Source organism: Diabrotica virgifera, chromosome 7 (genome assembly GCF_917563875.1).
Source record: "Diabrotica virgifera virgifera chromosome 7, PGI_DIABVI_V3a".
Classification (NCBI taxonomy): domain Eukaryota; kingdom Metazoa; phylum Arthropoda; class Insecta; order Coleoptera; family Chrysomelidae; genus Diabrotica; species Diabrotica virgifera.
In genome coordinates, this window is record NC_065449.1 from 13,707,948 (window position 1) to 13,780,036 (window position 72,089).

At 34.0% G+C, this 72,089-nt stretch overlaps 2 protein-coding genes across 2 annotated transcripts; one reads left to right on the forward strand and one right to left on the reverse strand.

Annotated features, from left to right (window-relative positions):
• Positions 1-17,715: 17,715 nt before the first annotated feature.
• LOC126888036 (uncharacterized) lies at positions 17,716-19,650 on the reverse strand. Its single transcript, XM_050656047.1, has one exon. The coding sequence runs from the start codon at positions 19,648-19,650 to the stop codon at positions 17,716-17,718; it is 1,935 nt and encodes a 644-aa protein (XP_050512004.1).
• A 1,719-nt stretch (positions 19,651-21,369) lies between these two features.
• LOC126888041 (52 kDa repressor of the inhibitor of the protein kinase-like) lies at positions 21,370-28,508 on the forward strand. Its single transcript, XM_050656051.1, has 3 exons — positions 21,370-21,378; positions 27,310-28,175; positions 28,275-28,508. The coding sequence occupies exons 1-3, from the start codon at positions 21,370-21,372 to the stop codon at positions 28,450-28,452; spliced, it is 1,053 nt and encodes a 350-aa protein (XP_050512008.1). The 3' UTR covers positions 28,453-28,508.
• Positions 28,509-72,089: the final 43,581 nt, after the last annotated feature.

Sequence of the window (72,089 nt, forward strand, 5' to 3'; positions counted from 1 at the left end):
TCAGTTCTTGATAAGCCTTTTGGACTTATTTCATTCTGAAACATTGTTTTTTAGTTGTTAATAACCCGTCTTCCCATAAGAAACCTTCCTCATTAACAATTAAAAAAATATGTTTTGGAATAAAACATGGCTAAAATTCTTGTCGAGACCTGATAGAAAAAGGTGTGAACTTGAATTTATGTACACCTGGTTCCAAAAAAAACTGATACGACTCTTGACGCGTATTTTGTAGAAAATTGAGCAGTGTATTTTGAAGGATAAATACCTAATGTTTACATACTGTCAATGTCACTGCCAAATCTTAAAATTTGTCAGATAGCTTATTCTGTTCCACGGTTATTAGACTTTATTATTAATCTTTATTATTAATACTTTCTCCGCAACTGAGGGTATCTTATCAACTGTATTGTTTTTAAACAATAGATGATAAAATAAAAATATTGACAGTTCAAAAATATGAACATTATTGCATTGTGTGTGGCCTAAGTTTGGGCTGAAAACTGAAATGTATTACATTTTTACAAAATTTTGGAATGTTTAATCACGTAGACCAATTTTAACAGTTGTTTTCAATACAGATTTGAATCATCTACAAATAGTTTCTAATGTCTTTTGATGTCAAATAGTTAGGGAAGCTGGAATTCAACAGTTTAGAATTTTACATTGAGTTAATGCAAAATTGTGTCGCATGTCAAAATTCTCAATGTATTTTAATTGTATTCATTTTTTTTTCGAATCCTGAGAAAGTTAATAAATATTTTTGAAAATTTTAAACTCAGAATGAAAGACTACATTATTACCAAGGGCTGAAAGTCCCTGAAAACTTCTATAATATTTATTTTAATAAGTTACAGGGATGAAATTAAAAAAAAAGTGTGATATTTAATTTCAAATATTTCATTCAATAGAAACTGCTTGTTTATTCTAAGGGGCTTTTCGCCCTCGGTAATAATGTAATCTTTCATCCTGCGTTTAAATTTTTCTAAAATACTTATTAGTTTTTTCATGAATCAGTTGTTTGTTGTTTGTTTATTTTATTATTTGTCTGTCATAATAAATATAATGTCAGATCAATCAAATACACTGCTCAACATGATGAAATCTTACTAAGAGTCGTATCAGTTTTTTTAGGAACCGGCTGTACATGATGATTACAAAAATAATATTTTTTACTTGTGTTTTTGAGCCTTGAAAATTGTCATCTTTCGTTCTTTTTTCAGTTTTAAATTATAACTCGAAAACGATCAACTTTAGAGAAAAATTACAAAAGACCTTTTTTGTTTAGTTTGTTTTGTTATCCAAAAAATCTGAAATAATATCTGCCTGGATCGAGAATTTTTTTTAATTCATAAAAAAATGTAATTTTTTAATTATTAATTAATTATAGTTAGAACAAGATTAGATCGGGCAACCCTTCTTTTTTGTAATTGTTAACATGCTAAATTACATATCCAATAATTTTTATCCATTAAACAAATCGGTGCAAGTCGACCTTATATCGGATCCTCTACTAAGTATATAGTTTTATTTGTGTTTCATTCAATTTTCTCTAGTCACTAATAGATAATTAAAATGGTAAGAATAATAAGAAAAATTAAAAAATTACGAAAAGAAGCTCAAGTAGGAATTAAACTAAATAAAATAGAATATAAAAACGCTGGACGGAAGGGCCGCCCGAGAACTTTATCGTACCGATCTATTATCGTTATCGTACTAGATACTGGCATTCTATAAAAATAACAAAGTTACTCGTTATTTTGATATTTTAGAAACACCTTGTATACTTGAAAATATTTTATGGTTCTACGCATCATTAATTCCTGCATTTGAGAGAATGTTCGGGGACACACTATAGATTATTGCATACCTAAATCAATAGAATATTAGTCATACTTTCATTTCAAATTAGTTCATTTTTCTGAGAAATTAATAGTTTACAATATTTGCATTTTACTGCATGGATTTTAATGAAATTTTGGGAGTAGCCCAAAGCCCAATCTCCTAATTCAAAGTCTATCCTATATACTATATACTATGGCGCTTTTATCATGGGGGTGGTTCCCACCACTTCTCGGGGATAGAACATTTTTATTTTCGAACTGCATGGAGCAAAAGGAAGAATTTTAAGAAAAGTTAAAAATGCGCTCTATAATTTGATCTTATTTTTTTCACCCGTCCAACTGTTTGAAAATAGAAATAACACTATATTAAGAGGTATTGCAAAAGAAAAACAATACATTTAAATTCTGGTGGATGATGGGTTAAATGTATGTACTTCTCATTTTTCCTTAAAGTACATTAGTCATATATTCTTTTGCACCATATCTCGCTTAATTTGAATGTAACCGACATTTTAACGGTGCTCGTTTTAAATGCCTTTTCAAACACTTCAAAAGCATGAGTACTTTGGGCATGCACCAAAAAAACAAACTCTTTTTACCTACCATATCTCTTTTTGTATTATAAATAGAAAATTTACGAAAGAACGAATCTCTTAATTATTTATAATCTAAAAAAATTTATAGTATACTGTTTTTAGTTTGATGCATAGTTTTTAAGGTATTCACAAAAAACCATCCGAAAACGTGTCATTTTTAAATGAAAATGGCCAATTTTCAACTACGCATAACTCAAAAAGTATTGAGTTCTCAAAAAAAAGTATAGATCAGTTTTTGCTTAAAAATAGGTTCTCTAGCCACCTCCATGCTTATTTTGACCAACAAATTTTCCACCCCCTTGAAGGGGTGGGAATTGCCCCAAGATAAAAGCGCCATATTATGTAGGGTAGATTTTGTTTCTTGAGCTATTCCCTACTTACTGTGAAAATATCAAGTACATCGATGTAGTAGGATGGAATTCGGAGCCAAATACCCTCATTGACTGCCCTATAATAATGCTCTGCTATGATCGCGTGAGAGGGGACACACACAAGATTCTAGCAAAATTTCTATTTTCTGTAACTTTTCGAGTTTTTGAGCTACAGCAACGAGTTTTATGACATTGGAAAGGTAATTTTGCATTCCTTCAAAATATGTAAAAATATACTAGTATCTAAAAAATTAAGATTTTTTTTCATTTCCGGTTCAACCGGAAGCCATATTGTGGGTAAAATTTATTGAACTAATAGATAATAAAGTACTCTATACGTCTGCCAAATTTCAAATTATAGTTTCTATTACAGAGGAAGTTACGGGCACTCAAATATTTTTTTATAAAAAATTTATAACTCCCCTCCTATGAGGAGATAAGAATTCTGACTAATGTTATTGAATTAACCGATAAGATATCAAAAATATATCAAAAAATAAACAAATTCCTTGGAGCCATTTTTGAGAAAATCTAGTTCAAAGTTATGTCAAATTTTGACCCCTTAAATATAGGCAACCCATAACTTTTTCTGAAAAACGATAATATTCTTGTTATAGACCCATCTTTAGGCTATATAAATGTTTTTTCAAATTAAATTTATCTTAAACAAGTTTTTAGATTGGTAGGGAAATGTATCGGGTGGGAGGTCGGCCATGCTGGTCGCCATTTTGGATTTGGAAATGTCAAATTCCGTATTTCTATTCACCTATCGATAAGCAAACTTTATGTTAAATTTCATTCGTTTCGGTCAAAATTTGCAAAAATGGGCCCCAAATAACCCCCCTATTTCGGCCCCCCTTTGAGAGGTTTTTTTCAAAAGCTTAGTTTCTCGACAAAATTCTCTTAATAGGTCTGGATCCCGCGTATGAAAAAAAAGTTGATTAATAGCAAGCTGAAAATTTGTTAATAGCTTAAGGGTGTCTAGTCAGACAAACTTTGATATATGCGAACACTGGAACAGGGGAAGTTTTAATTGTGGAACAGGTTAAAAATTTGGAACGGTCAGACCACGAAAACGGCACATGTATTTTGTCCGACAGAACAGACTTAAACTCTCCGAACAGAGATTAAACTCTCATGCAAAAATCAGACTGCTATTTATCACCAAATGGGCGTTTTAATGAGTGGAACATGTAGAATATGTCAAATGACAGGAATTATGACAGGTGATAAATAGCAGTCTGATTTTTGCATGAAAATTTAATCTCTGTTCGGAGAGTTTAAGTCTATTCTGTCGGACAAAATAAATGTGCCGTTTTCGTGGTCTAACCGTTCCAAATTTTTAACCTGTTCCACAATTAAAACTGCCCCTGTTACAGTGTTCCCATATAACAAAGTTTATCCGACTAGACACCGTTAAGCTATTAACAAATTTTCAGCTTGCTATTAATCAACTTTTTTTTCATACGCGGGATCCAGACCTATAAACTTACTCATACCACATTTCATCGAAATCGGTCCGGTAGTTTTTGCTGGGCGGTGGCGACATACGTACGTACAGACATACGTACATACTTCCGACATGTTTTTTTTATTTGCTTTTTACACTCAGGGGGACTCAAAACGTCAAAAAAAGTGAAATCTGAAAAAAAAAATTTTTGCACGATCCTATAACTTTATCTATTATACTATACTACGTATATAGTACGATAAAGTAAAAATAGTATCATCAATATTATTATTTTCCTTCACTATATTTGTTCATCTGTTTTTACCTAAATACTTTGTAGCTTTTGATCAATTTTCTCCATGGTTTTCTGTTGCCAATATTTACCTTATTTACCTTAGTCTGCCTCTTCTGTTTTCTTTTATTGGTATAGCTTCCCACTTTTTTCACTTGCCTGTTAGTAACCAGTAAGTAGTGACCAGTGCCAATTTCTTCTCGTCCTTACGTACCTTATCTAGTTCTTTCTGTTTTTTTGCTCTATAGTATAGTCAATCATTGATTGCTCGTTTCTTGATATAACTTCTCTTGTGATCTTATGTTGGAAATGTGTATTCATGATCATTATGTCATTGTCTAAACAGAATTGAAGTACAGTAGAACCCCGATTATCCGTGTGCGGATTATCCGTGTGCGGATTATCCGGGCTGCGGATTATCCGTGCTATGATTTTCTATTATTTAAAGGTTTTTATTTTTGAGGTTTTATCAAAATAGCGTCACTGTAAATTACTCGACGGAAACTCATAATGAAAGATTTATTTTTTCTGTTGTCTTTTTATTATCATCATTCTCTTTGTCTTATCCCTATGCGAGGTCGGCTTCCCTAATTGCATTCCTCCACACAATTTTATCTTTGGGTCATATCAATGTTAATCCCCTTTACCAACATGTCCTGCCTTATCGTCTCCCCCTAGGTCTTCTTTGGTCTTCCTCTCCTACTCCTTTCAGGAATCTGCACTTCAGCTATTCTTCGTATTGGGTGATTCACGTCTCGACGTTGAACATGACCAAACCATCTTAACCTATGCTCTCTCATTTTGGCATCAATTGGTGCCACACCTAGACTTCCCCTAATATACTGATTTCTAATTTTATCCTTCTTTGTCACTCCACTCATCCATCTAAGCATTCTCATTTCCGCCACATGTATTCGTTGTTCCTCTTTCTTCTTCACTGCCCAACATTCAGTTCCGTACATCATAGCCGGTCTTATGGCTGTTTTATAGAATTTTCTCTTCAGCTTCATTGGAATTTTTCTGTCACACAACACACCACTCGCTTCTTTCCACTTCATCCATCCAGCCCTAATTCTACTGCATGCATCTCCATCTATTTCTCCATAACTCTGTAATACCGATCCCAGGTACTTAAAACTATTGCTTTTTACAATCAGTTCACCATCCAAAGATACCATTTTATTTGTAGTAACTCCATCTTTAAATGAACATTCCAAATATTCTGTTTTTGTCCTACTATGTTTTAAACCTTTTTCCTTTAGAGCTTGCCTCCACTGTTCCAGTTTTTGTTCTAAGTCTCTTTCACTATTTCCTACTAACACGACATCATCAGCATACATTAAGCACCATGGAATGTTACCTTGTAGTTTCGCTGTTATCTGGTCCAAAACTAATGAGAATAAATACGGACTAAGCACAGAGTCTTGGTGCAATCCTACATGAAATTTATCAGTCTCTCCCACACCTGTCTTAACACTAGTCGTTACTCCCTCATACATATCCCTTACAATCTTTACATATTCACCAGGGACTCCTTTCTTATTGAGTGCCCACCACAGAATCTCTCGAGGAACTCTATCATATGCTTTCTCAAGATCAATGAATACCATATGAGCGTTTGTTTCTTTACTCCTGTATTTTTCCATCAACTATCTTATAATGAAAATTGCATCTGTTGTTGATCTGCCCTGCATAAAGCCAAATTGATTCACGTCTCTTCACGTATCCGTCTATCAATTACTCTTTCCCGTATTTTCATGGTGTGTCTAAGTAGTTTTATAGCCCTGTAATTTGTACATTGTTGTATATCTCCCTTGTTTTTGTAAACAGGTACCAGTATACTGCTTCTCCATTCGTCTCGCATTTGTCCAACTTCCATAATTCTATTAAATACACCTGCTAGCCACCTTGTTCCTGTCTCTCCAAATGCTCTCCATACTTCCCCAGGAATATCATCTGGTCCTACTGCTTTTCCATTCTTTATTTTTTGAAGTGCTTGAGCCACTCCCATCGTTTGCTATTTTGGTGACCATGGCTGCTACTGTCTCCGTTGACTCTACAGGCTGTCTCTCAAAGTCTTTAAATCCTTCATTTAATTAGCTGTTTCTGTTGTCTTTGTGTGGTAGGGCTATATGTATGGATATACGTATATTATGTATTACAATAAGAAATAAATGTTTGGATTATCCGTGCTTTTCAATTATCCGTGCCAACGTCCGGTCCCGATGAGCACGGATAATCGGGATTCTACTGTAATAGTTTTTCATTATTGTTGATTTTATCCTTTCCTTATGACTTACGAAAAAAAGGCGAAAGGGAATGAAAGGGTTTTGATGTATAATTTTAAAATCTAATAAAGAGCAAAAACAACGAAGATAGGGAAATAGAACAATGAAAACAGCAGATCAACACAAGAGAAAAAGATTGATGACTACGTAAGGAGAAGAACGCACAAAATATGCAAGTAGATAGGCAAAGCGGTTTCTGGCGCAACCCCTAAATCGCAACCCTTAAATATTAATAAATGCCAAACGGCTTAACGTAGGATGACGTGTGACGTATCGTTGGAAAGGGGATGAAAAAGGGGGTTGAACTCAGTATGTGGCGTGCGCATCGGAATATGCCAAAAGGGCATTACGTCATATCTTCTTTTCTATTGGTCCGATTGTGACGTAAGAGGGCTCGTCGGAACGGGGAGGGGGTAACGAACACATAAAAAAGATGGCGGCAGTGCCAAAAGGGCATTACGTCATATCTTCGTTTCTATTGGTCCGATTTTGACGTAAGAGGGCTCGTCGGAACGGGGAGGGGGTAACGAACAAAAAAACAAAGATGGCGGCAGTGCCAAAACGACATTACAGCATATCTTCGTTGCTATTGGTCCGATTTTGACGTATGGGGTGTCAAATGAAAGCGGTGGCGACACAGAAGCCAACTGTCAATTCTTCTTCTTCTTTTCGTTTGTCAATTCTTCTTCTTCTTTTTTCGTCCGTTAAATCTTATGTCAACGATTGCGTGGAAAAGCCAACTGTCAATTCTTCTTCTGTCAACGTTCAATATTAACTGTCAGTTCTTCTTCTTTTCCGTATAGTGCCTAACAGAACGTGAGATTTGACGTATGACGTGACATTTATGTGTGACGTGGCAAAGCGCTGACATTCGACGCAGAACGTGACATTTGACGTAGATATGTGACATTGTTCAGTTTTCCGTCCGACATTTGACGCAGAACGTGGCATTTATGAGACATTGTGACACTGAGCATGTTCAGTACTGATATGAATCCCACCGAGTACATACATAGGGTTATGGAATTTCAAACTAAACTTAATCAGTTAAATAAAGATATTAAATCATATGAGGATATAAAACAAATTAAAAGACATTTCGATAGTTTGCATATTGAGGACAAAACGTGGAAGCCTGAAGAGTTGAATTTACAGCAGCAGCAGCAAGGTCTTTACGCTTTTAGAAAACTACCACAAGCTACATATCCATTGAGACGTATTCAGCCTACACCATGGGTGCCAGCAACAACACCAGCGAGTATGTGAAAAGTGAAATAGACAATGTCTTTGCAATGTCTTGTGTAATATTAGCATCTATATTTATCTTAATTTTAAAAATTATGTTTGAAATTGTAAAGAGAAAATTTGAATCTTCATGTAATATAAGACTTGATCAGTAAATAAGGTGTTTAAATAAAAAAGCAAAAATCTCTCTCTAAAAATATTTATTTATACATAGAAAAATTACAATGGTAATATTGTATAAGAAAACCAGTGACGTAGACGATCCACATTTCTTTCTGTACACGAAAATAGTCCAACGGCGTGACAGGGGTTTGTAGCAGGACCAACGTTTCCAGTAGCAAGAGGCGTGCCATCAAACTTGCAAACATCAATAATAAGGGGAAAAACTCCAAAAATGTGACATTTCTTGCTTAAAAATTCTGCTTTTTGTTCTCCTCGAACGTATATGTAATCGGCTGCATACAACAACTTGGTTTCTAGTATTTCATTTATTTTGGACAATTCTACTGCTCCATCAGAATATCGAATGCCAAGCAGTTTTTTCTCCACGTATGATGCTGTCTTCTTATCATCATTACTTAGCGCATTGAATGGTTTCGGAGGTAAAAAGATGTAATGACTTCGTTTAAAACCTATTTCGATGGTAAGTTCTTTGGGAACAAACCACCCGTCCACAGCGAATCCCTGAATATCTACGAATGCTACTCTCATGATGACTGCTCTTGTACTACTGACACTTTATGCGTCTAATTTAGACTTTTTACAATTTCGGTAAGTGGGTAGTACTCCATTACGCAGTCGTGAATTATAATGCAGTAGGCCTTGGTATTTTCGGGAAAACCATTATGTGCTTCAATATCTAGTTTTACGTCAACAGTGGATGCTTTCATGCTTTCTTCTTGTTTTGAACAGTCGATGACGAACAATGCACGATTCTTGAAAGCTGAGAAATCGAGTAGAGGTCGCTTTTGGTGGGAATGTACGTAGCTGGGATAAAATTCGGTATAGTTGAAATAGGCCTCGTTGTAGTCAGTTTTGCTGAAATCCAACTGCATTCTCTCGTTTGGCCAATATTCTCCATTTAAGGATAATCTAATACTTTGGATGCTAACATTGTCAAATAAGGTAGGATCAGCTGTAATCGTGTTACGTTTGCCTGTTTGAAAGAAAACAATGACATAACGTGGTCTTTCAACTGATGTGCTAGTTTTGACGGCCCAAACTTCACGCCTAGCACCTTTGGTAATGGTAGGCAATTCGTGCAATTCCCACTTTCTAAATGGAATAACTATAGGTTGATCTTGTTGAATGGACTTCATTAGTTCTAGTTTAATTTCGTCATTTGGAAATATGTGCTTCACTCTGAGTTCAATGTTGGTGATGTTAATCTTTGCTTTTGTAGTTTCATCAGTAATAATTAAACAATCGTTGTCGTTTCGAGCTCGAACTAGTCTTATTGTTTGACGACCACACGTAATCATTGGATAATCGTTGAAAATGTTAAAAATATGCTTAAGAGGTATCTGTATGTTGAATGAATTATCTGCATCGTGTAGAATGGGATCATTAGGGTAATTCCAACCCGCCATAACCATATAATGGGAATCTTCTTGATTGTAACACGTCATGGCACGTACAGCACTTACGATACCAGGATCCCGCACTGTTTCCATCTCCCGTGCGCTTTCGCTGTACGTACACGAATCGAAAAGAAAAGCACCCACATTGTTGGCTAGTTTGACTACGCCAGATCCTTCTTTATCGACGAGTGATCCTTTAATGCACAACAAGGTTTCGCTCATTGCAAAAAACGAGTCAACTTGATTAATGCTAAATTCTACAATATCATTACAGTTGAATGATTTGATGAATGGTGCATAAGTTCGGTATTCGGCCTTTCGAATCGACTCATCAAACATTGGCTTACGATAAATATCGAATATTGGAGGCATTACGCTGCTGTCGTTTGAACGAGCTCGTTTTCCATACATTGTTGTCATTTTTTAGTTTAAAACCAAGTGATTGTAAAAACAATTTTTTTGCGAACGTAAGAGGTTTCCGCTTCGACACAACTAATGGTGTTCTTTTAATACGATATTGTCGCTTGGACGGTTGCACAACTAATGGTGTTCTTTTAATACGATGTTGTCGCTTGGACGGCTGCACAACTAATGGTGTCCTTTGAGCAGTAGATGACCTTATTACTAGTCCCATTTCCCTCTTGATCTAAGTTCCAGCACCAATGTGCTCTCTTCTCCTCTAAAGTTTACAGGTCGTCCTTCTTGATCGAGAGCCAAGACAGTGATATTGGTAAGTTCACGCTGCGGCACAACGGGTAAATACAACAAATTGTGAGGAGTTTCGTCAATTGCGTACCCAGGATTTGATTGTATGACAAATTCGTAGATCGTATGAGCAGGTCTGTTACCGTCGAAGGCTCCAGTACTAATGTTACATTCAAAGCGTATGCTAGATACTTTAATAATCCTAACAGGTAGATTCGAAGTATGTATCCGTCCAGGATTGAGTATTGCCGGAGAAAATCCCAATACTGTACCAAGGCTATCAGGTTGCTTAAACGAAATCCTATATTTGCTAAATATTTGACACTGCAACGTGTTGTGGTTAGGTTTTAGACTAAATATCGATTCTGGTTTAAGCTCATTGTCAGCACCCAGTTTCTTTTGTATGTATTCTTCAATATCGGCAATTTCATAACATCCATCGGGAAAAGCAAAGTTTTGCCATTTGTTTTTGTCATTGCAGTAATAAAACTTGTTATTTTCAATGTTCGGTATACTGTTGTAGGAATGGAAGGCACGAAGAGCTATTTCGTAATCTTTTTTCGGATCCAACACGATTGGTGTGGGTGGTTGAAATGAAAATGTATAAGTGGTGCTAACTACTCTCAACAACTGCGACATGATGACTGATTCAAGTCGATAGATTAATAGGTTTATATATATAGTTGAATAAACACCAATTTTTTTTCACATATTTTTTATTTGTTCTAAAGCAAGTTTACATAAATGACAAGATGCTTGAGAATCGGGTGGTCCATCCCAGTGAGTCCTCCAATCTGGTCTGTTGTAATGTACGAAGCACGGAAGTAGTATCTGCAAGTTAAATTCTCCTCGATATTCCCCAGGTAATTTATGCCATATACTTAACAATTCTGAAGGTCTAACAGTCCGTATAATATACTCTAGCGGTATGTGTTTTAGTTCTTCTTCACTATATTCCGTAAAACATTTTTCGCGAAACATATGGGACATAAGCAATCTACTACTGTCCATTATATAAAAATTTTAAGCATAAATGCCCACAAACGATTTGATTGTAAGTTTGATACTGGTGATTATTGTAGAAAATTCTGGCACGTGCACCCAGATATTTCACAAGTTCTTTGGTCGGCTTCAAATTACCAAATGAATCGAAATATTCCACGTCGTTGTTTATCTTTCTATATGCTACCCAATGTGTTCCGTTATGCGCGGACACATCCAAGTTAACTATTGCACATTCTCGTTGTCGAGGACCGTCTCTAGGCAGAGCGTCATTCATGAAAACTCCTCGAAAATGTGGTATGTTAAGTATTTTCGCGTAATGTGCAATGTCCAAGTCGTACAGCGGACGATTGGGCAGCTTTATTGGAAGTTTTTTTTCAAATACAAGCCGAATCCGCCTCTGGGTTTCTTACGTAGGTACAGACCCGAACCGATATGTTCCATTGCCTTATTATGACGTATATCCTCCTCCAATTTCTTTTGGGCATTTTTTGCGTCGACCACAGTTTTTGCCACCCCCGCAGCACCTCCTGCTAAAGCCCCCAGTGCCGAAAGACCAGCAAAGAGAGGTATGAGGGGTAGGAAACCTCCAGATTTTAGTGGTAGTACGCGAGGAACATCAATTTCTTTTCGGCCGCCAAGTCTTTTGATTATGGATTTTGCAATTCGTACAGCAGTCAAAGCAGTATCGTGTAACGATGCTCCTCTCTTCATGGACTTTGCAATTTTTGAGACAACATCGCGATTGAAAGAGTAACGCCCCTTTCTTCCACGACGTAACTGACATCCCATTCCCAATTTTCTTTTCGTCTTCATTCCACCGGTTACAAGTAAGGCAGCAGTTTTTTCACCAAAGCTAGCGTCTTTCGACTTGAATCGCTCCCAGGCTCTATTTTCCAATTCTTTATCGGCCTTGTGACGTTCTTCGAGAGATGAATGCTGCGAGTAAGCGATATCGTGTTGTTTACAAGCTGCGTCTAATGGATTAATACCTGGATCTCCACGTGCAAGACGTTTTTGTAGTTTTGTTCCAGCTATAAAGAACGTATTTTTTTTTTTTACTTATAAAACACAACAAAATTGTCGCAAAGTTACTTACGTCCACAGTACTGATAACCGCCAGGAATATGTAGCTCAAATGGCAGTTTATTAATTAAAGAGTTCACGAGACCTCCTCCTTCGACGACCAACATTGGACTGATGCCATGCAAGTGATGACATCTATAATATATTGCCGTACTTATGTACTACACTTGCCACACGATGAAGATCGTTCAACAAGAGCAGACGTTGCCAATTGATAATCTGGACATTGTCCAGAAAGTGACAGTCAGTAAACATGGTAAATTGCTACCAAACTCATTTAGAGCCATTATTTGCGGTCCAAGTGGGTGCGGAAAAACGAATGTCATGCTATCACTATTATTTAATCCGAATGGCGCCAAATTCAAAAATGTCTATGTTTATTCGAAATCCCTTTTTCAACCGAAATACCAACTACTGCAAGATGTAATAGCCCAAGTCAAAGGTGTTGGGTACTTTCCATTCAAAGACAATGAAGAAATTATCAGTCCAGATGAAGCACAACCAAACTCAATTTTTTTATTTGACGATGTTGCATGTGATGGTCAACAGAAGATTCGCGAGTATTATTCCATGTGCAGACATAAAAATATCGATGCCGCTTATTTATGTCAAACATATTCAAAAATACCGAAGCAGCTAATAAGAGACAATTGTAACATGATTGTATTATTCAAGCAGGACGAGATAAATTTGAAGCATATATTTGATGAACACGTATCGCCAGACATGTCGTTTGATGAATTTAAAAAAATGTGTTCAGAATGTTGGACGACAGACCGCTATGGTACTTTGGTCATTATGAAAGATTTTCCCCTTAACAATGGCCGATACCGCAAAGGATTTGATAAATATATAAAATTGTAAGTTGATGTATTGTTTAGTTGTCAACAAAATGTCTTATGATGCGGTCGCCATTGCCATGCGCAAGAAGAAAGTTGCCGAATTGGCTAGATCAATTCGCAAAAAATATTTGGCATTGAAATTAGGCAAGACAGAACAAGATGAGTCACTAAATAAACTTTTTAAACCAATCTCGAAACCACTCAAGAATATTGCGCAATCATCAAAAACGTTGCATCATGCTATCGATAACAAGTTTAGACAAGTTAAAAAAGAAGAAGAAGAGGTGAAAAAGGAACAAGTAGGACTAAAAAAAGAGCCAGATAGAGAGGAAAATCCTACACCACCATTATCATTTATAAGTGATGGAGATGTGTTTGAAAACAACGATAAAGAAGATGAAGAATACGAAGATAACATAGAAACAAACCAATCGCAAGATGAAGTATCCGAACAAGTATTTCAAGATTACCTAGACCAATATCATTCTCTAATTCAACCTTACGTGATAAATCACGGGATATCTTCAGATCAAATAGATAAGGTATACGGTCCAACCTATGATAGCAAAACGGCAAAATGGGCACTTGGTTCCACTGATATTAATTTCACTCGGGATGGTAGGATTGTAACGAAAGGAAAATATGTTAAAGGGACACGTGGACTATATGAGTTAATATTTTACAAAGACCCTGATCATTTTAAAGAAGAAGACGTTAAAGACTATATTTCATTGTTGGATATAACCGGCGCTCATAAAAGACGGGATGGTACACTAAAGGGAACCCACGGCTACAAGTGGAAGGAAATTATTAAACCTAATCTTCCATCATTAATACCTCAACGTCGTCATACAGAAACTAGTAGAGGAGATGTCGGTTCTGGATTACCTACGCATTTGACATACAATGATTTGCCTAGGGAATATATTTACTGGGACGACCCAAATGAATTGGTGGATCGTCTTCAACTCTTGGTGGCTTCGAAAGACGCCGGCAACACATCTCTCGACAACGAAATTGTAGCCATCATCAATGAACTAAAAGAAGCTAATATAATAGAGTAACTGGGAATGACAATATCATTTCCATTATGAGTGTCGACAAATTCGGTCATCATTCTCGTGGTGGTGGTGGTAGCGCTCAAAAGGTGACGCGAGTTACATTTCCACATACTTCTGACGGAAATATTAATGCCGAAAATGTGAAAATTTGCAATGTCAAGGATCCATCAGAAAATGGTGATGCTGCAACGAAAAAATACGTCGATGCACAAATAAATGAGTTGCGTAACATACAGTCACCATTAATTCAAACACATGGTGAGTTGTTGCAGCAAAAAACTGGGGAGATAGAAGGTTTAGCCATCGGACTAAATGAAGTAAGAGAAGAGCTTCATAAAACTACAGTTCCACTTCTCGAGCAGAAGTTGCAGAAAATAATGAAAAATGATTTGAATACACTAAAAAAGGACACGGAGAATAATGTAAATAAGTTGTTGCAGCAAAAAACTAATGATATAAAGAATTTAACCATGGAACTAAACGAAGTAAGAAAAGAGCTTCATAAAACCACAGTTCCACTTCTCGAGCAAAAGTTGCAAAAAATATTCAAAGATGATTTGAATACACTAAAAAAGGATACGGATAAGAATATAAAATCGGCTGCAGAAACCATTGCACATCATGCGATATACGATATGAAGATGGAAAAGAAGATAAAAGAAATGAACGCGGCATTACAGGATGTAGTAGACAACCTTCATTCGATGAATATAGATACCCGCCTAACAGCAATTGAAAGTCGTTTATAAAAATGTCTAAAGAAAAGGAACAGGTGGTGTATGAGTTGCATAAACCATCACGAAAAAACTATCCTCGTCGACGAACAATAATCAAAGGAATCGATGACTTGTGGCAGATGGATTTGGCTGAAATGCGTCCTTATGCGCACCAAAATAAAAATTACAAACTAATACTAGTTGTAATTGATTGTTTTTCAAAATTTGTTTGGACACGTCCTCTAAAGAACAAAACAGGTGAGGAAATTACTCGCGCATTTTCGGATATTCTCGCCCGTACTCAAAGAGTTCCGAAAAACCTACAATCTGATCAGGGAACCGAATTTTACAACAGAAAATTTCAAAATTTAATGAAAAAACACGAAATTAATCATTACAGCACATACACGGTTAAGAAGGCTGCCATTTGTGAAAGAGTTATTAGAACGTTGAAAGCAAAGTTGTACAAGTATTTTAGTTTACATGGATCATACAAATGGCTAGATGCACTACCTACAGTCACTGAGGAATACAACAATACAAAGCACAGTAAAACAGGATACAAGCCATCTCATGTCAACAAATCCAATGAAAAAGCCATTTTAAACAAAAATTATAGTCATTTAAAGATTGCCGGTCCACGGAGATTTAAAGTTGGCGACATTGTACGTATATCAAAGGCAAAACATTTCTTTGAAAAGGCCTACACGCCCAATTGGACTACAGAATTATTTAGAATTGTACAAGTTAAGATAACGAATCCTATAACGTATTTGCTCGAAGACATGCAAGGTACACCGATTAGCGGCGGGTTTTACGAAGAAGAATTACAGAAAACAAAAAATCCCGACATTTACTTGGTTGAAAAAGTACTTAGACGAAAAGGCAATAAAATGTATGTTAAATGGTTAGGATTGGATAGCAAACACAACAGCTGGATTACTAGTTCAGATGTAGTTTAAGGATCTATATTTCGATACGCCGCGTAGACATACATTTTTTAGAAAATGCTGACAATTACACGCAAAGAGTGGGGGATTGAAAAAGTATAAATTCTCTCAGCAACCATCCGTCACATTCAGTTTGAGTTTCTCCAACCGACTTGTGTATTCAGTTGCAACAGCAGTACTATGACTTCTCAAGATAGCGGATACGAAAGTGAAGAGACAATTATCTACGACGCTGAATTAGATCGAGTACTGGAAAAATATGAAGAAGCTGCCAAAGATGAACCATATTATTTATTGGAAACTACCTATCCAATAGGATGTTTTCACATAAAAATTGGCCTATCTCCAGCTCGACAGTTTTCTCCATCCATTATTCTGTACCAACATGGTAAATTTACAAGAATCAGTTTAAACACATTCGAGTGGACTACCCTAATTGAGATGTTTATACAAATTATGGAAGAATTTTTCATACCACCTTTGCCGACCTATGCCGATGAGTATGATCCAATCGAATTTGAGTGTGGTGATTTCTGCAAACTAAGACAATTGGTAATGGAAAATGTAAAGTTCCTGACTATCGAGAAACACGGAATCGAATATTATTTATGTGAAGATGATGTAAGCCAGATCCTGAGAGCAAACATTGATTTAGTGTCTCAACGAGTGTCGTTATTGGACAATTTACAGTTTTTTTCGTATTATAGAAATGTTGTATACTTTATTCAGCAAAATTGTCATAAGAGTAACAGTTTATATAGTCGACTTCACGCTTTAACTGCGTTTTGTGAAATTTCTCCAGATACTTTGTTAAGTCAAGCTTTGAATGAATATGTATGGTATTATAGCAATAAAGTTGTAAATGATTTGGATAGTTGTGAATAAATAATATTAATAAATATGTTGTCTTTTATTTTTACCTAATATAAATAAAACAAACAAAAATTAAGATTAAACAATTTTATTAATAAAAATTACATTATACAATGGATAATATTTTTTATATACAATTTACAAAAACTTTGCGATAAGTGATCTTTTCTTTTTTTTTTTAAGTAACCATATACTGCGCAAAAAGAAGAAAATTATTTATGCATTGAGCATCTACATTGAAAGGACCAAGTTGTATCAAACAAGACGTGATCAAACGAATTTTGACACCAATTATCTGTTAAATCATACAAATATTTTATTTCATATTCATGATATTCATTCCAATTAAGAACCTGTTCATAACCATAACATTTATTTTTTGATTTAAGTACGTTTCGGAAAAGTTTGAAACAGCTAAAACAAAAGTTTAAAGCAATAGCATCTGCTACAAATGCAGAAAAACAAACACAATACATATTAAGTTCTTTCTCTTTATAATAATTTGACTCACAAAGATGATTTCTTTCTGCTTCGTTTTCACGTTTTGTTTGTTCAAAATCTATTTGATCACATATTTGTATTTTATGCAAATAATCAGTTTCATATAATTTTCGAAAGCGATAAATACTATAATTATTACAAATTTCTACAGTAAGGCTCCACGGCAGTGGTGACATCTCAACAAATTCAGTTATGTTCAAGATATTTTCACAAATAGTTTTTATAGATTGTGTGCGTAATGTTGTTACCATCTTTTCTTTTGCTGTATTTCTGCAACAACAACAACAAATAAATGTTTAGTGATGACACTGCCGTTTTATGTATTATAATGCCCCCACGGAAGCGTATTAAATGATTTTGGTATTAAGTACCGCTTGTCGTCATAAGGACTTAGAGCCGTTTTGGATTGTTCGATGCTAAATACTGAATGTTGATATGACCGAATACATCTTTGGCTTGCGTTTTGAATTTTGAATTCTTTAAGACATTTTTCATAGTCTTCGTACGTAATTTTATTTCGAACGACATTATATTTCACTCCTTTTGCCTTTTTGGTTATTCCCAAATTGCTTACGTCGCTTTCAATTCTCTCTTTGTTTAGTTGTTTTCGTTCCAGGCGTTGTCTTTCTTTTTCCCTCTCCACGTCTGTTATTTGCATTTTAAATGTGTACATTTTTGATCTTAGCCCAATAAAATGTGTAATTATTTTCCCATTTGCCTCATCCTTCATTAATCCAGGGATTTTTTTATTTAATCGTTCTATGTCATATGGGTTATTTTCGGCGTAGTCGGAGGTATCGAATTTGCTTGGATATGCTTTTAAAACCTCTCTATATGCATCTGAACATTGCAGTTCATAAATAAAGCTGTCTGTGTCCATGTACAACAATGAACAGTTTTCTTCTCCCATCGTTGGAAGCATAAAGTTATAATGAAAATCGTACATACATAATTTGGATATATCAAGGATTGCTGCGCCTATATACAGGGGTTTATTAAAGCATACTTCTGATTTTTTCAGTTCGATAGCCACCAAATTCTCATGAAAGATCGTTCGACTATGAAATCGACTACTTGCAATCAAATTTTTAGCTCCGTACCTTCCATGCCATTTTTTACATAATTTTACGATACGATGACGTCTTATGTTCTCCATTGTCTTACCGAACACAGCATTATTCATTAATTTAAAGAGATTTTTTTCGAAGCTACTTGTGGCTGCTGTTCGTAAGTTGGTATTTAACTCAATATATGGTCGCAGCCACGCAGATTGTTTAAATTTCAACACTCTGTGTATCTTTGTTAAAATTAAACCGTTCTCTAATGCCTGTTTAAGATTTCTATAATGAATAATATATTTTGTTTTGTGATATAAGGTTGGTATTAACTTTGGCAATTTTGAACCGGGCGGAATGCGGTGTTCGGCAGCAAATGGAAAATCTTTGTGTTTATCATGCAATTCGCGTGGATACTCCAAGTCAACTTGGAAAAAATAGCCCTCTTTCGCATCATTTGGTATTGACATAATATCAATATGACCTTCGGGAAGATTAGTGGATTTTGATGCAACACCAAATTTGGTACCATCTTCAATCCATTTGAATCCTCCTATTGGTAAAGCCTCACTCATGGCCCAGCCATACAGATTATTCACGTCTAAATACATGATGTATTTAGAGGGTTGTGTGGGGTCATACGTCGACATGTATTTGTTGTTGGCCTCCGAATACCTGTTGCTGCAAACAGATATTCCGCCTCTTATGGCTTTTTCCATGAACAAAATCATATCCACATCTTTTAGCAATTCTAATTTACATTTTGTGTATCTCAGCATACAATCCCACGTGTATCCTGGCATGGTATAATACCAAGCAGGATCTAGTTTATACGTGTCTCGACATTTTTGTCGAAACTGCTCAAACACATCAGCCAGCAGCAGAATATCTGTTTTCAAATACAAATCGCTGTATTCACCCAAATTTTTACAATTAAATTTATTCCAAACATTCTGCGCATGAGCATACTTCTCTTCACTAATATATTCATTATTTAGCTTATTATAAAAATGCCTAATGTTGGGTAAAGAAGTTTCATCTAATTTTTCCACGCTATCGATATAATCGTAACAAAATACTCCTTTACAAGTTAACAAATTGAATGTATCATCATCTAAATTACTAAATTCTCGTTTTAAAATCTTCTTTTCCGATGTGTCTAAAATTGATGCTAATTCGTCGAGTGAAGCTCCCATAAATCTTAGTGAATCAATAAATCGTAATTTAATTTGATGTTCGTCAGAGTGTAATGTAAATGAAATATATTTTTCTTTATTAATTGGAAGTAGACTCAAGTGCCCATGTTTGCATAAATCAATAATCATAAAATGCGAATCGTAACCACTAAAATTGTGAAAAACCACGGGAACAACAAATAATTTTTTAAAGTTCAAATTACATGCTTGGTGTGCAAATCCACGTACCTCTCCGGTAAAATGGTTGTGATCTACTACAATTGTATCTGTAGCCAAAAAGCGTTTCTCACAAATATGACAAACAGTCGCTCCATTTGTATTAGTCTTTTCGGCTATAGGTATAATTGTTTTCAACTTGGAATTTACAAATTTGGAAATTTCAGCCATTTCTTTTGCAAACCACTCCATGCAATTTTCACCTCTATAGCTCTTAAAATAAGATAAACTGTCATCGTAAGCACATTTAAAATAATAACCTGCACTAAAAGGTACATGTTTCTGATATTTTGCTGTTTTACTCAATTTGACATTGGAATCCGTAAAATTATGTAATTGGCATTCAAAATCGGCATAAACTATAAACGGAGTTGTTTGTTTGTACGTAAAATTGCGAAAACCCACATGATCATATTTAGGAACAGTCATTTTGCATTTATTCATATCCGAACACATTTCTTCATGCTCTGCTAGTTTGATTTCACTGCTAAAGTGGTTTAAACAACGATCGCAAATATATTTTTTACTTTTGCTCTTATTCACTTGTGACTGTACTAATTTTCCCAAATCTTTAATCCAACAATAATGAAAACGTATTTCCGTCTGATCGTCATCTTCTGGAGGAGCATCGTAATCATTTAATTTTGGAAAATATTTATCTTGCACAAGAAGCAAATTAACATGCTTTTCCAACTTTGTTGGTGTCAGTCTGGCAGGTACTACTTCGTAAAATTGTTTGTCCTTAACTATATTTAATTCTAATACGAAAACATTGACTGATATGGCGTTTAGTTTTTCGAATTTTGAAATTTGATTTAATGGCATTGGGCTTTCTAATTTGTCCGTTTGAAAAATAGTAGAATAATGTGGATATTTGGATACTCTTTGAGCATCTTTGTTAGCAGGATACAAAGCACTAACTATTGACCAATAAAAGCATGCTTGATCAAAATTACGAACATTGATACAAGCCTTTTTATTACTAATCTCTTTTGGCAAGTCAATGAAGGACGAACCGTTTCCTATGTCCACTCTATTAATATTAACCTCTAATGAAATTACTTTAGACAGCGCGGCTCCTGAATCTTTTTCTGCAAATTCGGACAGCTTTGTATAAATTTTATCTTTAACATTTTCACGAAACCAAAGATGTAAATCGGTCGATGTATCTATAATAGCATTTTTCGTATTAAAATATTTTAAATCTACACTTTCACTATCACTTGATTTTTTAATGAACTCCCCGCAAAATGCAGTATTGACTTTAAGTATTCTATGTGTTTTCAAAATAATTTTAATTTTGTTGCTAAAAACAGTATAAGCATCCTCTAAAAATTGGCCAATGTCCTTATGAGTTAAATTTACTATTACACCGGTTTTAATTCGACTGGCAAAACACGACATAACATTTTCCCATTTAACTCTATTGCGTAATTTTGAACTAAACCCCATCCCAACATGTTTATTATTGAAATTTAAAATAATTTGTCTAAAATGCTTAAAATGACCTATGTTAGTTTGCAATTTTCTAACTGTTCCAATGGGTAGCTTATTGTTTTTAATAACTTTATTGCATCTCCAAATTTGACTATTTACACGTCTTGTCCACACTTTACGGTCCCTATCAGTGAATTTGTCAAACATTATTTTACGAAGCGTTTTAATAATGTAAAGCAAATCATCAGACTGTTTGATCACTTGTTTATGTTGCATGGCTACTCAAACACAAAAGATACAAGAAAGAACAAGATCACTTACCCTTTTTCCTTTATTCTAATAGCTAGTTGTCTATTATCTCAAATTTTGCTGATGGGCGGTGGTATCCGGTATCGATCAGTCCTCGAAATATAATGGAATACTTCTTAGTTGCAAAGTCAGAGATGAATGGAGTATATACGTTTGTGACTCTATTTGGCAGGAACACAACGTTCTCCTCCAGTTCCAGCAAAACTACTTGGCCAAATTTATTTTTCACCAGCTTGGCGTCTATTACTTTTTGTGGCTCGTTTATTGGTAGTTCGTTTAATTTAATTATTGGTTTACGGTCTGCAACCAAAGAAACGGCATTTATTTTTGTTAAATCCATCTAAAACAATAAGAAACAATTGCTAGAAAACGTGCACAAATCTTACTATTTTCCTATAAATAATAGTTTAGAGAAAACAAAATCCACAGAAGTACGTAACAAAAACAGAGACATTAAAAACAAAAAATCGATAATTTACATTAACAAAATAATGTGATCGTGTAAAAATAAGAAATTGTGAATTGTGAAGACCGACAAAAAATTGGGAACACAGAGAAATAGAAAACAGTAATCCACAAATTATTAAAGAAGAGGAGAAGGGAAATTCTTTGCACGTAAGTATTTTAAAAATACATAGATAAAAGAAACACAAGTATATAGAAGGCCGGCAAAAGAAAATTGGGGAGAGAGTAATAGAAATAGTCCACAATTATTAAAGCACAGTAGACGTGAATTTTTTTTGCACGTAATTATTTTAAACATAGATAAAAGAACCACAAGTACATAATACTAACACAAGAACTTATTTAAAAAATATTTAAGACATGAAACACAAGTACACAACAAATACATACAGAAAAAATATTTAATATGAACAACAAAGATAGCTTACCTTGATTCAGTATTTATCACTGCACTGCGAACTAACTAGCGACACGTTCAGAAACTGTGGTTCGGACACAATTGGTGTACTTTATGCCTGTCGGAAACTCAATGAACTGGCTATCCCCCGATTTCTATTTATATAGTAGGTTAATCTGATGACGCATTAAAATTTACATGTATGTACTTGCAGGATTCTTTGAAACGGCATGTGCATATTATTGCTAGAGTTTGCGGTTTTGATTTCCGTTATTAACGCGTCGGGTAGAATGTGCTGTGTCATAATAATGAAATCGTATACTAAAAAATATAATTGATGCTTTTTTTTTTTGCGGTCATTGCCATATTATACATTCTTATTTATTTTGCAATATCAGGTTAAAATGCAATATTAGACATGTGAATATTATTTATATAAGTTGCAGTTTTAATTTCCGTTTTAACGAGTCGTGTAAAATTTGCAAGGTGTTTCTGGCGATGTTGCAAAAAATATAATCGTTGCTTTTTTGCGGTCATTGCCCTACATTCTTACTATTGCAATATCATGTTACAGGTGTAATATGAGATTGGGAATGTGCCTTGCTTCCGCTGACACATTCGTTTTGTGTGACTAATGAAATTCTATTTAATACTTAGTATTAGATGTGAATTTTATGAATAATAAACTCGTATTTAATTTCTTCTTCTTCTTTGTGTCAAGCCATCTGTCAATTCTTCTTCTTTTCGGTGTGTCACTTCTTCTTCTGTTTTCCGGTTTGTCAATTCTTCATTGTGCTTTGCCATTGTTACTTCTTCTTCTTCTTTTCGTTTGTCTTGTTGCTATCAATTCTTCTTCTTTTCGGTTTGTTAATTCTACTTTGGGTCGAGCCATCGTCACTTCTTCTTTTCGTTTGTCACGTCACCTTCTTCTTCTTCTTCTTTTCCGCAGCCGTCAATTCTTCTTCTTTCCGGTTTGTCAATTCTTCTTCATTTTGTTAAGACATTGTCACTTCTTCTTTTAGTTGTCATGTTGCTGTCAATTCTTCTTCTTCTTTTCGTTTGTCATGTCAACTCTTTTTCTTTTCCGCAGCCGTCAATTCTTCTTCTTCTTTCCGGTTTGTCAATTCTTCTTCATTTTGTTAAGCCATTGTCACTTCTTCTGTTAGTTGTCATGTTGCTGTCAATTCTTCTTCTTTTCGTTTGTCATGTCAACTTCTTCTTTTCAGTTTGTCATGTTGCTGTCAATTCTTCCTCTTCTTTTAGTTTGTCATGATGCTGTCAATTCTTCTTCTTATTTATTTCGTTTGTCACGTCATACGTCAAATGTCACGTTCTGTTAGGCACTATACGGAAAAGAAGAAGAATTGACAGTTAATATTGAACGTTGACAGAAGAAGAATTGACAGTTGGCTTCTGTGTCGCCGCCGCTTTCATTTGACACTCCATACGTCATAATCGGACCAATAGCAACAAAGATATGCTGTAATGCCCTTTTGGCACTGCCGCCATCTTTTTTATGTGTTCGTTACCCCCTCCCCGTTCCGACGAGCCCTCTTACGTCAAAATCAGACCAATAGAAAAGAAGATATGCTGTAATGCCGTTTTGGCACTGCCGCCATCTTTTTTATGTGTTCGTTACCCCCTCCCCGTTCCGACGAGCCCTCTTACGTCAAAATCGGACCAATAGAAAAGAAGATATGACGTAATGCCCTTTTGGCATATTCCGATGCGCACGCCACATACTGAGTTCAACCCCCTTTTTCATCCCCTTTCCAACGATACGTCACACGTCATCCTACGTTAAGCCGTTTGGCATTTATTAATATTTAAGGGTTGCGATTTAGGGGTTGCGCCAGAAACCGCTTTGCCTATCTACTTATGCACAAAACTCTACCTTTGCAAAAGTAAAAGACAACAATCAACAATCCTTTTTTATCGTATTATATAAACATTTAACTTTCTTCTTGTATCTTCAAAATATTTTTTTTATACAACCCGAAACCTAGCCGGCAAGGTTTAATCCAATACAGCTACTTTTCAATTCAAATACTAATAAACAAGCAACGTAATCCCAAGTAAAATTTAATAAAAAATTTTTGTCCTGGTAAAACGTATATTAGATATACCTAATATACCTTTTACCAGGACAAAAATTTTTTATTAAATTTTATGGAACTTGATCGATTTCAGGAGTTTTCCCAGTCATTTCCTATTGCTTCCTCTATTTTTGCTCTGGTTCTTCTTCCTGTACGGCTTCTGTTTTTTCAGTGTTTATCTGTGATCCGCCAATTAAGTTGTTTTCATATTCCGTTTCTTTTTCTGGCACTCCGTTCAAAAATTGTTCGAAATATTCTTTCCATTATATCTTGTGTCGTCGGTTAACACTGTTCTGTTTTTAGTCTTATTTGTTTTAGCTTTATTTCTTTACTGCTTCGTAGTTTACTTTTTTTCTCTCTGTATTTTGTATCTTTCATATTTTTGTTACTAAAATTAGATAACAAAATTCTGGCAAGGGTGGAACAGTTTATATATCTGGGTAGCTGGACTGACTGCAGAGTTGTAAGTGATGAGAAAATTTCGACCAGAATAGAACTTGCACGAAAAAGCGCTGGCGTTCTGTATTGTGAAGTAGAAGTCTGTCTAAAGTATTGAAGTGCTACGTCTGGTCCATTTTGTTCTATGGATTGAAACATGGACAACCAAAATAAAGAATCTTAACAAATTGGAAGTGTTCGAGTTGTGGTGTTAGCATGCCGTAGCATGCTTAGAATCCTGTGGACAGCTCATATACCTAACGAACGTATGCTAGAGACCATTCCCAAAGAGCGAGAATTGATCAACATCATATAAATGAGAAAGGTTCAATACTTTGGTCATATAATGAGGGGACCTAAATGTCGCTTATTCAGGTTGACCATTCAGGGCAAGATAGGAAAACGCTGGGTTGAAAGAAAACAACTGTCCTGGCTGCGTAACATTAGATAATGGACATGTTGAACGATCGAGGAATTCTTTCATCAGCAGCTTCATGTAGCTGTCGACCTAGAAACATTTCATCAGCTTGTTAATACGACGATAGCCAACGCTTGAAAACAAGCACGGCACACAAAGAAGAAGATATTTTGATTGTATTTGGCTTGGCTTATTGGTATATTTTCCCCAATTGTTCTTTCTTTTTTTTCCCGATGTTTACCTCTTCATTCCGTCATGGTTTCTGTGTCTCTTTTCTATTCGCGATGAAAAACAAAGTATCTGACCTCTGGTGGAATAAATTTAAACTACTATAAGTGGTATAAACAAACAAGAAAATTGTTAATTTGAATGGAATTTGGTCAATATTAAGAAATTTTTAGTAAATTTTAGCATTATGAGTACATTAAAATATTTTAAATCAAATCGGTATTGTTCTGTTCCCCGATTGAATGTTTGTTTATACCATTTATATCGGCCATTTTCCTGAATTCGACCTGCCCTCTATATTCCGTTTCAATCGCGAATTATATTATTTCTTTTAGTTCCGAATAGGTACTAGTTTTGCAGTATCTTCATAGTTTTTCTTAAATTGTTTCATTATTTTTCTATTATTTCTGTCATTTTCTCTTCTTTATTCATTATCTTCTCTAACTTCTCTTGTATCTGATTTTCCTGTATCAACGGTGGATAACTCAATTTTTCATCAAAGTGGACTTATATTATCATAAAAGTGGACTTATATTCAACTTTCCTTTTGTATCTTCAAAAAATTCTCTTCTATATTCTATACAAACCGAAATCTAGTCGGCAAGGGTTAATCCAATACAGCTACTTTTCAAATACTAATAAACAAGCAACATAATCCCCTTTAGGAGCTACTCGTGTTTAACGACAACTCAGCTTTGGGAGCATTGTATTAGTGGTACTTAAACTCATCCCAATGGCATAAGAACTGCCGAAAGGGCTTTTTGAGAACCGTTTGGCGTGTACACATCCTTTGTGGTGCATTTGTTGTATCTTCGAGTACTCTATTCTTCCGATCAAATGGACGGTTTCATACATGTTTGTTGACTACTTAGTTTGTTTGGGATTAGACGGGATTTGAAAAAAGTGGGTACAATGTGTGGGTACTTTATACAGGTACTATAAATAATTATCTTTCTTTGTTGGAGCAATGTTTTTTCAACCGTTTAGTTTCAATGGGTACAACTATATTAGCTTAGATTTAACATTGATACAGCAGTTAGGTTTTACAATTAAAAAGAAGATGAATTCTTTTAACAAACAATTTTTTTTATTTATATCTTTTTATAAATTTGATCTGGCTTCTAATTTTACCTAGATGTTTCTACAGAAATGGCGTACATTTTAGCAGACGATATTAGCGGAACTTAACACGTTAAATATTTGTTTCAGAATTCTTCTCATTTTGTCATTTTCCATTTGTAGCATGCTTTTTCCATTTTCTTGCCTGCATTTCCTTCACCATTCTCAACCGTGTCATGTATTAATATAGTTTGTAATGGTTTCTTTTCGTAATAAAAAATCTTGTTTTAACTGACCTTCATTTTAAAAAATGCTTCTTCCAATTTCAAATTTGTTTAATAACAATTTTTAATCCTAGCTCTCATCTCACCGTGTACATTGCAATCCATTTGGATCTTCGCTCAATATAACAACTGTGTCATTCATTAGCGTATCTTATGATATTTATCTGTTTTCCATAAGTTTTTACTCTATTTGCTCTATATTTTCATTGCGCCAGTCATCGGCTAAATTTAGTAGTCAATGATTTAAATGACATACCACAAATCAGGAATACAACTGGCACAGTTAAAGAAGTTATAACATTTTTTCGGCAGAATGGCCAAAGAAGGGCAATAGTGGGAACTCTTCAAAAACTATGTGAAACCAGATGGACCGAAAAATATAAAGCAATTCGAAAGTTTAGTGAGCAGTTTGTTAGCATCGCTGAAGCACTTCAGACTCTATCGACTGAAGGTAACCGTGACACAAGGCAGAAAGCTTTCCAGCTTCATTGCGCAGATACAAATACAGCATTTGTGATATGTCTACATGTGATTGCCAAATACTCTGCCAAGTTAGAAATCGTTACGCAAATGTTACAAGGTGTCAGTGTAGATATTTTGAAGATATCAAAACACATTCAGAAGGTTACTGAGCTATTCAGTTCAGACCGACAAAATGGAGAAAAAGAGTTTGATAACATTATGGCAAATGTTGAAACAACAGCAAACAAGCTTGGAATCGAGCTCACATGTCCTCGTGTTGCTGCGAGACAGGTTCACAGACCAAATCACTCTACCCAGACTATCAACGAATACTATAGAAAGTCTATTTTCTTGCCTTATTTGGATTCTTTGGTTCAATCGTTGAAAGATAGGTTTTCAGATAGAAACAAACCATCATTTGAAATTTTCAATCTGCACCCTAAAATCATGAAAGATCTTTCTAAGGAAGATTTTGAAAAGTCTATTAACAATATAAACAGCACGTATTGTGAATTGTTAGACAACTTTAAGGAGCAATCAATTCTGTGGTTCGACCTTTGGAAAAACACGGAGATAGATGCCAAAGCCTTGGAAAAAATGAACTTAATAGAGGTTCTTGAGCATGAGCATGCCTGCTTTTTGCCGTCAGTAGCAAAAGCCATCCAAATAGCTCTTTGTCTGCCACCAACAACTTGCACCATCGAGCGATCATTCAGGTAACTAACTATAATTTTATTACGTTATATTCTTATCCATGTGTTTCAGTTCTTCTAAAACTTACATTACAATATAACAACCTCGATACTTTTTTAGAGCACTCTCAAACGTGTGAAGACCTGGATAAGGAATACGATGTCGAACAATCGTCTAAGTGGGCTATGCCTGTTATCTGTACACAGAAGAAAAATAAAAGAAAATATAGAAAACTTAATGCAGAAAGTAATTGATTTATTTGCGATGGACACCAGAAGAATTCAATTATTATTTAAGTAACATTTTACTGACACTAACCGTGTTGCGTTTTAAACAGCAAAACAATTTTTCTTGTATTTTTTGTTTCAATACCCTTTGTCCCCCCTGAGGAAATATCCTGTGGGCGCCCTTGGTCATTAGCGTATCTTATGATATTTATCTGTTTTCCATAAGTTTTTACACCATATTCCGAGTTGTACAAAGCACGTTTAAAGATTCTATCTGCATTTAAATTGAACAACACTGGGGACAGCACACAACCCTGTCTTACTCCCTTTAGAATTTTACACTCTTCTGTCGACTTCCCAATAATACGAATAGTCGCTGTAACGCCAAGATAATTTTTCAATGATACTGACGTCGCAACTCATCTGTTAATATTTTAATTAAATTGTCATGATGTACGTACTGTATCAAATGCCTTTTCATAATCAATAAAAACGGCACACACATCTTAATGTTATCTCGACATCTCCCTAGCAAAATATTCAGTGCAAAAAGTTCTCTAGTTTCCAATCCATCTCTAAATCCAAATCTCGTTCTACTGTGGATGATACGTAGGAATAACTTCAAAGTGTGACTCATAAGACATATAAATTCATAAGCCTATAATCCTTACAGTGTTTTGGTCGTTGTTTTTTTGGTAAAGTCCTAAATTGACCCAAACCAGTCCTCTAGGATTTCTTTAGTTGAGTACACATGATTGAAAAATTTAACCTATATTTTAACGATTTCTTCGTTAAATTAATAGTTTTATCATATCCGCTAGAATGTTATCAAGGCTACAACTTCTTTGCTGTTCAGCTGTTCTTTGCCAACTTTATAGGATGTACGAGTAGTACTTCTACCTTTGGTATTTCTGGCCCTTCGCAGTCACCTTATTTCCGTTGTTCTCCTAGTCTGACGTCATTAAATACCTAGTCCATTTATTTACGTAAGTATACTAACCTATCAGAACTTTTTTTATGATAATTTCCCCTGTCGAATCTATAATTATGGTGTGAGGAGTTTTTTGTCCGGTATCCGAGGCTTGGTGATCGGTTCTATGAGCTTGATATCATCGACGATTTTTTCGAACGACACCGCAGTACCACAGAATAGGAAACACTGTGAGTGTTTGGCTTTATTGGGTTCTCGAAAATTTTTAGAGGTGTTGTTTTATGTTTTAGACTGTAAGAATTTCGAAAAATATTGTACCCACTGAAAAAGAGTAGTAAAAGTAAAACTATTCTTAAACATCCTTGTTTTAAGCGGAGAAAGCCTTAAATCTCTGGTTACTTAAGGCTGATTCACATAATAGCTCAGGTCACGCTCCGCTCACGGTCAGCTCAAGCCACGATCAAAATATTCTCTCGGAGAAACCACGCAGTCAAAAAAAAGGGCCGGAACTTGACCGTCGTGTTTAGTGCGGACAGCATGATTAAGATGCGTGTAAGAATAGTTGACCGAACCTTGAGCTGAGCGTGAGCGAACCGTGACCTGAGCTATAATGTGAATCAGCCTTTACCCTTGCATAAATTACAACAAAAATTTCTACCTAACCCAATTTTGTGGTGGGCCAACTATCTTCGTCATAAAAACCCAAAACCCCATTCCCAAGAATACCGCAAGGATAGCATTATGATAATATTACCGGCAAATATCAAACGGACAACTTTCCACTTTATGGCCGATACAATATTCCAGCAATATGAATTTTAAAAACTGGTAGTACCCAGTTTCTGTCATAAAAGTCAATAAACTGAGATTTTATGGCATTGGGTATGCAGTCTCTGATTTTAGTGTTCAATGCCCTATTTATGGTATCAATAAAATGTTTGTGGTGACTCCGACGCCGACCACGAATTTTTAAAAGTGCTACCGTTTTTGCCGCAGGGGAATTTTGAATTTTGGAAGTAGGCCAGATCAAATTTTTTTTTCGATTCTATCGTTTATGAACTTCTTATTCATTTAGTTTGTAAGATTGCAATGTCATCATAATGCTTCTTACGATTATAGGATTGTATAGTTGTAACAAATAATTGTACATATTGTATTTTTCATTAATTTCTTTTATTCTTTCATTTTAAGATTAATTTTTATCAGACTTATATCGGGTTTTTTTGGATTCTATTTTTTCATGGTCTACGTTCACTTTTTTTTTCTATTTACACCTATAGATACTCGAGAATTGTTTATAAAGGAAAGACAATAATGTAAAGGTAAATCTAGAGACAAAATAAAAATTAGTATTTTAAAGAAAAAACTGTGTAACAACAAAATGACAGAAAAATTTAACATATTCCATGAAAAAAAAAAAAAGGAATCAAAGGGGTAAGAAAATCAAATTTAATAAAGGCCATATTATCAGTAGTAACTGCACAAGAGCTCTAAAATTATTGAATTTTTCCCGAGTGACACTTTGACAGTTTTAATTTCACGACCCGAAGGGGAGTGAAATTATGTCAAAGTGTCATGAGGGCAAAAATTCGATATTAATTTTAGAGATCGAGTGCAATTTGTTGCGATTATTTCATGAATAAAACTGTTCAAAACCAAAATTTTATTGTAATTTATTTATGTAAGTACAAATTAGTACAATTAAACACACAGTTGTTATAAATATTTGACGGTTCAAAGTCATCACTTTTATAATTTTTAAAACATTAATTGTCATTAATGTCACTGAATGTATTTTTTCGTAGCAACCAAGGGCATCTGACGTAATATACTTGACGACGGGACATTATCAAAAATTATCTGGTATAATATCACAAGAGAGTGAGAATAAATTGAAAATAATGCGACAGTTTTTCGAAAATTTGTTGTCTGGCAATAGACACGAGAGTCCGCAGGGCTCGAGTGGCTATTGCCCAATTTATTTGCAATAAATTTGGGCAATATTGCCCAACAAATTTGAGTAGAAAATGAAGCATTATTTTCTTATTTATTCTTACTGTCGTGTGATATTCGTAAGATTATTTTTTAATACGTATATTATGGATATTTTCTTAAATGTGACAGTTGTCAAAACTAGGAAATTGGTAAAAAAAAATTCTATCGGGAATTTTCTACAGTAGATAATTCTCAGTATAATTTTAATCTGATTGGATAGGATTAAACACGTGATCAAATATCTTACTATACGATTGGAAGTTAAAATCATTAAAAAATAATCAGTTTAATTTTTATTTCTGTAGCTTTCTATTGGTCAGAATCTCCTATGAATGAAATAATCACAGTTATTGCCCTTTATACCCAAGAGAAAGCTAATAAAGTAGAAAAAGTAGGTTTTATACAGTAAATAATAAAAATACTGTTTCTTTTTTTCCTTTTTTCTTCCTCTCCGTTTCCAGCAATTTTGTAGTTCTATCAACTCTATCAGAGAGTAAAACGATGTCATCAGCAAATCTTAGGTGGCTCAGATCCTTTCGATTTATATTATTTATCATATTATCCTCTCGTTCCATTCACTTTAACCTTTAACATGAGTACAGCTGTAAACAATTTCGGAGAGATAATATTACCCTGTCTAATTATACATTCTGTTCGGATTTTTTTAGTATCTTAACACGATCAAATGCCTTTTGGAAGTCAATAAAACAACAGTATATGTCTACAGATATATCTCGACATGTTTGAGCAAGTACGTTTTTTCCAAACAGTGCCTCTCTCGTTGAAAACCCGTTACGGTTTTTGTGTCATCCAGGTATTCCACGCATTTATTGTAGATACGACCATGTATTACCTACAGAAAAATTTTCAATAAATGGTTTAACAAACTGATGGTTCTATAATCAGCACAGGTTTTTGCTGTTCTCTTCTTAGGTAGAGGTATAAACAGTGAATTAGACCAACCATTAGATAGTTGTCCGCTGGTATAAATGGTATTGAAAAACGAAGTTATAGCCTCTAAAATAGTCTAAAACATTGCAATCATTTATAGGCTTGTATATTTCAGTTGGAATTTTATCAGGATCAGTCGCTCTGCCATCTTTTGATAATTGTATGGCTTTTATTACCTCAGAGCGTGTTATTAGGGGTCCATCGCAGTTAGTAATATCGGGAGGTGAACTACTTCTACTTACTCCTATCGTCTTCGAATAGGTTCGTAACGTAATTTTCCCATTCTTTAAGTTTGTCCACTACTTCAAATATTACTTTACCATGTTCATCTTGTAGCAATACAGTTTGTTTCTTATTGAAGATACCAGCCGCTTCTTTCACTTTTTAATACATGTTAAACGTGTCGTATCTGTTTTCAAGTTCTTCAATGTCATGACACTGTTTGGCTAGATGTTGACTCTTTGCTTCTCGTATTTTACGTCCAATTTCTTTTTGTATGCTGTTATAAAGTAGTGTTTCGTTGTTTTTGGCTAGTCGCCGTTGTTCCATCAAATCCAATATGTCTTCTGTCATCCAAGCCTGCTTTTTAGCTTTGACCTGCCTTGTAAATTTCTCATACATATTTCTTTTACTGTTACGATTTTATTTAAGTCTTTATCTACATGCTCACCGATATTTTCCCAAATTGCATTTTCGTTCAGTTGTCTTTGAACTGATTCCTTAACTTTCTTGTCTTGTAATTGTGCTATATCAATATTTTTGCGAGACTTTTTTTTGATCACCTTTTTTAATTTTAATTTGGTTACAGACCCAATGTCAGCACCTGGATAAGTTTTAACTGATTTGATGCAGTTTCTAAATCGATTTTTTATTAGAATGAAGTCGATTTGGTTCCTAATAATTTTGTCCTCTGATTTTGCATTTGACTTCCAGGTGTAGAGTCTTCTCGGTGGTAGTTTAAAGTGAGTATTCGATATAATGAAATCGTGTTCTTGACAAAACTAGACAAGTCGATCTCCAAATCTCCACGTTCGTTTCTGTTTCCCAAGCCATAATCCCCCACAATGTTCAAACAGCGTCCTTTGCCGACTTTAGCGTTAAAATATCCAAGGACTATGGTATTTTCTGCTGATTTGACAAGATCTAGAGCATCAGTAAGATCTTTGTAAAATGCTTCTAATTTATCTTCATCACTGGATGATGTTGGGGCATAGACCTGAATTCCAATGACCCCAATTCCTCGCTTTCCGTATACTTGGCCTTGAAGGATTACCTTCAGGGAATCGCAGTAGCCTTTTCAATCGCAGTATTTATTCGCATGTTTGTCACTTCATGTCTAAATCATTTTTATTTAGATGTTCTTCTTCTACATTAATAAAGTTCGCAAGTGATGGATTCTGATAAGCTACTCTATCATCTAAGCCTTAGCACTGTTGAGCTAAATAAACAAATAATTAAAATCATTCATTTTCCTATTATATAAAACATTATCCAAATGGCAACAATATATACAAAATTATTCATCGCCATCTTGTTCTTATTAATTACACATGACATATATAACTTTAATTTTGATTTCAAAATATCCATAAATTATTCTAAAATATTAATAGATTTGAAACAGGTAAATCTGTTATTTAAACTTTGAAATAATTCTCCATAGGATAAATGATACGAGCCATCATTTTAACTTTGTAAAAGGCCGGTGAACATTTGGCAACTACGGGGGTGTTCCGAAAATGTATACTAGAAGGCAATGGAAACAATGTAAAATTATCAGTAGTAATTGCACAACAGCTCTAAAATTATTGAATTTTTCCCGAGTGACACTTTGACAGTTTTAATTTCACAAGCCAAAGGCGAGTGAAATTATGTCAAAGTGTCACGAGGGCAAAAATTCTATATTAATTTTAGAGTTCGAATGCAATTTGTTGCGATTATTTCATGAATAAAACTGTTCAAAACCAAAATTTTATTGTAATTTATTTATGTAAGTACAAATTAGTACAATTAAACACAAAGTTTTTATAAATATTTGACGATTGAAAGTCATCACTTTTATAATTTTTAAAACATTAATTGTCATTAATATCACTGAATGTATTTTTTCGTAGCAACGAAGGGCATCTGACGTAATTTACTTAACGACGGGCAATTATCAAAAATTATCGATTTAATTAAGATTTCTGTAGCTTTCTATTGGTCAGAATCTCCTATGAATGAAATAATCATAGTAATTCTTAATTTTATACCAGCTTTTATAACAAAAACTGTGTTTCTCTTAAACATTTATATTTTAATCCCAATCTTGTGGGGTGAAATAATATTTATATAAGATTTAATTTCTGAGGTATACAAGTTATCTACATACATAACAAAACTGTGAAAATGAAATTATTCGATCAATTCTCAACCCCTTTGACTCCACTAACTAGAGTTCCTCAACGATCAGTGCAAGTATTAAGTACAATAACTGCTGTTGTACTTGATATACAGCAATGATGTCTTCTTCATTTTTTCTTCTTAACTCAGGCGAGACTCGTTAGTCTCTGGCACATGGTCATAAGACCTTTGTACCAAACCCTGTTCTTCTCCTTAAACTTTAATAAGTCCTGTGGCCTCAACGAAGGCCAACAGTTTTCTTATTGGTAGTTTTAGGATCTCTTCTGGTTCACACCTCATTTGACCAGTGAAGTCCTACCTTACATCACCTAGCACACTGCAATGGCATAGTATGTGTATGGCAGTTTCTTCTTCCATTTCGCACTTTCTGCACCATGGTTCATTCACCTTACCTAGTTTGTATAGGTGATTTCTTAAATGGCAATGTTCCGTTACCATTTCAGTGACCGTTTTGATCTCTCGTTTATTAAGGTCCATCAAACTGTTCGAGAGTTTTTTTTATCAATATTCTTGATTATTTTTTTAGTCTGGATTTGGCCTTGAGAGGTTCTCCATTTATTTTGATGATTCTTTATCAGCCATTTCTGAACCTCGTTTTTCGTAGCATCTTTAGTGATGAAACAGAAAGGGCCTTCAAAAGTTTCTCTAGAGCCTTGTTTTGCTAACATATCTGCTCGTTCGTTCCCATGCACCCCTTCATGACCCGGCACCCATATTAAAGACACTTTATTGTCTTTTTACAGCTTATTGAGGAGATCTTTGCAATTTCTCACCAGTTTTAATTTGGTGGGAGGGTTCTTTACAGGTAGAATAGCCAATTGGCTATATGTGTAAATGTTGATTCTGTTAGCTTTAGAGTCTTCATCAATAATTTCATCAATGCAGGCCACCAACAGCAACGATATTTCTACCCAAAAAATATCCCAGACACACAGTTGTTTCACTATGCGGACGATACGGCTCTGCTCACAACAACGAGACGCAGCCACCCTAACAGAATCTTTAGGAGAGCACAATATCTATTAAACGGTATTAAAGAGTGGTTTAATAAAGTGGAGAGTGACTCTAAACACTAACAAAACACAGACCATCGTGTCTGTCCTAAATCATCACCCAGAGTAATCAGGAACAATGGTGACCAATTCGTTTTCTGACATGATGAAGACTACTCTTCTAATCTCTAAAGGAGTTGAATGATGATTTCTTAGTACTGAAGATACTATTACTATAATTCCTGATGAATAATTCTTCTTCTCTAGGGAACTGTTCCAGGACATCGGTTGTCACTTACCTATATATAAAGCCTATAAGAGTTTTTAATGACCTATATAGAACTTTTCGTACGAAATCTTTTTTGGAAATTCAGAAAAAAATACCTAAACTATTTTTATAAAAATTGTATAATTGTCTTTTCATAAAAACCGTGGAAGGAAAAAAGGAGAGAACAATGAGAAATAGATATAAAGGAGAAAATCAGATAAGACCAGGTAGGGTTCACAGCGGAAGAAGAATGCGTAGATCACATTTATATGGAAAACTATTAGAAAAACCGAATGGCCAAAAATAGATCCGTCTATGTGGCTTTTGTAGATCTTAAGAAGGCCTTTGACTAGATACCAAGAATCAAGCTATGGGAAGCGATGGAAGACATCGGAGTTCCACGAATATTCAAAAAAAGCAGTAAAAGCACTCTACAAGAATAAAAAAGGAGACATCAAAACGGGCAATAGGATATGCAGTTCATTTAAGAAGACAACGGGACTGCTACAAGGTTACTCCGGCGCATCCCTACCCTGGTCAAAGTGTTCCTGGAAGAAACCCTAAAACTAACGAAAAGAAAGCTCGAAAGAATGGGCATACCTATTACCTATTAGGCATATGTAAGAAACGAATACCTATATACCCTAAGTTTTGCTGACAACCAAATAGTGATCGCACAAGACAAGGATGACCTCAGCAAAAGGGGTGTGGGAAAAACATCAGTATAAAAACAAAAAGAAGAATATATAACACCATGACAAGAAGAATTCTGACTTATGGGTGTGAAGATTGGATAACAAATAAGAAAACCTAAGGATGCTATTGGAATTCCTAAGGAGAAGCCACATAGTAACAATCGGAGATAGAATAAATAGCATGTCAGAAGAGCAGACAAAAACGTTGGATAGACAGAATAACAGAGTGGAAGACGATAGAAAGAAGGAAGAGAGGCAGACCCCGAAGATTTTTCAGAGATGAAGTGGACGAAGCAATGGAAAGAAGAAATGTGCTGGAAGGGGACTGGCAAAACAGAAAGAAGAGGAGAGAACGATTGAGTGAAGGAATACAGTGAAAACTGTGGAAATCATGAGTATATACAATATTTATATTATGTTTTAAAACGTACCAAACATACCCCGTAGATGAATATAGTCCAAATCGAGGAATCGATACCCATTAATAAATAATTATATTTTGATTAGAGTATATACGATGATAGATAATGAGTTTATCAATATTTCAAAAACATGGAAGCATAAAACGTTTTTTGATATTATGTATTTTTAAATATAAATAAATAACAGTCATACTTTAAATGAAAAATATTCAATATCATTGATATTAAATATCGCTAATGCATACCAAAAACGCAGTGTCAAGTGATGTGTTATTTATTTTTTATGCATGACTTTGTTTCAATCATTTTTTGTAAGTTTAAATTATTATATAGCACATAACACGTGTTACATATTCATAATAAAAAAATTAATTTGTATTAAATAAAGATTAAATTTTCTACTGCTACTATTTTCAATAACATAGAACAGTGCGAGTGCATAGCGTACAAGAATGATGTGGGAATGAAAAATACGGACTAACTAAACTCCTGGACAAAATTAACGCACCACTTTAATTAATCTAACTATTTACAATATGAACACAAAATAAAACTAAGTTACATTGAAATATGTAATAATAAACACCTACAAATAAGTCCAACATGACTTTATCATGACCTTAATTTGTCTTATTGTTTCGTTAAAAAATTGTTTTTGCCGGAAATGCGTAAATAAGCTAGCATAACTCTAAATAATTGCAAACAGAAAAAAATCAGTAAAGTAACACAATAAAATGCATCTGGGTCAACACTAATACCGTGTAGGCCCTCCTCTACTTCTTATGACTGCATTTATGCGTCGAGGCAGGCTTGATATCAAATGTTCAACAAAAGCTTGCGGAATATTCTCCCATTCTTCAATAACGGACTCAATTAGTTGGTTGTGATTGGCAATAGAGGGTCTACGACTTGGATTTTTTTGAGATAGTTCCATATATGCTCTATAGGATTCATGTCCGGACTGTTAGGTGCCCACTCTAATAATGGAATATCAACATCATTTAGGTAGCCAATAACCTGCCGTGCCACATGAGGACGAGCGTTGTCTTGCATGAATAAAAAATTAGGTCCAAGAAACGGAGCAAACGGCAATTCATGTTCGAAAATAATGTTGTCTAAGTAATAATGGGCATTCATAGACCTCGTACGTATGGGGACCAACTCCGTGCGAGCTTCAAAACAAATTCACCCCCCCTCCCAACATTTTAGAGCCACCACCAAAAGGTACTTTAGGAGAGATATTGCAGCTGGCAATCCTTTCTCCTCGCCTTCGCCAGACACGCTCACGACCATCTGGAGTTTTTAGGCTTACTCTAGTCTCATCGGAACTCGTTTCCAATCATCGATCGTCCAATTTTGATGCAATCTTGATTCTCTGAAATTGAATCAATTCAATCTCTGAACCCTGTGTTCTCTGGTAAGCAAGGGTTTTTTGGCCGGTTTCCTGTTGTTCAATTCTGCTTTATGTAAACGTCTTCTAACTGTTCGAGACGATATCGCGACAATTCGAACATCTGCTAGTTCATTTTTTTTAGCAAATTTCTGGTGACTCTCCTATCTCTGAAAGCACGTTGTCTCAAAAACACGATCAATTTGATTAGTGCAACGTTTTCGCCCTTGCCCTGGTCTTCGATGGTACGACTCTGTTTCATTAATCGCCTCACCTTGCGACTGATGCTGGAATGATGTCTTCCTAACAAACCTGCAACGTATCGCATTGAATATCCTTCATCTAGGAGAATCGATGCTCGCACTGCCTCCTCCATTGAAAAATTTCTTTATCGGTTAATTTTTTTTTATTTGATTTTTATGCAAATGAACTTCTAAACATGCATGTGATGAAACATATCACAATAAAAAGCTTGTTTCTCACAAGCAGTTTGCTTTAATCGGCACTTTTTATGAAAAGTTTAACTCACTTTTAGTCTAAAACGAAGTTTAATACAAATTATTGTTAAAACAAGACTATTATTAGCTTACATAACAACTATCACTGTCAAACAAGGTCCATAGGCAGCTTGTCGTACAGTAAATTATCAATAAATAAAGATTATTGAGAAAAATATGAGTGGTGCGTTAATTTTGTCCAGGAGTTTATAAACCAAACAAAAACACAATATAATATATAAAAGAGAGGAGACATAATAATTGATAGCAAATATGTCAACATGAAAGGAACAGAGGCTGATATATTTATGAAGTATCAGGATTTGAATACTTACGAGTAACCATCCATAACTTACAAGGGAAAAGAAGGAAAATATATAGACAAAGGATTACTGAAGGGGAGCAGAGCGATAGAGTCACTATATTCAATATTTAGGGCAAAAAATGTTTCGAGAATAGCTAAACTGCGAGTATACGAGACAGTATCAGACCCACAATGATGTATGCTAGTGAAACATGGATTATGAACCAGCAGGAAGAAAAGAAAGTCGGGACCTGGTAAAGAAAGGCACTCAAAAACATATTCGGAGGAATAAACATGGAAGAGAATATTTCGAGAAGAGGAAAAATTAAGAAATAATGAGATATATGTGTCAGAACATAAAGAGACGTCCTTTTCCTTTCTAAGCATGATTCCATATTTACAGCCTCCAGAATACCAACATTTCCACAAACAGCTGCTTCAGATTAAAGATGCTTCAAACAAACAAGACAACTCCTTAAAATGTACCTTTTTTATAATAGCTAAGGCACTTACGACCTTTCCTAATTTGCTTCTTTATTTTTTTTTTAGTTATAGGAAGTTACTTTTGCAATAAGCTTACTTAGGATAGATTTACCGTTTTACGTTAAATATATGTACCAAATAAGATTTTTGTCATTTAATATTTTTTGATCTTTATATTGTTTTTGTTTGGATTAATCAAAACTTTGTTTTTGACATTTTGGCACTTTCTAATTTCCTCTCTGCAAAAGTAAATCAAGTAATTTATAATTAGTGGTAACATAAACAATGTCTAATTATATATCTAAGAGAATCCTTTTAAAATTCCGTGGTCGGTTTGTTTTAATTGGATTAACGGCCAGAAAAGAAACGTAGAAGGGGAGACTGCCGTGAAAACTGAAAGTTAACTCTCATTTTTGTTTTCCGATTCTTCACGAGCAACATAGGCATTCTTTTTGGTAGGAAAAAGGGCAATCGTTATATTTAACCTTTAAGTATTTTATCTTTTGATGTTTTATCTTTCCTATTTTTTATATTGTGCATTATAAACCAAAAATACACTACGTATTCGCTACCGCATATTATGTTTTCTAGAATAATTCTGACAATTTTTTCTGTTTAATCCCTTTGTTAACTTTTTTACTAGAATCTCTTTTCCTCTGCTTTTTTGGGTTATTTGTAGTCTTCCTTGCCTCCTTTTACTAAAATTTTTGGTTCACAAATAAATTTTTTTCTGAATCAAATCAAATCAACCAAATGATAACATCAAATAAATGCTCTCAGCGTAAATTCTGGACTAAGACAGGAAAATCCTCTATCACCATTGTTGTATATCCCGGTGTTAGAATAATATTATGTCATACGAAAAATTTATCCAAAAATCAATCCAGACATAGCTGTCCGCGGATCAAAGATCATTCTCGCAATTGACGATGACGTAGTAGATTCAGTAGCACAATCAAAATTAGAAGTTAAGATTATTTTCTCGAACTTTGAAGGAGCTACATTAAATATAGGTCTAAAAGAAAATAAAAACTAAACAAAATACATTGTCATTTCAAAAGAATAACGACGGGCAATAAAGCAAAATGTTACTAAAAACGGTTATAACTTCAAAGTGATGAGTTTAAATATCTAGAAACTAGGAGTACAAATCACCAATGACAACAAAGTAGAAGGAGAAGTTGAAACGAGAATAATGTAGGGAAACAGATCTTTCTTTGCCATTTGACATCATGAGATCAACACTTTGCCTTATAAAATCAATATGTTAAATTAAAAGAACACAACTGGCATGTGCCGCTTTCGACAATCTAATATATGCCTTGAAACTTGAAAACTCCTATAAACTTAAAGAGAAAGACCAAGTTTTCAATCCAGTAGCACATAAAACAATACCAAAAATATTACTCTACATCCCACCAGATTGAAAACAATGGGAACCTTCTCTGGTTACACCTCCGAGGCTTCTACAATTTGCAAGCCATAACGGATGCTGAGACTAAATACGATAAAGGAATTTTACATTTTATAATTCACGTCCTATCTGCTCAGCGCGGTAAAGTTTCCAACAAGGATGGTTAAAGAAAAATGTGTACATGAATACTACCAGTTTGAACTTACAGCTTGGAGATGGTAGCCTTCCGCACCATCAAATATGCTAAAAAACTAGAAACAACGTAAAAGGCAATGGAACGAGGAAATTGAATATCACTGAGAATATCACTGAGAGTCAAGATCAGAAAAACCGAGATAAGACGCAGAAGGAAGATCAGGGATATCTTGGAAGAAATTTAAAAAATTAAGTTAGACTGGCGCTCAAATTAAAAAAAAACTTAAATTTGACTGGTCAGTTAAATAGCCAGATATGGTAATAACAGGTGGACACGAAGAATTCCAGAATTGAGACCAAGGAAAACAACCAGAAGCATGAGAAAACCTCAAAAGAGATGGGTTCATGACATAAGAGCAGTGTTAGGCAAATAGTGGATTAAATTGGTACAAGATAGAGAAAGATGGAAGCAAATTGGGAGAGACCTACATCCCATTCCGTAGTTGATAGAAAATGGTTGACGAAAAAGAAAGAAGAATAACATTTATGCCCAGAATTGACTAAATGATATTTGAATCACTTATTTATGAAAGGCCTCATGTCATTTTTTTTCAAATTTTCGTTTAACTTAGAAAATGATAACCCATAATATTCGCACATCGTTTGCTTATGAAAAGCCTCATGTCTTGTTATTTCTTTATCAGATATATTAGTTTAAAATTATTGTTTATTTGTCAATAACAAGGGGCTTTTCATAAATAAAAGCACTGTTGGCAACATACTCTTTCAGAAGAAAGTAAAATTGAGAAAAACAAAAAAAAAAAGGAAATGTTTACTATTTCTTCCTACCATGAATTTACTTGCGAAAGATTTAAAAAAGGAGTGGTTGTTATATCTGATTTTATAGGTGGATTTCTTAGTAAAACCTTCAAATTATTATCTAATCCACTGTCTATTGCTGAGCCATCTTCCCCTTCCTCATTAGCAATAAAAACTTATAAATCAAAGGTACCAATTAATCAAGAAAAAATTAACGACCTGAAGAAACTTTTGCAGTGCGTCCCTCAAGATCACAAGTGGTTTTAAAATGAGCTTGCCCAATGGCCTACAGTTCCAACGAAAAAATGAGCAAAAATGTATAAAATGGCAACTAATTTTAGCTAATTATATTGTCTTAGAACTGTTTTAATAAAGTTATATTAATTATAAATAAACACGGTGTAAATTCATCCACCAATTAAAACTTTCCCCGTTAAACAACACTTTTGTTTATGAAAGGCCTTTTGTCAGCTCCCAGGCAACCAAGTGACGTCAATAACGTCCAGGAAACGTCAGTTTTTTGTTCAATATATACACGTGTTTGAACATTACGTCATATAGACGTCTTTTTTAGGTGATTATAAATACGTAAGATTAATGACGTTAAAATACATTTAAAAACACGTTTTCATTTCAGATATCCAAAGTCTGACGTCACAAAATTGGGAGGAGCTTAAAGACTTAATGCTTGTTGCTTGCTTATATTGACCCTACTCCAAACTCCAAACAATTTCGTTTATTTTATAAGGTTATAAGAAATTTTTCATTTATTGTTTACGTGTTCTATATAATAAAATAAGACTTTTCATTTAGATATTTAGTTGAAGAAACGTGTTAATTAATAGATTTTATTCGTTTTTCTCAACTGAGTCAGTTCAATGCAATAATTCTTCTTGAAAACTGTTTAAGGTTATGTTTGGTGTTTATTTTGTGTTATGAACTAATTATTTATTCACGATTCTATTTTATTTAATGGACAGCGTTAATTTAAGATATTACGCTGGATAATTTGTTAATAAATTATTTATTAGTTACATATCTTGTTTCAGTTTTGACACAGTAAGTAGGCCTATATATAAAAGTGAAAATTCTATGTTGCATTGAAGGTATTTTAATTCTATACATTTTAGAAAGTCTTCCATTTGGTTTTACTTTTATCCTACGGGCTAAATTTAAAACAGTTAAATGAAAAATTGCAATACCAACAATGCCTATACGAATAATATGAAAAATAATCTAAAAACGACATAAAAACTACTTTGATATCACGTACTTAAAAGGTGATAAAAATGACGTCAATTATGGTGGGAAATATTCACGTGACTTTCGACGTCGAAAAAACGTGATAAACTGACGTGGTTTGGTGATAATTATGACGTTTTTTCAACGTTTTGTAAACGTTATTTGGTTGCCTGGGCTATTTTGAATAATACAAAAAAATACAATATTGATTTTAAAAAGTGTAACTAACATAATTTATTTTGAGTTTTAAGGTCCTTAAAATATTTCGAAAAATCAGAAAAGTATAAAATTGTTTTTTATAAAACTAAACAGTTTTTTCTTGTTTCCCAAAATTTAGATTTTGTGACAAGCGATCCATTTATTACATACCTATAATATGCTATAGGTATGTAAAATTTCCTTTCTCGTTTTGACTGTTTCTTGTCTACAAAGGTGTTTAATCGTTCCGTAAAACCTTGTTATAAAAATAACGGGGCGCCCGACGGAAGTAACGCTCGCGAAGTCTTTTAAGCGATAAGGAGCTAATTTGTTAAACAGCCATTTTATCCACTTAAATCTTTAGATTTATAGCTGACTGGGGGATACAACTTTAGCTGTGAGGTAATTGATTCTTACATTTTTTAAGGTAGGGATGTTTTCTTAAAGTGTATCCACCAGGAAATTGCGTGGGGATAGCCATTAAGCAAAACAATAATAATTGTATTGTTGTGGATTAAAGATTATATAATAGAAGAGAAGAAACATGAGCATAAATGAGAATATAAAACAAGAGAAGAAACAATCTATCAATAAACTTTTTATTTAAAAAGTATTACTTATAGCCTTTATTTTAAAAGTTGACACTATAAATATAACTGTTGTCCACTGCAAGAAAAATTACTATCAGGGCCGGATTTAAGGGAGGGCAGGCTGGGCAGCTGCCCGGGGCCCCCACATTTCGGGGGCCCCCACAAAGTCCCAAACATAAGAGATTCATTTAAACAGATATTGGCAGGAGATACAGGAACAATGTATGACAAGTATAAAATGAAGGAGCGAAGGAGTGATAATATTGCATTGTTCATGGTTATGTCTTTGACCTTCCACCGGGTGGTTGTATTGCTTCGTTTGTAAATTCTTATGAAGTGATGAGAAGAGAATTTTGTGATAGGAAACATGTAGATGCAGATAGTAGGCTTATGGATCACGAAATGTCTAAAACACACGAAAGAATTGGGCGTATTGATACTGAAGTAGCAAAACAGACCGAATAAATAAAGAATTATTGGAAAATGGTAACTCAAAGACTAATTTCAGAGTTATAAAGTTTATTTGTGAACGAGATTTAGCATTTCGCAGCGAAAAGGAGTTGTCGAGTTCATCACAAAATGAAAATTATTTGAAAATACTCCAGTTATTAGCTGAATATGATCAATTTTTGAAGCACCATATTTTAATAAATATTCAAATCCTTGAAGCGGACATGTCAACTATCTTTCATCAACCATATGTGAGGAAATTGTACATCTGATGGGTCAAAACGTATTAAATGAAGTAGTTTCAAGGATTAAGAAGTCAAAATATTATTCAGTTCATACAAATCAATCAACTGTGACATTTCGTTACATAGAAGGTTTCACTCCTGTTGAAAGGTTTACCATATTTTTGCCAAATCGCCGTCATAAAGCAGAAGATATATTTAATTATCTAATGACATTTTTGCAAGAACATGATATCGATCTGAAAACTGCAGGAGACCGTTCTACGTTAATGTGTCAGATATCAATGGAAAATACAATGGTGTTCAGGCTGAAATTATAGAACAAAAAGGTACATATCCATACGTGGGTGCTCCGTGCTCGTGTATTGGGATACACTGCATCTCAGTAATCATCTTATTAAGACAAATTCTTTAATAATTAAATGTCCTTGGTAAAACAAATACGTTTGTTAATAATAAATACGATTGACCTACATTACCACATCAATGCATGCGGTTTTGATACAAGGTCAGTTTGAAATTAGTATACGTTATTTATAATCTAGTCTATTCAGCAGTTTTAGTATCACTCTCACTTTTTGTTTATATAAAACCAATAAACACGGCAATCCATTTTTAGTGATACTTTCACGGAGAAAAGATTAGTCAATTGGTATTTGAGATCCCAGCGGGTAACATCGCATCGATTAAATATTATACCACCAGCTACTTACCGTTATTACTCCAACGTACAAATAAATGTATTCACAGTGAGGATTGTTACTTCATCAACCCTTATGGTAGGGGGTAACCACCCCTTAATTATCTGAGGTGGCTCAGAAGCTAGGAGCCACCATACTCGGTGTAGCTGCTTAAATGGATACGGCATGCGCTCCCCTACATATAAACAGCAAACCGGTTAAATCACTGGTTGGCGATCACCAACGTATCTACTATGTGGAGCTGCTACACCGAGCACGGAGCACCCACGTATGGATACGTACCTTAACATCAGTTAGTTATCATGATGCAATCTGCTCCTATGTTCCAGTCTTCTCAGCCTTCTATCGTCCATTTGTGGACATAGGCCTTTCCCAACTCCTTCCATTAATCAATATCCTGAGCAACATACTTCCAATTTGTTTCAACTGTACTACCCATATTGCTCAAGTAAAGTTGTCAAATGCCACAGTTTACACGTCTTAAGCATTGGGGACCCGCCAAATTATATTGAATAATCCAGTAGTTCTTTCTTGTTCTGTAAAGAGGTGTAAAATGTGTCGCAATGGCATTTAAAAGTCATCACAAGCAGACTAAATTCTTTCGTTAGAGAGTGATGATGAGTGTCTTAAAGTAATATTGTCTTCGTCTTCTTGGCATGGGCGATCAACATGGCACATTTTACTCTGTAAGCGATTCTGTCTCGGTTTGCAGCGACTCTGAAGTGTTTTATTATTGTTTTCCACTCCTTTTTCCTTCCCCTTTACCTTGCATTACTAATCGCATCAACTCATATTTGTCATTTCTTAGTACTTATTGACCAAAGTAGCACATTTTTCTTTCCTTCGTATTGTTAAGTATTTCTTTTTCTTTTTTCATCTTTCTTGATATCTCCCTGTTGTTACGTGTTGTATCCATGATATTTTCCACATTCTAGTAATATTGTATTTGTACATATCTGTACATATACTTCACATATAAAATTAAATCTAAAAATAGGCTGTAATAGTAACAATTGAAAATGGTGCGTTACTTAAGAATTTATTATATTTATAAATTCAGCTATGCCAAAAAACTGGTCAAAAACAAAAAATGTGCAGGTCAAACCTTCAAATTGCTCACGTCCAATAAATTCTTGGTGAATAATAAGGTTGTACCTTTATTACAAAGTGTGTTAAATCAAATCTAAAAATAAAGAGGAAGTAATTAAGAATCAATTAGTAACAAACCAGTCACCTTAAGTTTAACATAATAGTACAGTACTCCTGGTGGGATGATACCATTAGTACCGCCTTTATTATTGATTTCGTCTATTAATACCAAATAAGCAATATGTGGAACTGACATGAATTCATGATTTTAATCAACTGGTTATCACACTAATAATCCAGAACTGTGTTAGGTAACATAGTGAAAATAATAGTGAAGACGATCTAACCATCCACATCCAAACTAAGTCCACTCGCGCAAAAACAGTGGTAGTGACAGTTATGACTCAGATACAAATAACAAAGCTAGATAGTTTTTTGAGTAGCACAATAATATAAATTTTAAAACAATAAGATATCAAATACGTTACAATTTCATTTTTCTTCTTGCATTGTCTTTCATAATAACTGAATGTTTATTAGTTATTCATTATAATGCAGTTGATGGAAAACGCAGCAATAAAGAATCAAACACTCATATGGTATTTATTGATCATTAGTCAAAAATCATAATGATAAGAGTTCCTCGAGAGATTCTGTGTTGGGAACTCAATAAGACTGGAACACAAAGATTGTGATAAACATGTATGAGGGAGTAAGCAACTAGTGTTTGTAGAGGTGTGGGAGAGACTAATAAATTGCATGTGAAAGTAGGATGCACCAGTGATATGGATACTGTCCCATATCACCGGATTGCACCAAGGCTCGGTTCTTAGTCCTTGTTTATTGTTAAAAGTTTTGGCTCAGATAAAGCAAATCTACAGGGTAACATTCCCTAGAGCTTAATGTATGCTGATGATGTGGTGTTATTATGAAATAGTGAAAGCGCCTTACAATAAAAACTGGAACAGTAGAGACAAGCTTTTGAGGAAAAAAGTTTAAAACTTAGGACAAAAACAGAGTATATTTGGAATGTTCAGTTAAAGATGGGGTTACTACAAATATAACGATATCTTTGGATGGTCAATTGATTGTGAAAAGTAACCGTTTTAAGTACCTAGGATCAGTATTACAGAGTAATAGGGAAAGACATGGTGATGCATGCATGGATGAAGTGGAGGGAAGCAAGTGGTGTGTTCTGTGACAGAAAAATTCCAATAAAGCTAAAGGGAAAATTCTATAAAACAGCCGTCCATGTGGCAGAAATGAGAATGATTAGAGCTTAGATGGATGAGTGGAGTGACAATAAAGGATAATATTAAAAATGGGTGAAGGCTAGGAATGACACCAAAATTAGGGAGCATAGGATAAGATGGTTTGGTCATGTTGGAAGGAGTAGGAGAGGAAGACCAAATAAGACCTGGGAGGAGACGCTTAGGCAGGATATTCAGGGAATAGCAGGACGTAACGGGGATTCACATTGATACGACTTAAGACAGAAACTTATGGAGAAATGCAATTATGGAAGCCGGCCTCGCAGAGACTCTGGCAATGTCAAACAGAATAATGATGATGGATTATTTGACGATATTGACGACAAAATAGGATCTAAAACTTGTATATTGCCATTTTGGGGTAATAACAGGAACTAAAATATGCATACCAAATTAGTTTCTTTTATTAGAAGTTGCTCTATGTTAATTTTCAAACATATTATACCGATACAGGCTAAGATCCCTACCGTAAGGAATGTCCTGTCAGTCAATTTCCAATTGCCCTTATCCCATCATTATTAGGCACCTACTTTATTTGATCTACAGCCACATGCGTTTTTAATATTAATAAGAGTAAGCTTGATTTTGTTACTGTATAACGTATGATAAACATAGTTTGTCAGATTAACATATACTAAAATTAATTTTAATTACTCTACATTCAAATTTAATTCAAAAAAATTATACAATAGCTCACACTCCACATTTTCCGACATGGTTATTATTCTGAATAAAAACGCGCTCGGATTTTCCTTGCAATAGGAAAAATGTAAAAATGAAAAACCCAAATGTAATAAAATTTTCACCACTTCGACAAATTGGCACTTCTCTTTCGAGTCTAATAAAATAAGCACTTTCAGAACGCAAAATATAAATATAATTCAAAAAGTTCCTCAGCGATGCCGCTCTGGTCTGATTTCGTGGTCTGAATAGAGTTAGATCCCATCCACCATTCGACATTTGCATCTCAAAAGAGTATGGAATATAAGTCATTAAAAATAATTATTCGCAGAATATTGTGGCGAAGCCAATTTAAAAAAGAACAAAATGCTACGACGTGAATTTATATTCGAGAAGGAATTATTAGTCCCACTTGTTTTTATAATATCCAATTTCCCAACCCAAAGGAAATGATTGAGCTTAAAAGATCGCTAGAGGGTACAAAATACATAAATACAAAAGAGACATAATTAACAGATGTGATTGGAAATTATGACAAGTCTATGGGCTTAAGTTCTAATTTGGTTTTCGTCCAAAGCATCAACACTTACAAATGCTTTGGTTTGGTTATAAAACATAATTATTTCGTTTCCCAGTGCTCTGATCAATAGTACCATCGAGATGTAAATAATATTCGAAAAGGAATACTCACACATCCCGCCATTTCGAGACAGGTTTCGCCATTTATGGCTCGTCAGTCGAACTTTGCCGGGCAGACGAAAGCAGAGAATATTTCTTCCTTATATTGGTGGCCGGTATACAGCACTGCAGTCATTTAAAGATTGGTGCACTCTGGATTGTTTAGAAGCAACCTACTTGCCTGTTTCGGTAAGAAACCTATCTGTCCCTCTACTGTGAGGGCACTAGATGGCACCTGGTATTTATTACAAAATACCTAGGACGGCAGACAAGAGGAAATAATTACAACTTTCTACTTAGAACAAAGTATGAAAATACAGTATAAATAATATACGAAAATGAATAAACACACCTTTCGTATATTACTATCGTGATGCATTGATGATATTAAAATAACACGTTTTCCATTTTTTGGGACATATGACACAGGTGTCTTTTTCAGGAGTAACCAAAAAATAGTTTGTTACTTAAATACTATAGACGGGTCAACGTGACTCAACTATGTAATTATTTTGAATTTGACAATATTAAAAAAACTGCTCACTTTGCCTTTGTTTGAAACACTGACTGGTCAGAGAATACGTGGACACACAGCTCCCCTACTATCAAACTTAAAAGGATAAAGCGTATTAAATCCAGTGCTGATTGAAAATGCTTTTAAAAAGTTTTTTCTTAGAAATAAAAATATTTGGAGATTATTTAGCATGGTTTGGTAGCTTTAAAATCACTAAAACTTTAAACAATAACAAATTTCATTGAACCATGCCTATAGGTAATAAATATGTATCTGGTTGATGGTTGATCTAGTGAAATGTTCATGCAGATCTGAATTTAAAAAAAGAATGTGTGTGTACTTTGTACGCACGTAAGAAGTTATACTTCTATTATATGATTTAAACGAAAACGAAATTTAAATATTAAACTAATTTATACTTATTACCTCTCAAACATTTTTATTAAAACAGTGCCAAAAATTAAAATAATAAAAGAATAAAACACACACAAACACATTAAAAATGCCACAAATGATTTCTGAACATAAATTTTCGGAAAACTTTTTAAATAAATATATACGTATTTTCTGAAAATAAAATTACATAATAAATATACTTACAATCATAAAATGTATAAAAAAAATAGAATAAATAAAAGTTTCTATTGGGGTTCGAACCAGATTATCAGCGCGGTTGGTATTGGGGTTCATTCGCCTTAAACGCTTCGCCACGGAGACAATATGTCATTATGTGCGAAGATAGACTAACTAAACGGATTAAACTTTTGACATTTTTGAATTAAATCAAATTATTTTGATTTTGAATTGAAATGATTTAGAATTGAAAAAATACAACAAAACAGAGTAAGAAACCAATATATTAGGTGAATATTGATAGAAATTTTGATGGTAATCAAATTATGTAAATAAAAGTATTATATACTATGTATTTTGGTAGGTTCAAATAGGTAGGTACCTATGATACATTTACAAATATTACGTACCTGTTGCTTTCAAAAACTATTTAAAAGTCACTACAATTATAAACTTTTTTGTTTCTGTCCTCACAACAATAAAACTAATATATTATACAACATTTGTTTACCTTCATATTGAACAATTATTTATTATTGACAGATCATTTCAACACCCAATCAGAGCCCGTATAACGACTAATACCATACTGTCGGTGTGCGCATGAGCGCAGATTAATATAAATTCACCCTCAATCTCAATCGCGCCTAAAGAAGTATAACTTCAAAAATAAATTCATCAAAATTAAATGGACACATAAGAACTAGATTCTGATGTTATGGACTAGTTATAAATTCGTTCGCGATGTAAATCAATCCTGAACTGCTTCTGAACCGCGCTTGCGTATAACCAATGAACTGTCAACACTGATGGAATGGCCCCGTCCCATTCCAACAGTGAAGCGAGATAGGCGCCAACATACAAGAGAGAGGTTCTAGCACTTCTAGAGAGACATGAGAGAGACAGAGAATTTTCAGGTAAAATTTTGTTACAACTACAACGTACCTGACTAGCACTGTCCGATTATCTTCCCTCCTTTACCTGATTATCTTCTATCTCATCCTGGCGCCATTAACTTCGTTTTATGGCGATTCCATCAGTGTTGACAGTTCGTTGCGTACAACCCGAGTACTAAGAAAGTTCGTAACTAATCTTGGACTAGTCCAGTATTGGTACTACGAACGATACTAATATTTTTACCTACTGAAAACAATGATATGTACATTTATTGTTCAAATAATTATTCTCCTTAAAGCTATACACGAATTTCAATATATTATTTAATTTTCCGACCTTTCAGATCACACGCCGCGCTGAGAACAGATCAGAAGAGAAAAGTGATATAGTTCAGAGCATGTGTGCAATAGTCAGTCCATCTGAAGTCCGTTTAAATTGATGAACAGTGCATGAGGGGTGAACTGAAATTAAATTACAAAATCTAACAAATGACAGGCATTCCAGAGACCGTCATGGTGCATTAATGGGCCAATATTGTGATTATATTTGCCAGATATTAAACTAGGATTACATGAAACATGGAACCAAATCGTTTTTTGTATAGGCCATAACATTCAGGGACGGTTTTAACCCAAAAAAAATAAACGCAAAAAAAGACATTATGATACAGAAAACTCTTTGAAATATTCTAAATGAACAATCCTATTCAAAAGGATGTAAAATTTTACGGAAAAGCCAATGAGGAACAGAACAACGACAACATCTGGTAATGGGAAAATTTCATTATAGTGTGTACAAGAAACCAACAGCCAAAGAGCTAAATGTACAGGAAATGAAAAACTACACGGTAGAATTAGGGCAAAAAATATATTTTTGATTTTTTGCAGATTTTTCCGTAAAGTTCGTTTAAGTATCTTCAAAACTAGTGTTTTGTTGATTTTTGGGGATTTTTCCCATTTTATAGACTTCAAAATAGATCAAATGAAGGTTATTTTATAGGTTATATATATTTTGAAATAACTGATTTCTTTGGGATACTCAAAAATTGAGCGAAACACCTTTAAAGCCCCTAAAACCACGTTTTTTAACGGTTTCATAGGTTTTGCGGGTTTTTGAAGAGTTAATCATATATCAATGCGTCTCCAATTCATATTCAAAAAATATAAAAAAGGATAGATTCAGGCCTCAAAAAAGCAAATCATAGTTTATTCGAAATTCCAAGTGTTTTTATAAATCATAGTTTATGCGAAAACCATTTTTTTTGTGGATTTTCACTGGCTTAAGCCAACCTTTTTTACCTTTCTACATTACATACTAAACTGGGTCCCGGTGAATTCGTAACTATTTTAATCCGCCATCCTAATTACAGGCCAACTGGTAACTCTGACGAGCAGGTAATTTTTCGGTAACCCATCAAGTACCGGTGAATTTGTAACTTTCTTATCTAAGTAATTACTAACGATGTTGATAATCTAATACCGGTATTCCAGGTATGTACTTTTATAAATTACCCTCTTTGAAGGTGGTGTAAAAGTTATTCATCGTTTATGTATTCTCTCTTGGACGAGTTACATGAGAAAGTCGAAATATTTTTTTTTAATTAAATTGAGACAAAAGAAGAATGTAGGTATATAATTTATTTAATTCGAAATACCTTTACTGTTATCCTAAAATAGAAAAAAAAAAATGTTTTATTTGATAAACAACTATTGTTTTTCACTTAATTCAATATTAGTTGCCACCCACCAGCCTCTTAGCAGTTTTAACATTTAATTTAAGCGAAAAGCAATGTTTATTTTTCAAATTCACATTTTTTTCTGTTTTCTGACTGCAGTAAAATTAGTCTAGTAAAATAAAATTACACTACATGTAAATCAAAATGTAAATTCGTACACCTTGTATAAATATTTATGTTATTTTTATATTACTAAACAGAGAATTAAATAAACTTTCAAATGAGCTAACACACGACCTATAGTCTCATTTAAAAAATCATCGATTACGTCATCACGCCCTATCACCTAACTTTATCTGCAAGAATCCGAATGCCAGCTCGCACATCCGCAAATAGACGTTTTTTTACAGATCCTCCCTGGTCTATATATACCATATTGTTTCAATTATTTTATTAAGGCTATCGGTACATAATTCGCAAATATTTTACGGGTACCCCTACTTTTTCTGTCTTTACACGGCAAATTACGTGTAGTAAAATTCACACTGGTATGGATATATGCAAACATTACTAGAATATCATTCTACTTAAAAATGTCACCATTAATTTAAAGAGATTGCTTTTGAATGTTCTTGGATAACTGTTATTTTTATATTTGCAAATTATTAATTCAGTTAATAAATCTGATAATTTTTTCACTAAGTACCTATGTATTCAGTGATTGTAATAATTTATATGTACAACAAAAACTTATACTCAATCGAGAAAAGAGGAAAAGTGTTAAAGTTATTTTTTAATAATATATTGTTACTATGGAACGCTTACAAGCATCTTTAACAACAAAATACTTGGATCACAGAATATATTATCCTGATATATTCTCTGCTTGGATCTTCCACAAATAATACACAATAAATGACTTTTTATTAAGTTCACTTCTTAAATCAATTATTTATCAAATACATCATATATCAATATTATTTAATCAACAACTGAAAATATTCCCGATGCCATGTCAAATATTTTTAAAATTGTCACTGATTGTCACTGTCTGACTGACAGTATGCTGCCAATATTCTATTCGACTGAGTGCGTTGTATGACAAAGATAGATTTGGAAATATTACCACGGACGTTGTGTTCATTTTTTCGAATCCTGAAAAAACCAATAAATTTTTTTGAAAAATTTAAACGCAGAATGAAAGACCATATTATTACCGAGGGCCGAAAGTCCCTTAGAATAAATAAAAAGTTTATTTTGAATGAGTTATTTTAAATTAATTACTGCACTAAATTTTCTCTTAGCTTTTCACCCCTGTAACTTATTAAAATAAACATAGAAGTTCTCAGGGACTTTCGGCCCTCGCCAATAACGTAATCTTTCATTCTGCGTTTAAATTTTTCAAAAATACTTATTAGTTTTCTCAGGATTCGAAAAAAATTAATCCCCATTTGAATAGCATTGCAGCTGAAAATACGTACTCATCCTCTTAAGAGAATTTAATTTTTGTTATTTTTTAAAGGTATATACACAGGTTTTAAAGATATATACACAACATGTTTTTGCAAACCAAGAAACATTCGCTTACATTATAATATGCTATATTCCCCGTGTTGGCTTAATCCGTTACTGTTCAAATTTATTTCTTACCTTTTAATCTATCTACCCAGGGTATTAAAATTAAACAATGGTTTCGAATTCACCTGTATGAAGTTGCGAGTTGGGAGAGTCAGGTAGTAAAAAAGTTACGAATTCGCCGGTGTACATTTTGATTTGAAAAAGTTTGTCATTAAGAGTTACGAGTTGGCGCGTGTCCACTAAACTACATGTTTTCAAAAAGTTTATAAAATAATATGAGATAGTGTATTTCCTATATTCAAAGAAAATCTAGAAAGCTAGATTTCTTATAACATTCGAAAACCAAGTTTTTAAATGTTTTTGGATTTAAATGCTGGATTTTTCTATTTTTTTTTTGTAATTACGTGGCATTAAATGTCACTTTTCGAGGTATGTTCTTGAAAAACAGGAGATTTATGTATTTTTCAGCCGATAAATATACGCAACCACATCTTATACGAAGAACCCAGTTTTCAAATGTTTTTGGAAGTCTTTATTGGATTTTCCATCTTTTATCATCTTTAAAATACTATTAAGCCGTTAGTTTTAAGAAAACCGGGCTTTTCGCATGTTTTGAGAAACCTCTAACATCTGTGAATATAGGAAATACATGGTTTTGTTATTTTATAAAATTTTTGAAAACTTGTTTGATGATGTAGAAAGGTAAAACAAAGTTGAGTAAATCCAGTAAAACCTCCCGAATAAACCTTGAAAACCTCATTTTTCGCACAAACGATGGTTGTATTTTCTTCTTTGAGGCCTGGTACTATTCTTTTTCATATATCTAACAATATAATACTGAAAACTTTTGTTTTCTATACTTCCACAAAATTTATTATAACTATGTGACTACAGCTGTGTCGGCAGAGTGGCTTTCTCAAGTGATTTAGTTTACTATGGGTTTGCCTTTTTAACGTCTCTAACTGAAGAGGTTGAGGAGTGGGGAGCTGTTTGTCTCGAGTTAGTCATTCAGAATTATATCTGTATTTTTTAATTTTCATAAATTCTAATAAAGATAGCTTAAGGCCTTTATTTTGAATATGCAGAATTTGAAACTCTTCATTAAAAGAATGATTATGATCTAGAAGGTGAAGTGCGTATGTAGAAGTGTCTGTTTTTCTATTGTTGAAAGCCCTTTTGTGTTCTGCTATCCGTTTGTCAAAGGTTCTGCCAGTTTGACCGATGTAAGTTTTCGGACAGTCACAAGTCACAACAAGTTAGTTTGTAGACACCACTCTGTAGTTGTTTTCTCTTTCGGCTCTTATCGTTCTTAATATATTTGCTTAAGTTGTTATTAGTTCTGAAAGCTGGTGATATTCCTTTCTTTTTTATGTATCTGGCTATTTTTGCTGTTATCTTGCCAGTTATGTGATAGAGCAGAAGGTACTGGGTTCTTTCTGTGGTGGTGGATAGAATAATTTCAGGGCTTTCTTATGGAGTTTTTGGAGATTAAAATTTTATTAATTGTTAAATTAATTTATACAATATGATTGGCTATGAGAGCGATAGAAGGAGAATAGAGTGGGGAGTTTCAAATTGATGAGAGAAAGGGGAATCATTGTGTAATTACCATTGAAAGCATGCAATCAGTCCAGTTTGAAAGTAGTATATTTGTGCAAAGTGTGTTAATTTGGTGACCGTAGAAGCAGATTCGTGTGAGACGAAAACGAGATCAAGTCGAGAAGTACAAACTCCTGGTGTCCGAAAAGATTCCAGTTTCTGTCAGTAACGAGAAGCAGTACTATATAAACGAGGTACCTAGCTGAGAAAAAAAATCTTTGGATTATAAAGATTGATATTGTTTTTTCGAGTCAGAGATTTTAATTTGAGGAGAGAATTCGAACGAGTGCTGTTTTTTTAACCAGTTGAAGTAGAAGCACAATTTGCAGAATCCGAGAAGCAGGTTGTGGGGTATCTAAAGACAACACAATCCAGCAGAATAAATAAGGACGTCGGCAAAGGTTAGTCAGATTATTTGTGAAAAGAGAGTTGTTTTTTATTACATACCATACTTGCTTTTTTTAAGCCACGTCAACTTAATAGTATTACAACATCAATAATTCATTCATAAATTCATGGAAGATATTAGTAATCTATTTAAAAAGTGGAAATTAAAATTTGTTTTCTTTTTATAATAATAATAATAATAATAATAATAATAATAATAATAACAGTCTACCGATTCAATTGAATGAATGTGGTTCACAAAGGAGATAATAGAATTAAAGGTTTTTTTACGATTAGATAAGAAATTTTACAACAGAATAAAGTTTAGCATAAATTTCAATTTTGTATATTTATGGTATAGTATAAAAATAAATAGTAGTTATAAAATTTATATGAGTTTTTGATTATATTTATTTCCCTGTTGTTCATGGATAAAACAAGAAACGAGAAATACTAGAAGCCACAAAATAATGGTAATACATACAATCAATTAGCCCTGAGAATGTGTTTCATTGAAAAAGTTTATTAAATTTTATTTTGTTTTATGAGTAGCAATTAAATTAATTAATTAATTATTGTAATTAATAAAAGGCATTTTGATCTCATGACAAGAAGAAAATACAGAGCATAATAATACATACTAAATTGGAGAATCATTCATAAACTTTTCGAGAATAACAAAATACTATGTACTTATCTTACAAAATTCCTACTATTCTAAATTCAATCTGATTATTTTCCTACATTATTAAAACTGTTCTCTTTAGCTGAGTATTCGGGTCCAATTTTAATAAGGCCTTCTTCCTCAATGGATGCTGCAAACGTTCTCATCGCGACAATAATGTCACCCCTGTATCGAGAAGCGATCACAAAAGACTCAGCAGGCCGTGAAATTCGATGAAATGTGACAGGGGACACACATGTGACCGCCGCCATCCGCCATCCGCCGCGTTACCAATCAACTATACTGATTTTTAGCGACGATGATTAAAGCCCGATTCAGCTGATTTTGTCGCAGATTTCCAGGCTTTGGCCTCGACCGCCGCCGCTTTTTCGTTTTTAATTTTTGCTTGTCACCCTTAGCTGCCTGTACTAAATTATTGCTACTATAGCCACGGAAAACGTACGTCGGGCTTATATACAAGAACGACGATTATTTTGTTATAAATTTCGAATAGAAAAAAAGTTTTCTTTGTTCTTGAGGTTTCTTCTTTCAACAGAAATTGAAAATTATCGTTTCATCTCCATTTACTTTTTGGAAAATTAACACTAATTATTGTTATACTTCATCACTATCTATCTGTATACATAGTCACATTGACCTCTTTATTCTTGAGATTATTATTTGCTTTCGGAAATTATTTTCCCATCATTTTCTTGTCCTGTTTAGCCTCGTTCCAATGGGTGGTTTGTCTATCGCTATATTTACTACTCTGATATTACTCCCTTTATAATTCCATAATTAATTGAACAAAAAATAACTATGGCCTTCGCGTTCGAATGACAAATTGCTATGGGTGGGTTGTGATTGCGCGCAGCGGTCAAATACCTCCTGGGGTACTGAAATTTACCTTTAAGAGGGTTGCTGTGATTGCGCGCAAAGGAAGGATTAAGGCAGGTAAACAAAACGGTATATTGTGATTGCGCGCAGCGGTATATATCAGCAGCTCTAATACCCGAAAGTTAGGTTTGGACCGAAGGGTTAGGGCTTCCTCCTTTGAAAATTGTACTTATAATATATAATATATTGTTATGATCTGCTTCTTATTAATTTTATATTAATTATTATTTATTTGATTAATTATTTAATTGTCGCAAATCATACATAAAAATGAATAAAAAATCTCAGGGTGCCTTTTTATAATATTAAAAAAATGTCTAAATTATCTTACGTTATACTTATCTTCTCTCGTGGTTTCAGTATCTCTTAGGTGATCCTAATCGGGATAAAATAGGAAAAAGAAATAAAGCAAAATATAAAATAAACGTACAGAATTGTCTTTTATTTATCAAAACCAATACTCCAAAAATCTATCAAAACTTAAACCTGTGGACACAGATGTCCGAATGAAATTCCTACCACTTAAATTTATTCTAGTTAAAAAAAAACAATTTATCGGTTTGTTCCCGATGACTTTGGTAAAACAAAACTAAACAAAACAAATTTATGTATTTGCAAGATTACCTATATTTCCTATTTACTTTTTGAAATATTGGAATTTTAATTCATATGCTTTTTACTCAAAATTGTAGTTTCCGAACATAAAAATATCTTTCACATAAGTTGACTGACCTTTTGCTTCACTCAATCTGATGTATTCTCGTGACCCAAAACAGCTCTCCCTCGTTGACTATGTTAAAGGCTACTCATCAAAGCCCTCTCCGTTCTCCAGCTTCAAAACTATCAGCATACCAGCACCAATTCTCCAACAAGCCAAAGCCTCTTTTGACCAGTACTCGATTCACACAAACTCCAAAAATTCTCTGCTCTCCTTCTCACAATGATACAGAACCAAAGAGGTATTTCGTCTCAATTTGATCTGTCTCTCGTTCCACTTTTCAGCACTATTCTCCACTATCAAACAACCACTGGTACTTGCTAACTACTTATCCACGAAAACGTCGAACTGCTCCTCAGCGATGCCAATAACATACTGACTTCTTTTTCCAATTCACTCAACATTCAAACCACTTTTCCCCTTCCAAATTGCCAAGAATCAGAAACATTTCTCTTTTCCATTCGACAAACATACAGTCATTCCTTCTAAATTATTCCGACCATCCTAATTAATTTCGGTGAATTCTACATTTACTTGGGGTGAAACAAAGATATTAAAATTCCAAACTTTCTTTTAAACCATTTTTCTAGAAAATGATAATTACCTCTACCTGTGGATTCTATAGTTCCCGTAGTAAACAATCTTTTTCCATTTTAAAACTAAATAAATCGTCCTTTTCACTTTAATTATTCACAAAAGTCTTTTAATGGTTCATCGGAAAGCTCATTAAAATAGAAATCCACTTACATCCAAACTAAATTCTAATAAATATTTACAGATCAATATACAGGGTGTATCAAATTTATGTGCCCGCGTTATTTTAAAAAAATTTAATTTAATTTTCATTTTGCCTTTGATTGATAAATTGAAAACACAATAATATATAATATATTAATTTTTTAATTAATTATGTGAAATTAAATAGCTTACACTTACAAAAAAAAATTTAAAATATTAATTATGAAAGAACATTAAAATATGTAACAAATTTGATAGAGAAATTTAAAAATAAAGAAATATCCAGAATAGAATTTGTTAAAACTATATATGTTATAAGGCATGTTCAAATTAAATGTCTACATATGTACATTATTTAATACAATAAATATTAATTATAAAAGAAACACTATTTAGTTTTTTTTATCACAACTATTTCACTTGTTATTATCTTAATTTTTTAAAATTAGCAAAATTTCCGTTCAAAACGAATAAGAAGTAAATATAACTTCCGTTTACTATAATTTACGACTTTGCGCGCAATCACAGCATACATTTTTAAAGACGTGCGCGCAATTGCACCATTGGCTTAGACACCCTGTTGAGAACCCTGACCGCTGCGCGCAATTGCAGTCTGCCCATTGCTATATGTTTCTAGTGCTACTGAATGGAGTGGAAGCGTGGACTGTGGTGCTATGTATGCTTAAACGCTTGGAAGCCTTTCAGATGAGGGTACACAGACGACTACTGAGAATATGCTGAATCGATAGAGTTAGAAATGAGGAGGTCCTTTTAGTCGGCTGAACCAAACAACAAAACTGGTCAATATAATGATAAGGCGCAAATTGGAATCCTTCGGTCACATTATGAGACAATCTAAAAAATATGAACTTTGCATCTGATCATTAAGGAAAAGATCCAAGGTAAACGTGGTCCTGGTAAAAGAAGAACATCATGGCTAAAAAATCTAAGACAATGGTATGGAAAATCAAATAAATTAGTCAAAGCTGCTGTCAATAAAGTCACGATAGCGACTATAGTAGCCAATATGATATATAACGATCGGTAACGGTCATGGAACTAGAAGAAGAAGAAGCTGTGTTCCACTACTCTTTCTTTAATTTGTTACTATTGTTGAGAGGCTGGTAAATAGACCTCACATGTATGAAATTATTAATCAGTCTCAGGTTCTATAGGTGCTGGTTCGCTGAGCAAAGGTAATTGGCTGTGTACTTAAGATACCAGCGAGGCAGCTTTCTTCTTCTTCATGTGCCATCTCCTCTAAGAAGGTCGGCAACCATCATGGTAATTCGCACTTTCGATACCGCTGCTCTAAAGAGATCAGCAGAAGTGCAGTTAAACCAAACTCTCAAATTGTTTAACCACGACTCCCTCTACCCTGTATTCTTCCTTGTATTATTAATTGCAATAAGTTATAACGCTCGCCCCTCATGACATGTTCCAGATATTGCAGTTTTCTAACTTTAATTGTATTTAAAACCTCTCGATCTTTTTCCATTCTTCTCAACACCTCGACATTCGTGACTCTATCCATCCAACTTATCCATAATATCCTTCTGTAGGTCCATAACTCTAAGGCTTCTAATCTGTCCGAAACATCTTTCTTTAAAGTCCAATCCTCCAACCCATAAAATAATACGGAGAACACGTAGCATCTCAGAAGTCTTATCTTTAAAGAAATTGTAATACCCTGATACCGAATACTTTTTCAGTTTGCTATATCTAGCCCAATATTTAAAGAGAGAAGTGATTTTAACACGTTTATGCTAACTAAAACCATTGTTTAAAAAAGGATATTTGTTCAACGCAATGAATAAATTTGTTTGATTCTAATTGAGACACTCACCAGATGTCGCCACCATTTCTGTCAGGGTTGTAATGTCACGCGTAACTACGATAAATCCAAAAATGCATAGACACCAACTTGGATACGATCCTATTCATAACACACCAACTCGCATACCTAAATATTAATAAAAATAAATATATGGAAGAATATATTTAGAAATTGAATTAATGATGCCATGCTACTATACCTACATTATATAATAACATGACATCATTAATCAAGTTCTAAATAATTCTTCCATACATTTATTTTTCTTAATATTATGTATGCGAGTTGGTGTGTTATGAATAGGGTCGTATCCAACTTGGTGTCTATGCATTTTGGATTTATCGTAGTTACGCGTGACATTGCAACCCTGACAGAAATGGTGGTGACTGTCTCAATTAGAATCAAACAAATTTATTCATTGCGTTGACCAACTATTATTTTTTAAACAATGCTAAAACCTAACAAAATGATACGTAAATATATAGTTATCAAAGATAAATCATAATGAAAGATATTACTAAAACTACAACTAATGAAAATGACCGGAAACTAAAACTACTATATTGTATCTGTATATTGTTTTGCGCACTAATATAGTTTCTTCAGGCCTTTAAGGGTAAATATTATTTGAGCTCATAAGACATATGCCCTTACCTTATCTACTAGTTTTTTGGGTAGGTATTTCTTGCCTAGATACAGTGGCGGCCGGTCAGGGTCGGCAGTGCCGACTAGCGTTACCAGGTGTCCCGATTTGCGCGGGACGTCCCGATTTTCAGGGGTCTGGGGACTCGTACCGATTTGTACCTGATCGGGACACTAAATGTCCCGATTTTCACCCACGAAAACCAATTTCAGGAGGACTTCAAGTTATAAATAATTCTTCCATACATTTATTTTTCTTAATATTATGTATGCGAGTTGGTGTGTTATGAATAGGGTCGTATCCAACTTGGTGTCTATGCATTTTGGATTTATCGTAGTTACGCGTGACATTGCAACCCTGACAGAAATGGTGGTGACTGTCTCAATTAGAATCAAACAAATTTATTCATTGCGTTGACCAACTATTATTTTTTAAACAATGCTAAAACCTAACAAAATGATACGTAAATATATAGTTATCAAAGATAAATCATAATGAAAGATATTACTAAAACTACAACTAATGAAAATGACCGGAAACTAAAACTACTATATTGTATCTGTATATTGTTTTGCGCACTAATATAGTTTCTTCAGGCCTTTAAGGGTAAATATTATTTGAGCTCATAAGACATATGCCCTTACCTTATCTACTAGTTTTTTTGGTAGGTATTTCTTGCCTAGATACAGTGGCGGCCGGTCAGGGTCGGCAGTGCCGGTGCCGACCCACACATTTATATAGATAGATTTTTTTAATATTTGTATGTGCGAAGTAAAAAATATCTGTCAGATAATACAGACTAAATTTTATTCATGGTTTTTAAAAGGATTTGATCAATCCGAGCGTTAAGTTATCCCTGCGCATAACAGACTTCTCAAAAAATAAATGATCCGAGCCATTCATCCGACTTTTCGGCTAGCCGTACCCAACGCATTCGTAGCTGACGATTTACACGTAAAACTCAACGAAATGACAAGTCAATGAGCAAGCGAACATACATTCTCTCTGTAGGCAGGTACGGCATATTTAAATCTGCCGGTCGGTAGTGCATCGCCAGATCGCATCGAGAGAAATTGTCAAAAATAATCACGCCGTTTTACGTCGTTTAATTGATATTGTAATTTTTTAAGTTTTCAGGAATTATCATTTAGTGGACATGATGGATCGAAGCATTTGTTAAAAATCAAAGTAATTATAGAGAAAATAATAAAATTGTTTTAGAAATATTATAGACTAATACATATAATCAAATAGTTACATTTTGAATAACGTTATTGAATCTGAGATTTAGAAAACCATTTGCTTTTCGCTGGAAGTAGATGAAACTTCTGATTATCATGTCATTCACAATTATCAATTATTGTTGTTCGATACGCGTTACGTCGTTACGTAGTAGGTAATATTTATGAGAGGTTTTTAGGTTTTAGAAACGTGAGTAAAAGCAATAAGGCAGAATATATTTTTGATGTTTTAAACAACTTTTTAAAATTTTTTGATATCAAAAATAAATTGGTAGGGCAAACTGGGGCAATCTTATGACGGCGTTGCTGTGATGTGTGGTGAATTGCATGGTCTCCAGGCAAGAGTTATAACTACATATTGCATCACAAGCTTTATTTACTCACTATTATGCGCATATAATGAATTTAGTTTTGCATGATACGTGTAAAACTATAAAGAATATCGTCTTTTCTTACCAGTTTAGCTCACCTAAACGGATTACTGCTTTAGAACAAATTTGTTTCGAAAAAAAGCGAACAGTTTGTCAGACGCGATGAAATTTTAAATCTCGGTTAGTTCTATCTAAGCAGATTATCTCTGGTAGTTTTAGTATCTGTAGCAGATTTTCGTGAACAGCTTTTGGAAGTTTTTGATTTCATTATCGAAGGCGACGATTTTGAAATTGGCGATACCTCGATCCGTGAAGCAATCGATTTGAGAACTTTCTTTTAAATTTAAATTCTTTAAAATATTTTTAAGACAGAGTTTGCCCAAGATATTCATCATTGTTCAAAATCAGTCAACTGACATTATTTATTCAGAAAATAGAATACGAAAGCTGGTGCAAAATCTCAGAGATTTTCGTAATGATAGTAGTTTCCAATATATACGCAGTGACATTTTGGGCTCGCTTGATATTTCCGAACCATTCCAAAACAGACAACAACATGATACATATCTCGAAAAACGAATATATCTTGAAATTTTGGATACCTACTAATATATGCAAATAGATACTCGTTTTTAGAATTTTGCAGATTTGCAAATTTTTGAACTTTTTGACGATTCAAAATTTAAAAGTTACCTTCGCCAAAGAATTTCCAAGATATTTATTATAACAAGTTAGGTACTTAAAAATTATGCCGATCCAAATATTTTCAGACAGTGGGATAAGTTACTGTACTAAGTACTGCGTACTGATAAGTACTGCAATTCATTGTAACAAACTGTTCATCAATTATCTTATCAGCACTACCACCAATTTCTGCCTCAAATAAACGGGATTTATCTTGTCTTAAAAGAATCAACACGTATGGTCGAAACACCATGAAACAAGAGAGAATACATCAAATAAAAAAAAACAACAAAATCTCCTATGATGATTTAAGCCTTTTAGTTTGATGGTATACCTATATGAGGAGACAAAAAACCTTGCCGACCCTGTCTCCAAGGCCACGAGCCGCCACTGCCTAGATATGCCGCAAGCTTGTGACTCCAAAATTATAGCTTCCACTAATTTTGCGAGTATCCACTTACAAATCAAACGTACAATTTAAGGTTAAAGAGTTTTATTGATACTAGGGGACCGAGATAACTTTCAACTTTCTATGTTAACATACAATTAAGTGCTTGTAATACACTACGAGATAAGACACTGCGAGTACTTGTGTCTTCTGAAACGAATATATTTGGACTGTGTTCTACGAGAGATGAGACGCTTCGGGTACTTGTGTCTCCTACGAGGATTATTTTTCGATTGTCTTTAGTTTAGGCTGTGTTTTTAAGTGGACTTAATCTTTTAAATAATATGTATGTATACTATATGTGGATAGGACTTAATCTTTTAAATAATATGTATGCATTGTTGTAGAATTGTTTTTTTTAAAGAAATTCAAAAAAATTAAATTTATATCAAAACCCATAAGACCATAGTTTTTCATCACCCTGTATATGACCAAAATTGTATAGAATTTAATTTTGCTATTAAACAAGTGTTTCGGAAAAATGAAAACGATTAGTGATAATGATTCGACGAAATGGACGGGACATTAACAAACAATTCGGTGATTAGAAAGTGGACAGAGCGTTGACGGGAACAATGACGTTTTTAAGATCTTTCCGGGAAGGTTTTTAATTTGGTAAACAAATTGTATTAGTTTTTAGATGTAAAAGTAGAAAGTAGAAAAGAATTAATTATGATGTTTCTTGAAATTTGACAAATTGGAAAAGTTATGTGGAATAATATTTGGTTTCTCAAGAAATAAATGGTTTGAGAGAGGTTGTTGTTTATTGGATGGAAAATATCGGGAGAAGGGATAATGAATGTTGGAGTCTGGATTTGAGAGAGAAATAAGGGGACTGTGTAATGAACATCGATAGAAGGCAGTCGAGTTTTTAGAAGTGTGTAATAAGTGTAGAGTGGTGTGATCACCCTTTGCGAGCAGAATCAAGTTGAAACCAAATTGTCGACCGGTTGAAGAGTTAATTTTCCTGGCACGAGGGAGATTCCATTGTTTTGTCTAGAACGAGTAGCTGATTATTATCCTTTTGTGCACAAGATATCGAGCAAGGAAAACTGAGTAATAGAATTCGAGCAAGTCCTGTGTGTTTTTCTTGAAAGCAGTTTTGACGAGAGGGATTTTTTTCGCAACATCCAGAGAGTACGTGTTGGGAGAATCAAGGACGGCGCAATCCAGAAGACGAGGGAGTGAAGAAACAAAAGGTTAGTCAAATCATTTGTCGGAATGGAGAAAAGTTGTTTATATTAAAAACATATGTGTTTATTTGTTTATTGAACATTTTTTTTACACAGTTAGTCATTTCAAATTTGAGAAATCAATTCAAAAGAAGAAAAGTAAAATTCATTCAATTTAGTATGAGTAAATAAGAAATTAATTAAATAATTTTTTTTTGTCAAAACAAGGAGATATCAGAGTTAGAGTTTAATTTATTAAGTTAGAGATTGTTGCAACAAAGTTAAATTTTAGTATTTTTTTAATCATATGTACACGTCTTATTTGATAAAAACAATAGATTACTTTTATATGATTTTGAGTGTTTTTAATTTCCCTGTTTCCACCCTGGAAGAAGTAAGCAACTAGAAATACTAGAAGCCACAGATCACAGGTATTGTATCAAATACAAAATTAGCCCTGAGAATAAAATTGATTGGAAGATTTAATTTGAATTTAGTTGTGTTTTTACATAGGCTGTAAATAAAATAATTGAATAATCAATTAAATTAAGAATTTGCTAATCAATCTAAATAAATAGCAAAAGTAGAGCATAACAGTATATATTTGGTGACTAATTTTGTGAGAATTTCGAACAACTATGGTTCTATGTCTTCCAGGTTTCTCTTTGGTAACATTTTTACCGATTCGTCCTTGCAGTTTTATGTTTTTTATTAGTAGGCACTTATGTTATCAATACTAATTATTTTTAGGCTAATTTTGAACCACGGAAGAGCGGTTTAGATCTATCAGATATTGATGCTGTGTGTTAAAAATGGCGTAGATTTTTCCAGACTACGGCTGCAAATTTATTGGGTTTATAGTTGATCGGTCAGGCCGCTTTGTCGTGTAATGAAAATGGATAAAAACGGGGGTAGAAAAAGGGGGTAACGCACGCGGAATGCAGGAGGAGACAGAGGCAGAGGCACTAATAAAGCCGCCTCGGTTTGACACCGTTTTATACACTCTATTTTGGATTTTTGTATTTGGAGTTGCGGAAGCGAAAAATTTCACCGAATTGGCTGGCAACGAACAAATATAACCTAGTTAGTTCGACGGTTAATGAATATTGGGATTTACAATCATCTAGATGGAATATATACAAGGACGCAGGTAGAGGGTCCGGACGGCACGAACTGTACGAAACATCAGTTTTTATTTTGTGAATTTGGTGACTAAAAAATATCAAAGTTGGTATATTCCCATCAATGAATGTTAAAAGAAAATTATGCCGTGGTGGCTGGTCAGAGGACCATCTCTTGCCTATCTCCCTTGCCTATACTAAGTTTACAATTAAGATGCAGTCGAAATAAACAAACCAACACACCAGCACACGTTAAATGCTACTAGGAGCACTTCCGAATCATAATTAACAATGTATATAATAGGTCTGGATCCCGCGTATGAAAAAAAAGTTGATTAATAGCAAGCTGAAAATTTGTTAGTAGCTTAAGGGTGTCTAGTCGGATAAACTTTGATATATGAAAACACTGGAACAGGGGCAGTTTTAATTGTGGAACAGGTTAAAAAATTGGAAAGGTCACACCACGAAAACGGCGCATTTATTTTGTCCGTAAACATAACGTATAAAATATTGGCTATGCATATTAAAAACAGATTAACAACGAAGGTTGATAAAAGCATAGGAGAATATCAAAGTGGGTTCAGAAAAGGCAGAAGTACTGTGGATCAGGTCTTCACACTACGAGAAATACAAGCTGAAAGTTACGAATATAATAAAGACACCATGGTTCTTTTCATTGACTTTAAACAGGCTTTCGATCGAGTGAAAAGAAGCGAGTTATTCACAGCATTGCAAGACATGGACGTTTCTCCAAAGCTTATTAGAATTATAAAATTAACTCTCCAAAGAACAATTAATAAAGTCAAGATAAACAATACTATAAAAGAAAGCTTTGAGGTCAAACAAGGAGTGCGGCAGGGTGATCCATTATCGTCTATAATGTTTAGCATATTACTAGAAAAGATTATACAGGAAGCAAACATTAATAGAACCGGTCTGATCTACCACAAAAAACATCAGTGCTTGGCATTCGCAGACGATTTGATAATCTTGGCTAGGAGCAAAATAGAACTTATAGAAACAGTCATGAAACTCGAGGAGAGGGCAGCAATCAAAGGATTGTATATAAATGAAGCAAAAACAAAGTATATGGAATGGACAAATAAGCAATTCGTTTGGGGGGCAATACATAACAATGACAACAGCGAAGGGAACACAGTATAAATTCGAAGAAGTTGACAGATTTGAGTACTTAGGAACTGTCTTCACAAGAGATCCTAACTGTGAAGAAGAAATACAAAAGAGAATTATGTCGGGCAACCGCGCTATATTTGCTCTTAATGGGTTGTTAAGAAGTAAAAATATATCACGAAGAGCAAAACTAAGAACTTACAAGACCGTAATATGGCCGATAGTAACGTATGCTTCTGAAACATGGGTCACAACAAAAAAACATCAAGAGTTGTTATTAGTTTGGGAGAGGAAAATACTGCGCAAAATCTTCGGTGGGAAAAACTTAAATGGACAATGGGTAAGAAGAACAAATAAGGAACTAACTGAGCTCTATCAAGATCCTAACATACTAGCAGTAATAAAGGCGCAAAGACTTAGATGGTTGGGCCATGTGCAGAGGATGATTCCATCTAGAATTCCCAGAATGGTACTATCTAATGCATTGGCAGGGAAAAGACGAAGAGGAATACCGAGGTCACGATGGAGTAATGGAGTTAGAGAAGATATGAGAAGAATTAACGTAAGGAACTGGGAAAGAAAAGCGACTGACAAAAGGGAGTGGAAAAGAATAGTACATCAAGCCATGGGCCTACTAGGCTCGTAGTGCTTACATATTATTATTATATGAAAACACTGGAACAGGGGCAGTTTTAATTGTGGAACAGGTTAAAAATTTGGAACGGTCACACCACGAAAACGACACATTTATTTTGTCCGACAGAACAGACTTAAATTCTCCGAACAGAGATTAAACTCTCATGCAAAAATCAGACTGCTATTTATCACCTGTCATAATTCCTGTCATTTGACATATTCTAAATGTTCCACTCATTAAAACGCCCATTTGGTAATAAATAGCAGTCTGATTTTTGCATGAGAGTTTAATCTCTGTTCGAAGAGTTTAGATCTGTTCTGTCGGACAAAATAAATGTGCCGTTTTCGTGGTCTGACCGTTCTAAATTTTTAACCTGTTCCACAATTAAAACTTCCCCTGTTACAGAGTTCCCATATATCAAAGTTTGTCCGACTAGACACCCTTAAGTTAAGCTATTAACAAATTTTCAGCTTGCTATTAATCAACTTTTTTTTCGTACGCGGGATCCAGACCTATAATATTGTAAATCCCAAATCATGATTTCCAAAGTTTATACATTGTAAATGATGATTCGGGAATGCTCCTAGTAGCATTTAACGTGTCTTGGTTTGTTTATTTCTACTGCATCTTGATTGTAAATTTAGTATAGGTTGTTCATTTAAAACAGTTGATCCGTTGTTTTCCTTCCTGGCATAAACCCAATCCTTATGTCCCCAAAGTTTGCTTTAGAGCTCTTCTAAATTTTCATTGTATGCGACATTAACTTTAACCTTGGATAGTTCTTATAGTCTTGAATGTACCATTCATCTTTATACAGTGATACCATCACACTCTCCCATGCAATACTATCTTTTCTTCCTCATTATATCATCATCATTTGCCACAACATATCAACCTCTTCCTTTCCTAGAACCTTCCAAACCCAAACAGGTATGCAATTATGGTTAGGGGTCGCCAACTTCTTGAAAATTTCAAGATCTTGTCTTGATCTTGTCTTGATTTCAAGACAAGATCAAGACAAGAAGTAATTTTAGATTTCAAGACAAGACAAGAAATTTTATATCAATACCAAGATTTTTTGTCAAAAAAACAAGAAATCTTGAAATATCTTGACTAATAATGAAAACTCTAAAACGTATTCATTTGTGAAAAAGATAACATTATTTTAACATAACATATTTTAATTTATAGAACACTTTTTTTGCTAAAACGATTTACAAAAATGTAAATTAAAAATAATAAATAATGCTACTTACCTAATCCTGTTGAAAATAAAATTGCAAACTAGAGTTTATTTCAAATAAAAAATTGAGCACATTTTTAAATCGGAATTGATAAGCCATGAATTAAGGCAGATAACACTTCTTATGGAGTCAACGCCTAGTAGATTTCTTGGCTTTGTTATTGTTAAAGCTGCTCTTGAAAATAGCATTTCCACAGGTACAGATGTTGCTGGCGTTCCGAGAAAATCCTTGGCCATTTTCGATAATGACGGGTAGATATTTTCGTGTCCTCTCCACCAATCAAATATATTCTCAGGCCAATATATATTCTGACCTAGGCTCATTCATGTATTTTTAAATTTTATACTTCCAAGATTGTAAGTTATCATTGTCAGCGTTCTTAAATAGGTAAGTAATATCTAAATCAAATTCGTTATCTTCTTTTTTCAGACTAAGTGATGGCTCTGATATTGGATTCTGTAGATCATTCTGGGATTTATTGAAATAGTAAGCTTTAAATATTTTTTCAAATTTTTGTACTGCCTCTGATTGTAGAAACTTTCTCCAAGATGAAGAGGAAAATGTCTCTACTTTATGCCGAGGATCCAAAATAAGAACTATAAAGAACTATAAATAAGAACTATAAGAACTATAAGAACTATATAGTATATCCAATTAGTTTTGTTATAGTGTTTCAGTATTTTATCTCTCGCAGCTTGAATGAAGTAAATTAATTATTCGTCAGTAGTGGCTTTTGTCTCTATCAATTTAATTATCAAGTTAATGAGCCCAATAGTTCCAGTTTGTCGAAAAGTAAGTTTACTCCAAATACCACCAATGGGAGTGTGCAATATTTTTCCCCTTCGAGCCTTCGAGTATTGAAGACAGTGTTTTAAGCTTCTCAGATACTGACAAAATTTACTGATCAGAACCCATTCTTTAGCACGTGTTAGCCGTGTTATCACGCAACGCAATAAAAAGGTCGCCGGGGAATCACCGGACCAAGTAATCAAGAAATTTCAAGATCTTGAAATTTCTTGAGTCAAGACAAGATATAAAATGTCAAGAAAACGTCAAGACAAGGTTTTTTTTTAAATCTCTTGATTTTTTCTCAAGACAAGACAAGAAGTTGTTGTCAAGACAAGAATTCTTATCTTGTCGACCCCTAATTATGGTTTCAACATCGAACCATTAGGTTCTACTGCCTTACCATTCTTCATCCTAAAACCTCAACAACCTCATTAGCTTCATTATTATATTCTGATGTTTTCTTCAAGTGCCATATCCGCGACGGAGGTCGGAGATATGTCCGAGATATTCCAATTTTCTGGTTTTGATTTTATTTAAGACTTCCATTTCTTTATTCATCTTCCTCAGAACCTCTTTGTTTGTGCCGTATTTTGTCTATGATATTTTCAAAATTCTTCTATACACCCACAACTCGAATGATTTCAGTTTTTTCATTGATGCCGCATTCAAGGTCCAAGCTTCCATTCCGTAAAACAAAGTCGAGAAAACGTAGCATCTAGCCAACCTTACTCTTAGCTCTAACTTCAGATCTCTTGTGCAGAGCACTTTTCTCATTTTGTTAAATTTCGCTCTAGCCTTTTCTATTCTAATTTTAATTTCCTGGAATTTAACATTTCTGGAAACATTCTTATTTAGAGTTTCGCGTCGTCTATATCTTCACTGGTGTTATTTATTTAGCAACTTTCTAAAGTACTCATGCCATCTTTTCTTTTTACTTCAACATCGGATCTCAACACTCTTCTATCCGCACTCTTAATCTGGGTCCTGGGTAACGTAAGTAAAGCCTTTTGATGATTTGTCCCTGGCTTAGGAATTATTTATAATCTTTTCATGGCCTCGGGTGTTTACAACTACTCAACTACTTTGCAGACGACCTTTCCTTAGCAGTAGCTACAGCGTGCTTCGCTCTTTACTACCTTGTATGTACCCTTATTTTCCTTTCTTTTAGACCTCTCTTACTTCTTTCTAGTCTATTTCTTTCCTTTACTCTTCTGTTGCGCTTCCTCGTTCCACCACCAAGTTTCTTTGTCCCTTGGAGGCCCTTTATTAGATGCTCTTTCTAACACTTCCTCTCCCGCTCGTACGAGGACT

Coding starts and splice junctions, on each gene's coding strand:
- LOC126888036 (XM_050656047.1), bottom strand. CDS start 19,650: ATGGGAGCTTCACTCGACGAATTAGCATCAATTTTAGACACATCGGAA.
- LOC126888041 (XM_050656051.1), top strand. Junction 28,176..28,274: donor ACCATCGAGCGATCATTCAG/GTAACTAACTAT, acceptor ACTTTTTTAGAG/CACTCTCAAACGTGTGAAGA.